The 72,089-nt window shown below is 33.7% G+C and overlaps 5 protein-coding genes and 1 pseudogene across 5 annotated transcripts; 3 read left to right on the forward strand and 3 right to left on the reverse strand.

Annotated features, from left to right (window-relative positions):
• The first annotated feature begins 4,763 nt into the window (after nucleotides 1–4,763).
• Nucleotides 4,764–5,394, forward strand: LOC120211758 (germin-like protein 9-3). The gene has a single exon (XM_039210238.1). It carries the CDS (start codon nucleotides 4,774–4,776, stop codon nucleotides 5,392–5,394), a length of 621 nt encoding a protein of 206 aa, XP_039066169.1. The 5' UTR covers nucleotides 4,764–4,773.
• Nucleotides 5,395–14,621: 9,227 nt separating this feature from the next.
• Nucleotides 14,622–16,053, reverse strand: LOC120211744 (annotated as a pseudogene).
• A 4,920-nt stretch (nucleotides 16,054–20,973) lies between these two features.
• LOC120211760 lies at nucleotides 20,974–22,096 on the reverse strand. Its single transcript, XM_039210239.1, has 4 exons — nucleotides 21,911–22,096; nucleotides 21,687–21,837; nucleotides 21,353–21,594; nucleotides 20,974–21,228 (listed from the first exon to the last, which is right to left on the reverse strand). The coding sequence occupies exons 1-4, from the start codon at nucleotides 22,094–22,096 to the stop codon at nucleotides 20,974–20,976; spliced, it is 834 nt and encodes a 277-aa protein (XP_039066170.1).
• An 11,591-nt stretch (nucleotides 22,097–33,687) lies between these two features.
• LOC120211761 (NAC domain-containing protein 90-like) lies at nucleotides 33,688–36,098 on the forward strand. The gene is made up of 3 exons (XM_039210240.1): nucleotides 33,688–33,977; nucleotides 34,071–34,360; nucleotides 35,796–36,098. Exons 1-3 carry the CDS (start codon nucleotides 33,812–33,814, stop codon nucleotides 36,096–36,098), a joined length of 759 nt encoding a protein of 252 aa, XP_039066171.1. The 5' UTR covers nucleotides 33,688–33,811.
• An 11,011-nt stretch (nucleotides 36,099–47,109) lies between these two features.
• Nucleotides 47,110–50,227, reverse strand: LOC120211746 (vacuolar protein sorting-associated protein 55 homolog). The gene is made up of 5 exons (XM_039210227.1): nucleotides 50,098–50,227; nucleotides 49,622–49,673; nucleotides 47,948–47,987; nucleotides 47,770–47,854; nucleotides 47,110–47,483 (listed from the first exon to the last, which is right to left on the reverse strand). The coding sequence occupies exons 2-5, from the start codon at nucleotides 49,652–49,654 to the stop codon at nucleotides 47,297–47,299; spliced, it is 345 nt and encodes a 114-aa protein (XP_039066158.1). The 5' UTR covers nucleotides 49,655–49,673; nucleotides 50,098–50,227; the 3' UTR covers nucleotides 47,110–47,296.
• A 4,277-nt stretch (nucleotides 50,228–54,504) lies between these two features.
• LOC120211745 (casparian strip membrane protein 1-like) lies at nucleotides 54,505–55,357 on the forward strand. The gene is made up of 3 exons (XM_039210226.1): nucleotides 54,505–54,770; nucleotides 54,888–55,011; nucleotides 55,086–55,357. The coding sequence occupies exons 1-3, from the start codon at nucleotides 54,505–54,507 to the stop codon at nucleotides 55,299–55,301; spliced, it is 606 nt and encodes a 201-aa protein (XP_039066157.1). The 3' UTR covers nucleotides 55,302–55,357.
• Nucleotides 55,358–72,089: the final 16,732 nt, after the last annotated feature.

Consider the following 72,089-nt stretch of genomic DNA (forward strand, 5'->3'; position numbering starts at 1 on the left):
AGCTAAACTTCTATACTCCAGCCTACCCAGGTAATGTCCCAATAAAATAGTTCAAGTAGTAACCAGTAGATTCCATGCTTCATAAATTAGGAACAATCATATTTTCCAGTGAAAATAGGTAACCAGAGAACATATACCATGTATCCATAATTCATAAGTCAGTAAATCAATAAATCAGTGATTTTGGAAAATCACTTTTTAAAATAGGTAAAACATTTACATGTCACATAAGAAACACACTAGAAGATCCATATATTCTTCAGAGCTACTTGGTGATAAGGAAGGTATTCATAAGCTTTTGTATTGGATTTACTTAATATTTCAAGTATAACAGGAGTGATTCTATTATTCAAACAAACAAGGATATTTTATACATTTCGATTCTTAGAGAATTCTCAGTAATTTAACTCAATAAGGATGGAGTGATAATTTGTGGTATTCAATATTATGTATTAAATTATCAGGATTTCAAGTTCAATTGAACCAACGAGCCCAACACTGTGATACTTGTCAATCATTCGAACTGTGATATTTCTCTATTATTCACTTCTTAACACTGAATGCACCAGCTGATTTGATCAATATTAGAATCATCCTTGATCAGTTCTTGAGGAAATGAATAGGTATTCCTTTGGTATTTATTTCATTTTCGCGTTGTGATAGTATCCAAAATGTCTAACGACTTGGGTCGTGCTAAATAACCTTTAGAGGCAGTACATCATTTAGGTTCATCTGTGTTCCCATAGTCTATCCAAAGACATTCACTTGATCCAAGTCATAAAGGTATTTAGGTCATCTTAGTATTCGAGGTTATTTTAGTCATTTGGGGTCCATACACATTAGTTATTTCAAAACTTGATGATAATCCATCACTTAAATACTTCAATGACGTGTCACACTTATAGTAATCTAGTTTTCAATTGATCATTCAAAAATAATGAGATCGATGTATTAAGAATTTCCAAATGTAGAAGTTTATTTTTGGGGTTTTTCAAATAGATTAGGAATTTAATTGGTGATTCCAAGATTCAAGTGAATCAAAATATGAGTTCTCAGGTCGTCTCTATTATCATAACCATCCATAGTTCTTTTTACACTTTAAGGGTATTATCGTCATTATATTCAATTCTGTTAGTGATATTACTTCCGATAAATTAGACTTTAAAGTAATCTAGTTCCTTTAGAGTTCAGGGTATTGGTCATTGAACATTGAAGGTTATTTTAGTTATTTCGTAGTTCAAGGACATTTCGGTAATTCAGATCAACCCAAACATATATACATTTTCTGATAATTTGGTCATATATATATATTCAACGTTATTTTTTGCTCTTACAGGTAATCATGGTCTTTTTGCGGTGCAAGGACATTTTGGTCAAATTATAATTCAAGGTTATTCCAGTCATTTCCTTCCGTCCAGTCTTTCTATTTAATTCCATTTTTCTGAATAATTCAAACAAGAATAGTACTTCCAATATTTTAGTCTTTAGGTGCTTGCTGATAATCAACAATTATAGGTCTTGTACCTTCTCGAATATTAAGATCCGATTATCAGTGACTATCTGAGCATATTGTGAATTTAACAGATGAAATAATGATTTATCGAATTAAAAAATACAAATTCTCGAGGTACTTACGCTCTCAAGTCATTCCATGTAATTTTTACCCTTTAGGGGAAATTTCATAACTTATAATTAGGTGATTCCGATATTAAACCTTTTAATAAAAATAATTAGAATTTAATAATTCTGAGGTTATTTGCTCTTCAGACTAATCACTGCATTTTCAATCAATTCTTAGCAGTCTTTCAATTCCTTTATGTAGTTAAATTGAGTCTTAACCAATTTATCACTTAAATCGTATTCGGTTCGAGTCCATCCATAATCAAATATGCATAATAGACCAATCATATACATCCATACAATTATCCATTATCAACATGTTACATAAAGCATGAAAAGAGGTAGTAAAGTATTACCTCGATTTTCATGCTCCGTCAATCGAACATTTAAACTTCATTCTATCGCTCTCGAACTTGAATTCAACGTCCAATAATTTCTCGGATACATAGCAAACGAATTTACGTCAGAAAATGAACTTAATCAAAAAACCAAATTGAATCCGAAGATAAAACATTGAAAAACGCCTTATCGAGTGCGAATTTGGCAAAACAGACTTCAGATTCAGACTCAGGACGTCGAAAAACATAAAATATGACTTTTTTGTCAAAGTCAATGGGTTGACTCGGACGAGTTGACTCGATTGGGTCAAACAGACCTGGTTCAGACCTGTTCAGGGTGGTTCAGTCCACCTGGACCGTTTCTAGAAGAAACCATGGCTGAGAAAAAGCCCTACGCGTACGCCGCGGCACGTGGTAGTGGTGCCGACCCCAAGGTGATCGGCCAATTACTCCTCGTTCGATCCTAACATCAATTTCATCAAAATGGATCCAAAATTTTGTCAATAACTACTGCAAACAACCGCAAAGATGACCCGACTTACCCCAACGTCGACGACCAAGGAAACGGTAGCAATAGCTCGACCCAAGGGATGGGTTTTGCATGGGACAAGCCTACGAACAAGCTGGTGCAGGTGGTGAGGCAAAGCGGTTGCCAGATTGGCCAGAATTAACAGAAAATCTAGCGATCGAGGCAGATTTTGGGGATTTTTCATCTCATGAGAAATCATCGATTCATGATGATAAGAGGCGTTTCACAGCACGATGATGCTTGAGATTTGGTTGCCGGTTGACGATGAGTATGATGGCGGCGGCAGCGGGTTGAACGGTGGTCGGACGACGACGATTTTTGGGGTGAAAAGGGGGTAGAGCGCGACTGAGTTAGGGATTTGATTTCTCGAAATTGGGGATATTTTCATTTTTATTTTTCTCTGTCAATACAAAATGGGAAAATTTGGGTTAAGTCCATAAACTTCCCAGAGTTTCAAACCAGAGCTACAAGTTTCTAAAACTTGAAATTCAGTCCCTTAAATTTACAAATTAATAACATTTTGCTCCTAAATTGGGTATGACAAGCGCCAAACGTATTAGCATTAGATTTGTATTCAAATAGTTGTGTTTATAAGGTGTATGTACGTTGTTAATAATTAAGAAAGATTTTGAACATATATTATCTTGTAATTACTCCATACTATTCAAAAGGAAAAAATGTATATTTTCTTTATTTTTCTTAGCTTAAGAAATAAATACTCAAATTATATCAATCTATCACTTTAGATGTTAAAGTATCTTTCGCTCGATGTTAAAGTATCTTTCGCTCGATGTTAAAGTATCTTTCGCTCAATGTAAATGTCTAATATTTTTAACGTTATCATTTAAGTGTCTGGCTCATCAAACCCGTTAAAAACCCTTTAACCACTTCAAATATGACATATTTCGCGTTTATAGTTTTTAAACTTTTATTTTTAAATTTTTTATTATTAAAAAAAATCAAACTATCTCTAAAACCTAAAAAATCCAAACATTTAAATCTCAAATTCCAAACCCTTAAAACCTAGAATAAATATAATATTATCTGATGTTAAAATGGTACAAATTAATTTTATTCAAGTCAATAAAAATAGATGAAATCTAACCAAACACCACAATTAATATAAATACAATATACTAACAACCAGTTGGTCTAGTGGGATGAGACACTAGGTCCCTTAAGCAAGGTCAAGGGATCGAATCCTAACATTTGCGAATGGAGTAAATTAGGTTAGGAGGGTTACCCTCGTCTTTGCAGTATCTGATTTGGATTAGTAGGTCAATTGATTGGATAATAATAATTAATTCAAAAAAATATAAATACAATATATTTATACATATAAAATATAAAACAAAGACGAATAAAAAATGTGACGATTAATTTTATTTATTCATCAATTATAAAAGAATAAAATCATCATTAACCTAGTTGTTTAATCTTCTTAATCATATCAGGTCAAGTATTATTAAAAAACATTAAGTTAATTGTTATATAATTATTTTTAACATTTTTTTTATTAATCGGAGTGTTACAAGGTAGTGTCTGTTTAGAATTTTTTTATATAATTGATAATGAACACACACTTCCTACAGACACTATCGCTTGAACTTGAGACTTCTAAAAAAATTAACACTTCTTTTAATCACTAATGTCGTTCAATATATACATTTTTCCGAGTATTTTTTTTAATTAATCACTAATATCCAATCTATTGACCAACTAATCCAGATCGGACACTGTAGAGGCGAGGGTGACCCTCCCAACCTAGCTTGCTCCATTTACAAACGTCATGATTTGAACCCATGACATTATTTAAGAAATCTAATACCTCTTCCTATTAGATTAACTGATTGTTAGTTTTTTTCCAACATTTTTAAATCAGGAGTTCGGCATGTATGTCTTACTTTGATCGTCTTACTAGAACGTATCATATTATTTTGAGTTTTATTAATAGACATGCCTGCATGTATCCTCACTTAACTGTGTCATTATATATATGGAATATTATAAACCATGCACAAATAGGCCTCCAATATTTGATAAGTTCAAGAAATAATCTGTAAGACAAAAATGCTTTGTTATTTCTTTATAGTTGCCGGCCAATTGCACATGGTGAAAAATCCTTCTCGAAATTGCTAATAAACATATATTTACGGTAACATACGTAAAATTTTATGTTTAAAGGTATTGATTTAAAGGTTTTATTGAGATTTTAAGAATATGAAATTCTAAAATTTCATAAATACGACTTATAAGTTGAGTATGGTCATCTGAAATATTACAGTTATGGGTAGCATATCATTCATTCATGCACTTTTATTTTTACTTGTACCAATGGTTTCCCAGGTAATACATGCTAGTGACAGAGACATTAAGCTCAACTCTGTTGTGCCTCGGAGTATCGCCACCGCCGATGCAAGTTTCTTCACGCACTCCGCCTTCCGAGCCCTGATCGGGGCTGATCAACCGGCGGTTTTCGGGGTTATGAAAGTTAGCGAGGCAGAATTTCCGGCCTTAAATGGTCAGGGTGTTTCCTATGCTGTTCTACGGTTCCCTTCGGGTTCCTTAAATCCATCCCACCGCCATCCCGAATCCGCCGAGCTTCTTTTTCTTCTCGCCGGCTCTCTCGAAGTTGGGTTCATCGATGCAAACAATGTGTTACGAAGTGAGACACTTGAAGCTGGAGATGTTTTTGTTTTCCCCAAGGGGGTTGTCCATTATCAGTACAACTACGGGCAGGACTCGGGTTTTGCGATCTCTGCTTTCGGCGATGCAGATGTTCGAACCATACGTAGTCCGGGGTCTATTGTTTCAACTAACATTAGAGATGATAGCATTGCTAAATCTGTCAAGATTGATGCATCAAACGTTGAGAAGATCAAGGATTCTTTTATATTAGCAGATTGAAACAACATTTTATTATTTAGGCTTCTATCATTAACTGTATTGGACTTCAATTCTTTTTCACACAAAGAAAGTGTGGGCTTAAGGAATGGAGAAAGTATTCTTGAGGTTGATATTCGATTTTTTAATAGTTAGAGTGATTATAAGATAGTATCAGCTCAGAATTTTTCTTATCCATTGACAACGCATATATCTTATAAACGTAGCTGCTCAAATTCAGAATATTTAGGGAGAATAACATTTCATTTTATCATCGTTTGATGAGTTTTGATATTCTATTATAATATATATGCGCATAATATCTATAATATTCTATTAAAAGTTAAATAATAAATTGAATCCAATGACGTTTGAACAAAAACTGAATCCAATGATTAATTTAAGCACGACTCAGTTGAATCAATTAAATTTAGAGAAAATAACCTCAGTGACCAAAAATGTCTTATAATATACGATTTTAACTAATTTTTTTTGGATTTGCCAAAATGACCAACTAAATCGCAACGCGATCGATAATTCGCAACGCGATCTCTGGTATCGCAAATCAGTTTCCAGATTCGTAACGCGATTCTGACTATCGCATTGCGATTTTCTAAATTCGCGTTGCGATTTTCCAAATTCGCGTTGCGAATACGTAAATCGCAACGCGAATCTGACTATCGCAATGCGATTTACATAGCGCCATTCGTATCCAACGCGTATTTTTTTTCAAATTCCAAACACGAATATATTAATATATCGGAATACTGAACCGTCCACAGTATATCCCGTAATCGCAACTCATAACCTAAAACCCTAAATCACAACTCAGTCTCATCTCCATCTCTCACTCTCTAAGGCGACATCCGTCCCCATCTCCAACGAAATCAGTCCCCATCTCCGACGATATCAGTCTCCATCTTCGGCGAAATCATTCACGGTCAGAAATGGAAAATCAACCAAATCAACCACCGAGGGTTAGTTTTTTAATTATTTTTATTTTGAAATTTTTGCATTATTATTAGGTTTTTCATATTGAAATTGATGATAAGTTTACTGGTGTTTTCAATAATAGATTAACCATTTCACTTAGATTGCCTATTATATTCATTCGATTGCTGTCAATACTGCTAAACTGTTTAGTCTTTAACCCTGTGAAGTTAGTATTTGTCTTTGTTTTGTCTTTTGGTTGAAGTAATGCAATCCATTCAAGTTTCTTTCAATTTTAGTATTTGAAAACGAGAATGACTATCGCAATGCGATTCTGTCGTTGCGATTTTCATTTCGCGTTGCGATAGTCAAATTCGCGTTGCGATAGTCATTTTCGTGTTGCATTTTTCATTTTCGTATTGTGATTTAAAGTTTCAGAAACTATTCTTCTTCTACAAATTAAAACTTGAATGAATTGCATTACTTCAACCAAAAAACAAAAACAAATATTAAATTCACAGTGTTGCAAAATTAAGTTTAAAGAATAAACTACTACTCTTTATGTTTATTGTTCTTGTTATATCTTCACAGTGTAGTTTTTGGTATATCTAAATTGGTATGTTTATTGTTTTTGCAGAACTTTTATTCGGCTCAATTGACCTTAAGAAATAAAGTAAGCATGGCCAAAACAATTGCGTCGAAACTTTCACCTGCACAAAGAAAAATATTTGAGGATACTTGCTTCGGGCCATGGCTGAAAGTACAATATCCGGGTGGAGATGCTATGTTGACCCATCTGTTTCTTCAAACCATGACTAGCGATCTACCAGAGACTATACAACGTCGTGATGAAGAGATATGGTTTGATTTTCCACCGGCGTATACGTGTTTTGGGCGGGAGAAGTTTTGCTTAATCATCGGTTTACGCTTTGGACACGATGATGTAGATCGATACACTAGACATATTACCCGCCTATCATGGTTTTCCCGGGTTTTTCCTGAGCTGTCAATGGAGAAGTCGAATTTACACATGGAAGACTTGACGAGATTATTGAATAAGAAAGATGGTTTTACTCGGATGGATGACGTCGATGTTGTCCGAGTATGCCTTCTAATACTTTTGCAAGCCGACTTTTTAGGCAGAGAGGCCCGACAACCTATTCTTAATGATCTAATTAAATTGGTAGAGGACCTAAATGCATGGAACCTGTTTCCGTGGGGTTCGTATCTATGGAGAGCTACATGGAATAAGTTGTCGTCTGCCTTTGATGATCAGAAAAGTTTGCGTGGCGATGGTTCCAAATACACTTTGTCAGGCTTTATTTGGGCCTTTAAGGTAATAATTTTTTATATAATGTTTCCAAAAATTATAATTAATTCTTTAACAATTACTAATGTTTGTTATTATATTGTTTGTAGATTTGGATATTTGAGGCCTTTCCCGCCATGCAGACATATGCATTAAAAACTTCTAATGATATTCCTAGGGCTATTTCCTGAAAGAGGAAACGGTCTTTGCAGCAATGGGAAGATTTACTACCGTATACTACAATAAATAATGTAAGTTAACACAAATACTACCATACGTTTATAAACAAGTTATTACTAGTACACGTTTAACTTTGTTTGAGCTTTTATATTGTTAGGAGGCCAACACTCCATTACAGAGGCTGACACCCACGGAAGCTGAGCTTGCCACTGATTGGTGGCAAGCTAGTAAGCTTTTTTTTGATGGCACAGATGATGAGCAGCCACCACTTCGAGAGCTATCACCTCACCCAGAGCCATCACCTGATCGACCCTAATATACACCTCCACAACGAGAGTCATCACCTATTCTGTCACATCATCGAGCCTCTTCTCCACCATCACATCATGATAGGCGACCGGCAAAGATGCCACGACATTTATCTCCCTGTTCTCCACCTCCACCTCCACGGGATGAGTTAGGGGAGTTACGTAATGAGGTCAATGCCTTGCGTGAGGAGGTCGGTACTTTACGCGATGACAATGGTGCATGGCGTGTTGAGGTGTCTACTTTACGTGGTGAGGTAGCAGCTCTACGTGAGATTGTAGCATCGTTGCAGAACGAGGTTCATACTCTACGCAACAAGGTAAGTTTAATATTTTTCATATTTAACTTGATGATAAATTTACTCGTAATTTCACTTAGATTGCTTAGTAAATTCATTCGGTTGCTGCCAATACTGTTTAGTTGTTTATTCTTTAACCCTGTGAAGTTAGTATTTGTTTTTGGCTGTCTTTTGGTTGAAGTAATGCAATCCATTCAAGTTTCAATTTGCAGAAGAAGAATAGTTTACTATCGCAATGCGAAAATGACTATCGCAACGCGAAAATGACTATCGCAACGAGAGAATTGCAATGCGAAATGAAAATCACAACAACAGAATCGTAACGCAAAAATGACTATCGCAATGCGAAAATGACTATCGCAATGCGAAAATGACTATCGCAATTCTCTCGTTACGATAGTCAAATTCGCATTACGATAGTCATTTTCGTGTTGCAATAGTCATTTTCGCGTTGCGATAGTCATTTTCACGTTGCGATTTTAAGTTTCAAATTCTATTCTTCTTCTGCAAATTGAAACTTGAATGAATTGCATTACTTCAACCAAAAGACAAATACTAATTTCACAGTGTTGAAAATTTAAGTTTCAAGAATAAACTACTACTCTTTATGTTGTCATTGAACCTGCACTAAACCTGTCCTTTTAAATGTTTATATAAGTGCTTACTTCTGGAATATTATCTGATGCATTTTGTGAACAATGATATAATAATGACTTGGGTGAATACCTTGCAAGTTTGAAATATATTTGTCTTTGTTTTCACTGTTTAATATCATGTCTGTTTATTTACTGATTTATGTATTAATTTATTTTTAGCGGCCCGCTAAGGTGGATGCTCTACGTCGGGTTTTTCTTGCAAGACAGAGTTCACGTATCAGACGGCGTATACGTGCCATTACGGCTCCATTCACCCCAATAGTGCGAAGAATCCGTAAGAAAAAGCCTGACTCACCTATCATCGTTCAAGAGGCCTTCCCTATCGTTCAAGAGGCCCCTATCATCCCTCAAAAGTTCCCTCCCAGCGTTCAAGAGGCCACTGCCATCGTTGAAGAGGTCTCTCCCAACATTCTAGAGCCCGATTCACACGGCGTAATATATCGAATTATTGAGAAGCCCCCTCACGTGCCGGACATGATGGATGACTGTTGGCTTTCGTATAAGTTACCTGCCAGTATCATTCCGGCAGATGATGTGGAGAGGAAACAACTACCGAAAACAATTTTGGATAATACCCTTTGGGCTAAGACCGCAGTTGATTTTTATCTACATGAGCGGAGCCAAGGGTGTTACATTGACATATACAAACTTAACGATGATATGCATTTGTTGATTGAACGATCTTGGTGGGGTGTATTATTAGGGGTTGAAGACAACGGCTATTTCGATGGGGGGTAAGTCTTATATTTCTTCTTATATTTCAGTTTGATTAATTTTTTTTAAAATTTATGTAATTCACTAATATATGTCTTTTTTTGTAAAACAGCATATATGTCTTTTTTTGTAAAACAACATATTGATGCATGGGTGACACGTCTTCTAATTGTAAGGAAATTGAAGAAAAATATAAAAAAAAACGCGATATACAATTATGCCGACGTCCTTTCACGTAGTTCACTTGAAGAATCAACGACAGGAATCATATGTGTTGGCTAATGGACAAGCTAAACTTTATCCTGCATGGTGGGAGGTCGATAAGGTTAGTATATTTGTTTAAATATTTTAAAGGTGTTCATAAATAAGTGCGCAATTTGAATTATTACATTTCGATGCATGTGTTTATCCCTGTTTTGGAACGTACTCATTGGCTTCTCGTCGAGCTTCAGCTCCCATCCCTAAAGACAATAGTATATGACAGCATGATAAATTACATATCATTGTCTGATTTGAGAGATATTATTAAGGGATGAAGCTCTCATTTGGCTAAATTCTTGGATGCAATTAATTATTGGACTAATTCTGGAAACAAGAAGCCAAAGAAATTCAATGTTACAGTTATCAGAGACGAGACCGCGCCACAACAAACGAAGGAAGCCAGAGGGGATTGTGGTCCTCTCGTATGCATGTGCTTGGAGCGTTTGACGACAGGAAGTACACAGTTTCTACCTCCCACCGATAGAGATAGAGGTGCTTATAATCATTTAAATGTGAAATGCATGTAACTAACAAAAATGAGTCAACAAAATTATATTGATTTACTAACCGCAATACCAATGGCGATAAACAGCAACTCAAAGCGTCCATCTCTATCTGTTTTGATATGAGTTACCGACCCAGGATTTTTCAGCTTTAAATTGTGACAATAAGCCGATAGTTGGGAAAACGATGCTTCTGGCGACCCCTTCAACAATTCCAAGGCAAAACATTTGGCTCTCCAAGCTTGAGAATATGAGATACTAATCTTGAACCGAGCATTCATGTCAGTCATAATTTCATGTCCCCGATATACTATTCCATTCAAAAACATTAACTCAGCCAGAAAACCACCCAACACCTTTTTGTTTGCCTGTCTATGGTGAGGAAAAACTTGGGTTCTTGAACATGTATGTTTATCAATAAAAGTCCTAACTTGAAACATTTCGCAATCTTTTATCCTCTTTGCAATCATACGCCACGTACAGTTTTTGTCAATCATACACCTTGTTTCGAAACGATCTTTGCTTGATTTGTTAACTTTTAGTTGATAGCCATCTTCCACACATTTCGTATACAAAGCTATCTTCAAGTCTTCCTTTGTATCAAAACAATCATCTTTCTTGATACGAATAATTTTTGTGTAACAATCAACTGCTATCTTTACCAACTCTTCTTCCGGTATCTGAAGTAATTCTGGCATATTCCATTTATACTCCCATGGCATTTTCTTCGGGGACTTTTCTTTGGGGATTTCTTCTTCTTCTTTTTCTTCTTCAGGGTTATATGAATTACAGAATGGATGTTCAACATGTTCATTTATAGTCGTAACTTCCTCCTCATTATCATCAACAATATCTTCCTCGGCAACGGCTATTTCATCATCAAAATTCGGGTATTGACCAATATCAAAATCATTACACGCAGGGTCTGTTTCTTCTTCTAAAAAATCATCAAAATCCGAGTATTGACCAAGATCAAAGTCCGGGTATTGACCAAGATCAAATTTCGAATACTGACTAGTACTCACAATTTTTTCTGTTGGCTCATCATCGTCTAACTGGTCAATACGAAAACCAGAATTTGGTGCTGAAAGTTGATTGAGATTTGGATTAGGGAAAGGTTGTGGGTTTTGAGATTGTGTTTGGTATTGGAAATGTGGTGAAACAATATTTGCTTGGTGATGAAATTGTGGTGGAACCATTAAATTTTGAGCACCATAAACTGGGGTTGAAAAACTTAATTGATTACTACTCGCTACTGACCCAACTTCACTACTTCTAGGTTCAACAACATACAATGTAACATCATCACTTGAAACACTAATGTAAGCAATGAATTGTTCAACATCTTCATTGTCGGTTAACAAATAAACTTTACCATTTCTCTGATAAGATAGCCTAAATCCACTTAGGGGCTCTAAATTCAATTTATTTGCAACACGTAACATTAGAGTTTCATAAGTTAACTTTTTTAATGACAGTTTTAGTTGAAGATTCATGGGTAAAGGCATATATTGTAAAACACCATGAACATTCTCCCATGACCCTCCAAAACACAAATCTATCCAAACATGATCAACATTAGATGATTTCATTATTGTAAATTAATTTACTAAACAAACGAGCTGCAAAACTAAAACCTGTTACCGGATGGGGAAGGATGTCGTTGGATATAGGAACGGATGTCGCCGGAGAGAGTGATAGATGGAGATGGAATGCGTTGCGATTTAGGGATTTAGGTTATGAGTTGCTGCTGTTGCGTAGTTATATACCCAAAACATTTGGGTTGCGAAACTAAAACCTGTTGCGAATTCAGAAATCGAGTTGCGAATTTGAAATTCAGTATTGCGATAGTCAGAATCTCGTTGCGATAGTCAGATTCGCGTTGCGATTTACGTATTCGCATTGCGATTTACGTATTCGCATTGCGATTTATGTAATCGCATTGCGATTTTCCAAATTCGCGTTGCGATTTACGTATTCGCATTGCGAATTAGGAAAATCGCAACGCGAATTTGGAAAATCGCAATGTGATAGTCAGAATCGCGTTGCGAATCTGGAAACTGATTTGCGATACCGGAGATCACGTTGCGAATTATCGATCGCATTGCGATTTAGTTGGTCATTTTGGCAAATCCAAAAAAAAGTTGGTTAAAATCGTATATTATAAGGCATTTTTGGTCACTGAGATTATTTTCTCTTAAATTTAACTCGATCAATAATATTATTAATATAACATGCATGAAAATATAAGATCTGTAGATACTCATTTTCGTCCGGAGTTTTTTTATATATCGTATAATTTTTATTTTTTTCGTTTTTAAAAAATATATAATATATAGTTTTTAAAACATTTTGAAAACTTAAATAATATATAATTTTTTAAAACATTTTGAAAAAATATATATAATATATAGTTTTTAAAACAGTTTGAAAACTTATATAATATATAGTTTTTAAAACATTTTTAAAAATATATTAAAACATTTTGAAAAATATATATATAATATATAGTTTTTAAAACATTTTAAAAAATATATAATATATGGTTTTAGAAATATTTTGAAAAATAAATATAATATATATATATATTTATTTAATTATTATTATTATTATTATTATTATTATTATTACTGTTTTTTCCTTTATTATTTATTCATTTAATTTAATTTTTGTTTTTTTACAAGTGCAAATGAAGTCCAGTTTAGGAAACTCAACCGGTAAGCCTGACCCAGCAGACTCGGTTAGATGGGCTTGACACAGCTTAAATTCTAACTTAGGGTTTTCACATTAAGTAGTGGCGCCATATGGAGCTCACGCGCGAACGTTCGGTCAAACGAGGAACGACTGGTGAAGCACGTTGGAAACGGAATCACAACAGACCACAACAGAAAGATCCCAAAATATCCGGGATCGACCCCAAAAATAATCAAAAACGACCATAACAGGAGCCCATAAATATGAACCATCGAAACACAACAACTAGGGAGATCATCGAACGATTGGGAGCAACCAAACACAAACCAAACAACAACGATCCAACACGAGAACAGAAAAACAACACAACAATCGGCTACAACGACTGATGCACTTAATGAATTTATATGCATAAAATTTAATTATAGGTCGGCTCTTGAATTTTATTGATCGAATATTTAAATATACTTTATGATTCCTTTTTAACCACATTTCTTATCCATAAAATTTAATTATGGGTTTGGTTCTTGAGTTTTGTTGATTGATGGTTTAAAAATGTTTTATGATTCTCTTGATAACTCTTAAAATATATTTATAAAAACTAATTCAATAAATAATTATAGACGAAATGGACAGGAATTTATATACAAATACAACTATAATATTATTTTTTTGCTAAGTAAAGATTTTTATTTATCTTATTAAAATATTATATAAAAATACCTTTAAATTGATATTATATCTAAAATAATATTGTTACATATTTTCCCAACTAAATCATTATCCTTGAAATCCATGACATCAAATCAATCAGGAATATGAATATAATAATTTAATAAAATTAATTAAATCAAACAGAGTAATCGGTTAATAAATATTTTTTAAATAGTTGTTAAAAAATATAATGATAATAACTAAATATATGGTAAATTACACATTTAATACCAAAATTATCAATTATAATCTGATTTAATACCTAAACTTTCAAATTTCTCATATCTCAAATTTACTTTTTTATTTTATTTTAATAATCCATCGTTAAAAACTTAATACGTTTAGTACACAAACTATCAATTTTGATCTATTTTAGTATCTAAATTTATTTTTTTTATAAACTTATGTATGATTAAGGTGCTAAATATATTTTGATACCTAGAATTTCATTTTCTTCAAAACTTAACAATGAGGTATTAAAATAAAACAAAAACTAAACTTTAAGTATGTTTTTTAAAAAAATTGAAAATTTAAATACTAAAACATATCAAAATTAATAGTTTAAGTACTAAATACGTAGTTTACCCATAAATATAACATAACATGACTAAGATTTGTATATATTCAAGATTGAAAAACTATTATCAATATAAGCTTAACTTTTAAGAGTTCAAGAGTTTGTGTGCAAATTACCATCAAAATCCAATGATAGAATAATGTGCAACAATAGAAAACACCAAAACAAGCTTGAATCTAAACTGAAAATTGTTTAAAACAGAAACGACAAGCATATCATAGTAACAGCAGCAGCGAGTAATTGATACGAAGCGACGAATCAAAGCCTTCTTCCTCGTCTACCACCCTTTCTACGAGTACTATCGGCGGGAATGGGAGTAACATCCTCTGAGTTCAAAAGGTTGCAAGTCAGTTTACATGACTAGAAACGAATAGACATAACGAAAACTCGAGACAGAAGAACAAAAAAAACCCATACCTATGCGTCCAATTTTCATGCCTGATCGAGCAAGGGCTCAAGTGCTGACTGTGCACCAGGGCCAGGAGTCTTAGTCTTGTTCCCTCCGGTTGCTCTTAGCTTTATATGAAGGGCAGTAATACCCAACTCCTATAATATACCAGACAACTACAATATAAGTTCATCGCGCAAAAAACCATGTATTGTGTTACAAGTCGGAGGTTAAGCGATAAAACCTTGCAGCGTTGGGAAACATCTTGGGCTGCAAGCATGGCAGCATAAGGAGAAGATTCATCTCTATCAGCCTTCACCTTTATACCACCTAAATTTAAAAAATTAAAGTAATAAGTTCGAAAAATACTATTCATCAAAATAATTCCAACCTCAGACATGAATATCAACATACACTGCAACATTAATCAACACCAAAAACCATTTTCTAAAATTAATTATGAACCATACCAGTAATGCGAACCATTGTTTCCCTTCCAGAAAATCAGTCACATGCTGTAAAGCAAATGACAGGATGTTACACAAAATGAATTACCATAAAAAATCAATGTAAAAACTGTGGGTTATCACTTTCGCTTACAATAAATGTGTCGTTAAATGAAGCAAAAATGTGAGCCACTCCGAAAACATATTCGCCCTCTCGAACAGCAGGTCCAAGGGTAGTATTTTCCTCCTTCGGCTCCCTAACCTTTCTCCTTGACTAGAAAATACCACAAAATCATTGACTAAATTAGTTGCCTTAGAATCTCCTGTTGCAATAAACCCTAGAAAGGAAGCCCCAAAGGCTCAATTTGAACCTAAAATTCAAAGCCAAAATACAATGCAAGGTTAAATCTAATCTAATAAGTAAATGGCTCCAACTTCAACTTACCCATTTCAAGACCAACACAGAGAATTGCACATATGGTACTATACTTTGATTCAGGTTTTCAAGCACAACAACATGATAAAAGCGAGTGGCAAGTAAACAATACCAACCTAGAAAAAAACGTATTTTTTCTTAGAAGCCAAACAGGATTGATCGTATGATGGAGAACCCAGTCAATGAAAAGGAGAGACTTACCATGGCTTACGTGAAATGAAGAAGAGGAGACCAGGGTTTTGTGAGAGCTTTATCTGATGATTTGGCCTCCGACGACTCAAGCTTTCATAGATGAAGCAGAAAGACGGCTGCATCTAGTTTATAGCTAGGTTTAACAATAACCCTAAACCATAAATGACGAAAAAGGCCTTGTATTTATTTTATATTTTGCAGTCTTTTTTTTTAAAGATGAGAGAAATAGAGTTTGGTATAAATATATGGGTAAACTACAATTTGGTCTATTTTGGTCACCCAATTATATTTTTTCAAAATATACCTAATATTGTGTTTTTAGTTTTATTTTGGCCCCTATTGTTAAAAAATTAACAAAACTGCCAACGTGATATTTTTTTAATGATGACATGACATTATTTTATGATGACACATTGATATTACCATTAAATTTGTTAACAGCAGATGATCAAAATAAAATCAAACTAGACGTTAGATATGAATTTGAAAAAAAATTAGATGACCAAAACATAATAAAAGTGATAGTTGAGATACTAAATATGTTATTTACCCTAAATATAATTGCTATTTTATTAAAGATATTGTTGTATATTAGGAATGAATATTAAATTCAAGGATTAATGAAAAAAAAATAAGTTCCTAAAGTATACTTAAAGTTAACTTTAGGTGTCTAAAGTATTTTTCATTAAAAATATGTGCCTAAAGTTTTCTCCGTTACACTTTTAGGTGTCTAACGTTTCTGACGTTATATTTTAGGTGTCTGGGTTGTAACAACCATTAAAAAAAATGTCATTATCTAACACGTGTTAGACATGCAAAATATGTTTAAAAGAAAACTTAAAAATTAATTTTATTTTAAAAATTCTAATATTTTTTGAAATTATAAAAAAAGTAAAAATCCCAAAAAACCCTAATTTTAATCTCTTAGCACCGTCGACTACCACCAACACCTTCAATCTTACATCGATTGGTCGCTGTAATTAGAGGTTGGAACAAGGGTTTCGATCAATCTTATGTCGTTGGAATTTTGGTTGGTTTGCAGCATTCGACGATGTCAAATAAATTGAAATTAATTTTTTAAGGAACTTTTGGATTTTTTTTTATAATTTCAGAAAAAATGAGTTTTTTAAAATAACTTTTCAGAGTGTTTTTTAATAAATAAAAATTATATAAAATCTAAATGTGTCTCTTAAAATCCATTACAGTCCAGATACCTATAAATATAACGTCAAAAACGTTAGAAACCTAAAAGTGTAACAGAGAAAACGTTAGACACCTATTTTTAACAAAAATACTTTAGACACCAAAAATTAACTTTGGGATATATAGAGCACATATTTTCACATTAAACCTAAATTCGGTTAATACTATTAGATCTGATCATTATTATTTTTATCTATTAATTTTAATACACTAATTATCATTATATTTAAAGAGATAAGATTAAGTTACACAATTAATTATCTCTTAATTGATCGCAAGGACGCTTATGTTGTCACATTTTGTGTGAGTTTGGACCCTAATATTTGCATTAAAAATGCAATATATCTACTTACTCGAAAATAAAAGTTTCACATTGATTTATGATCGTTGAATAAGTGAAAATATAGACAACTGAGATTAACAGTTAGAAATAAAAAGATATTCACTTAGAAAAAAAGATAATTTCAATCGTCTAGTTTTATTTATGTAATGATACTAAATCAGTATAAAACTAATTTCTTTTACATTATATAAAACTTTTAAAGATAAACATACAACTCCTGCTTAATAAAGGGACCTGCGTCGTACTTTTACCCATGAAAATAATACAGAAAAGTGAAATTGACAATTGATGGCTTTGAAACCACGCCCTTTCGGACCAGAGCCTAAACCTGTCGCCTTAGACCACTCGACCAAACTGTCTTAATTGAATGCTTCGTCTATGTCACTATAATTAATATTTTAAATTTTGTTTCATAATCTTCACCATTTACACGAATATGAAAGCATATATGTAGTGACGGATTCATTGAGAGTGTCACCATGAAATTTATTTTTTTTGTTATTATTTATTTTATTGATGGTATTCATTTTAAAAATTTATTTATATCAATCCTGAAATTTGAATTTTTTCCGATTAATTACCTATTTTTTCTAATGGTGCTCACCCTACTTAAAAATTTTGCATTATTAATCTATATATATGTCCGTCTTAAAAAATATTTCTGTATCGACCATCAGATGCATGTAATATGAGCCGAAGAAAACCCTTAAAATGAAGCCTATTTGAGTGAAAAGACTGAAGTTGATCATTAGTTATTGCCAAGTTGAAGTTTAAAATCTGTTTTCATTTTCATTTTCATTACTGCTTAGGGAACATATTATTGCATCTGTGGAATAGGAGAAAGAAAGATGCAGAATCTGTAAATCATCATGACATTTGCAATCATATACAATATGAAGAAAAAAAGTATAATAAATCATATGAATTTCAACATAAAAACTAATAATAAAGCCAATAAAACGACTACAATCATTGTCGAAAACCAACAACTTTCAGATCCTCCATAGCCTTGGTAAGGATCTGCCGTCCATTCCATGGCTTCTTTACTGTATTTCTTTCCCTCGGAAATCCTCACAACATTTTCCGTTCTTCAGATAGCCTTATGTGGGACAAGATGTGAGGGAAAACTTCTTTACCAGACTCTTCGCCAATCAACAAATCTGAATGTCCATATCCATCTACGACCACCCTTTCATGTCTGAAACCTGGTTGATGCATCTTCACATACTTGTTTGCTAGAAATGTGGTCTCCGGTGTCACTACAACACTTCGCCATTCTCTCTGGGTGAATCAAATATGAGTTATTTCCGTTACTATCCACGACGAACCCGGACTTGCAGATTTTCCTCAGGTGAGGAAATGCTGCCAAGGGGAGTTTGTTGTGCTTTGCTTGTTTAACCAGTGGTGTATTGTTGGGGTGACATTTTGATGAAAGAATGCATTGCCGAATATGCCCGAAGAGACCTCGCATTCATCACATGTGCATCTTTCGTACCTAGGTAGCCAACGGGCGATCGCTATTAAGAGCCTATGTCTTAAACTGGCCTTTGATGTCTCTAACATTGGCAGAATCTTATTCTCGCCTAGCAATGCCATTGAAATCTGCAGGTTGGCTCGGTTTAGATGGAAGCGTAAGGATCAAGAAATATCGAATTGACATTAAAAGGGAAAACTCACCAGGACCAAAGGGAGCCACATTTTGACTGTGGCTAAAGTAGTCACCTTGAAGAACATCGAAGAGTTGGTGCAACACAACGACGCGATTTGAGTTGGAGAGATATGTCCTCCCAAGAGAGCTATGTGAATGGACAATCCTCCGACACAGTGCGCAACCACATGTACCTTCGCGCTCGAACCATGAAATTCATGTATCTTTTCGAGTACTGCAAATTAAATGCAGAAAGAAATCAATTAGATGTATGAGTAAGTGATTACATCTACAGTTTTTTCACATCTTTTGCTGCCAGAAGGTATATCATATCTTCCAATGGGGTCAACGGTGAAGTTGTTCGAGGGATGCGATACGTGCAATCTCGATTGAAGTAGCCATACTTCGTGCCCTTCTGCCAGTAAAGTCCTAATTAAATCGTTCGGTTCCTTTGGCAGAAAGAAACTCTCAGTGGAATGGCCATTAAGTAGAAGAACTGGTTGCTTTTCTTCATTGAGCTTCCATCTACTTTGGTCACAGCTCCACTGCAGGCAACTGATGTCACATCCATCTTCTGCATCATATAGAGTAAGCAATCAAAATTACAACTTATAAACATGTTCATAGAAATGCATAAATAAATCAAACAACCAAAGATCACTGGATTATAACTTGTAAGGATCTTTAAGAGGTTCGGACTTGTGCATTCCTGTTTCTAACCGATGGAAAGTACTCGCCGGATAAGAAGAATTGTCGGAAGAATCCGTCAAGTACTCTTTGTTAATTTGATATGGTATCTGCAAAATATAGGTTCCAAGGATATTCGATGAGAAAAGATCAATAAATCTTCCTTTTCCATTTCCTTCAAGGCTAAATAGGCTTTTCAGTAGTTCAATAATGGAAATTCTAAGCACCCCTTTTAAGTTCAACCCTTCTTCTTCCCAGCAACCCTTTTGAATGTCACATACAATGTTGTTGTCTCACTCCAAGAATTAAGTGCAAAAGGAAAAGGATTCATTATCTTCTTTCCCTCAAGAACATACTTGCATTTAGTCAATTAATGTTACAGATTAATTTTCTAGGAAAAGAAAAAGGAGAATTCAGAGGAATGCAAATGGATGCCTTATTGTACCTTGAACCGGAAGAAGCGGCAAGGAGAAGGCGTTAGTGCATATACCGCGTGTAAGGTGTTCTGCAATTGACTCCAAACATGTCTACTTCCCCATCTATAATATGCAGCTTATCCTTCTCTATTGCTCTGAAAACAAGGTAACCACCAACTTTCCCTTTTAAAGTTGGATAAGATTTTCTCGTAAACCTATTCGAAATATCGTTGTTGTTCTGGTTCTGCAAGTTTATCTTCATTATCAGAGAAGCTGTGCATGGCATACCCCCAACATAGCCTCCCATGATTTCTTTGATAGACACATATTATCTCTCCTTGATCGTGTGTTTCTTTATATGGATTGTGATCTACCACTTTAGAAACAAAATCTGTAAAGTTTTGACTTTTGTACTTGAGAATATCCTTCACAATGTGCTTACTTACATGCTCAGCAGCTGTTGCGATAGTAAGGCACGGGTTTACACCGGCCGAGCATGGAATTAGAGAAGCATCACAAACATAGAGACCTTGGTGCACTAGACCAGGAACCTCTGGATTGAAAATCTGACCTTTTGAACTACAAACACCGTTCGAAAAGTCTGAAGATGCATTGCATCCTCCTAGAAGATGTACCGATGTACTTCGGTACTTGGCCATGAAGAGAATTACCCCTAGTTTCTTGGTAATCCTTTGGAAGGCCTCAACTTTTTCGTGGTAGCAAAGGGTCATGGGGTGGATTAAAGCGAATTTTATCGATTTCCTGATTGAATGTGATTTTCCCATTACTCTTGTCATGCCCCATTTCATTGAGCACCATTGCTTGGCTTGACTTAGAACCTATGAAATGTTTCAGCTTATCAATAACACCATGAAAGAACCAGTAACCAGTCGGCCATCCAAATGTCGTAATCCCTTTAAACAAGATGTAAGGATAAGCAGTAGGAAGTACAGCACTCTGCACTAAAACAAAATTGGACAATGAATGAAGGAAACCTACAGTACCCATATAGACCAAATGATCCTACAATCCAGTAGTACTTTCTTGCAAGTTAAGTTTCTATCGATGGAAAAAATCGAACCTGGATTGTGAAACCCAATGAAGAAGAGTAATATGAATAGATCGATGGTCCAGGCCTTGCTCGAATTGGTATATTCGATAGTTGTTTTCTATCTAATCCATAGGCATTCAAAGGTCCTGAGCTTCCAGCAAGATAAGCAACATTATTACCATTGCAACTGAATCCAGAACCAAGTGCCTCTGAAAGTTTTAATCCTCTTATTCGTGATTTGAAAAGTATTGCAGTTGTGCCGAAAACTCCCGCTGTCGGACACGAAACCGAAGCTTCCCTTAAGTTTATGAAAACAAAAGTATGAAGTTATATGTATTCAGGTTTCACTATTACTTTTTCATACCTGACAGGATCACGAAATCATCTTTTATGTAATCGATCTTATTGAAGTACACAAACCACCTTCTTCCACCGATATCATCGTCTCGGCCTACTTCGAATGGATTCTTAATTACGAACTGAACTCCACGCTCTGTCCTGATAGTACATCCTGCCTGCAAAACAGATTAAATAAAGCAAATGAGCCTGGGAGCTCAAAGCAATTGTATCAAGTTAAAGAGAACATGCCTGAGTTGCTGATTCAAGATAATTTTTGTCTGTAGAATTCTTGGCATTATAAGGACAACCGGCAAGACAATTTACGCAGGCTATGCAGGTATCCAAATTTTGATGCTTTGGTAATCTAATTAAACTTGTGAGATTTAATCTTTTGCCTAAAGGATGTAGGTTTATGGCAGGGTGGTTGGCTCTCATTGACGTGTCAAGATCGGGTTTATTCAAAGCTTGGTGGTGACTTTCTGTGCTCTTGTGGTGTGTGAATTGCCTTGATCTTATCTTTCTTTTATTCTGTTGGTTGCTTTGTTATCTCTTCTCTATATTCAGTTGTCTGATGCGTTTGTATTAGAGTCGATTATGTGGATTTGTTGCTAGGTTGTCCCTGTTGCTTTACTAAGATGATCCATATGGTCTGTTGCTCCTTTTTTTTTAGCTTAGTTGAATGTACTTTTTTCCTCCATTTAGGTTAGGAGGTTTTTAACTAGGCATGCAACCAAGTGTTGTCATGGCATTTATCAATAATTCTCTTACCGATTTAAAGCAAATAACATAAACAAGATAATGGATCTTATTTTTTTTTATTAACATGGATGTTGAAATTTAGTGTGACATCATATACTCGATTGATTGTCTGATCAGGGTATAGGGCATTACATTAGGTCTGTAACATCCCAAAAACCGGGTTAGTGACTAAAATGAAAGTTTTTAAAATTTGGTGACCAATTTAGGAAAAATTAAAAAGTTCAGGGACTTAATTGTAAATTCTTTGGGTTGGATTGATTGGTAGAGATTAAAAGATTGAAGGGCATAATGGTCATTTGGCAAGAAATGAATTTAAAATTCATTCCCTTGGGTATTATAATTACACGTGGAAGAGAAAAGAAGGAAAAAGAAATCTAGACCCTTCTCTTCATCTTTCTTCTTCTCCTCTCCACCGTGACTCCATAGCCTGAGATAAGAAATATTTCAATTGGTTATTTCTTGTAAATTATGTTTGGTTTTGATTTTTAGGGGTGTTAGAAAATGTATGGAAGCTTAAAGAGTGATAGAAACTTAAAAGAATGACAAATTATGGGGATTTAATTTAAGGGATTTTTAAGTGAACGGTTGAGAGAGAGTTTGTAAGTGGATTTTGAAGTCATATTTCACTTGTCAAGGGTATAATTAAGAAGATAGAAGTAGAAGTGGATTAAAAACATGATGAATAATTGGTATGATTTTTGGTTACAAGTGTTCAATGAGAAGATGGGATGTTAAAGTGTGTTAAAGTAAAATAAGTTAGTTTGGGAGTATATAGTTGAGTTTAAATGCTATATAGAAGAGTAAAATGAGAAGGATAGCAAAGTTTTGGTAATTTACGGGGTTAAAGAAGTGTAATATGGGTTAATAGTATGTTACTGGTTGAGTAAGTACCAATACTACAAGGAAAAAATAAGTGAAAATTTGGTGTAGGTATCGATATTGCATGAACAATATCGATAGCATAAGGAAAAAGTGGAATTAATATTCAAGGGGTATCGATACTGAGGTAATATTATCGGTACCATAAGTACCGATACCAATAGAGAGGTATCGATACCATTCTTGCGATGTAATTGCAGAATCCAAAATAGGTATCGATATCGTGGGATGGTATCGATAGTACAAGCATGGAGGTATCGGTACTGTACTGTAGTACTGATACTACTTAAGCTGGAATTATGAAATTAGTGATTTGTTTAGTTTATATTAATAAGAATCTTGCTGAGTAATTCGAACTCCGATATTCATATAAGTTATATAATTGTGTAGATATCGATCAGAAGCAAGTATCGGATGAGTCAATGAGATAAGATCGACTAAGAAAGAGTTGTACGTGTTTGATTGGACTAGTGAGGCCAGCCGAGTGCATAATATTAGATATATGATATTTGATGGAAATAAGACTTGTGATAAGTCCATTTTCCATATTAGAGCATATGAATATGAGTGTATGTGTCATACGTTATTGCATGAGTTACATGTTATACTATATATGTTAAATGAGTTATGTGAATGTATGTCGGTGTGATAATCTATGTAAAATGATATAATTGAATTATGTGATGACGTGAACATGAAATATAAACTATGTGGTATAGATATAAATGATTATATAAACATGAAAAATAAGACATATGATATGACCTATGTGATTGTATGAGAAATGATATGAACTATAGGAGAACATGTATATGTGAATGAGCTATATGACTATGTGAACATGTGAATACATGTCTATAAGATAATCCATATGACTATGAGTTATGTGATAAGAAGTTATGGGATTACATGATTACAAGATATAAGCCATGTGATGTGAATTATATGCCTATGTGATATGAATATGTGAATATGTTACAACATAAATGATAATGCCCATGTTATGTGATACAAGAGATAGAGGTATAGTTGGCATGCCAAGAGTCGAGGGTTTTATGTGGTCTTTCGGGACATTTCAACGTGGTCCTTCAGGACAATTTTATATGCCCCTAGTGGGACCTTATATGAGCTGTGGTGACAGCATATGTGCACAACGTCTATGTACTCACATATCTTTAGTTCTCACAAGTGTACCATGGGAAAATAAAGGACATAACATAAGAAAACTTGTGTGATATTATATGTTTTGATGTGTATAAATGTAAAGTACAAGATATGATGATAAGATTGATTAAGGATAATAATATTTATAATTATAAGAAGATGAATGATTATATTGATGAGATATGTGTAGGTATGTATTTGCTACATGAGATAATATATGATCATGTATGATATAATGATATGAAATGAGGTTAATGATGATAATGACGAGATATGGGTATGTATACATTTGATTATATGAATATTCTATGGTTTTATGTGATATCATAGTATGAAGTGGTCATGCAATGTTAAGTATTTAGAGTTTCCATTATATGTTTTTATGCCTCACTAAGTCAACGACTTAGCGTATGAGTGTTTCACACGTAGGTTCCGAGAGGATTAAGAAGCAAAGAGAGACAAGACAGGTTAGCTTCTCATTTCAGAATATCAAATCAGAAAAGTATTGAATTGTATGTATTTTGTTATAATGAAAATAGTTGGCATGTAAATAAATATTTGAACAATATTTGCTCTGATCAGTTTTGTAAAAGCGTATGATTGTAATAAATGTAAATTATTCAGTTTTGTTTTTAATGCGAACTTGAATTTTAGTTATTTTGTTAAAAGTAAATGTTTTGAAAAGTTAATGTGACAGCTCGGATTCTTATCTGGGTCGGGTACGAGTTGGGGGTGTTACATTTAATGGTAACAAAGCTAAGGTTTAGCCGATTCTAAGCTTAAACCGAAGTCAAATGAGTTTTAAAATGTGTACATACCAAAAAAAGAAAATTTCTGATATGATAATATAAGGAGTATGTTGTCTTGTTATAAGAATATGATTGTTATGTTATAATAGAAGTGTGATCATAAGAGTTTCGAAGTGAAGTGAGAGGCAATATATCTGAAGGTAGTAGCAATTCACCTGCCCTGGCCAGGCAGGATGAAGAGCGAACACCTCAGGAAATGCCTTTATAAGATCAAAAGTTGTTTTCAAAAGGTTAAAAATACGTCTTAATAATGTTAGAGGGTCTCCATTGCTCTGAAGTGGAGTAATTTCTTTGCTACGTGGGCAAATTAGAGTATAGTGGATGAATGTTATCAAGAGAATGTTAAAAGATAGAGTGATGATATTATTGTTTTTATAAGAATTCAAGAATGAGTACATCGGTGATCAGTTTATAAGAAAAAGGAAGTTAGAATATTTGAGTTCGAACTAAGGGAATTGTATTGTGTATGAGTAAGAGTGTAGGTGTAGTAAGTTGAGCAAGTTACCCTTGAGTAAATTTTGAATGAAAAGAAAATGAATGATTGATTTGATGATGACTTCAACTCTAGATTGAAAGAGTTAGTGTTGATTAACAAGGTTATGTGATGATAAGTATATAAAGTTAAAAGATTTGAAGAAAATATCAGGTGGAGCTAATCAGGTATGGCGTGAATTTATGTATAGTTGTGTACCTGGATCATGTAGATGTGATGTAGTTAAAAAGATAAGGATTTTATAAGAATAAGGTTTTGTGCAATTCGTGTGGATTAACAAAGTTATGAAGATGTGATAAAGATTGGTAAATAGAGATAAATGATATGGGAAAGAGTATGAGAGCATGAAAGAAAATATATGATCTATATTACAAGGAGATATTGAGTTTTGGAAGAATAAATAGATAAAGAAATGAAAAGATGGATTTTAAAGGATCAAGTATGACAAGGGTGATATGAAAAGATTGTTTGATTCCGTAAGATGTATTTCTTAATCACCTGATGAAGGTTTAAGGTGTGTTCTTCGATCAAGTAGACATAGTCAGAGAGATAAAGAATGATTTATATGTATTAAAGAAGTTTAAGATATAATCGAATGATTATATTTTCTTTAATCAAGTTGTTAAGGACAATCATGATTATTTTTGAAATGATAATGAAATAAAGGTTTGGTTATTATTGCAAGGCAATTAGAGATTGATGAAGAAAATCAATGGATTTATGATTTTAAGTGATAAGAATTGAAGTTACTGTCTACATGATAAGTGACATAATATGGATGTATAAAGGAAAAAGGTAGTGAAGAATTGAATGAGTGAAAGGCAAGTTTAGTAACGGTAAAAACGAAAGATTAAATTGAGGAGGCAACATGAGAACATTAGAATATATGTGTAGATAGTAGTTTCATCTATATGTGCAGTGAAAATACGAGGATGAATTTTCTTAAAGGGGGGAATTTGTAACATCCCAAAAATTGGGTTAGTGACTAAAATGAAAGATTTTGAAATTAGGTGATCAATTTAGGAAAAATTGAAAAGTTTAGGGACTTAATTGTAAACTCTTTGGGTTGGATTGATTAGTAAAGATGAAAAGATTGAAGGGCATAATGGTAATTTGGCAAGAAATGAATTTTAAATTCATTCTCTTGTGTATTATAATTACACGTGGAAGAGAAAAGAAGGAAAAGGAAATCTAGACACTTCTCTTCATCTTTCTTCTTCTTCTCTCCACCATGACTCCATAGCTTGAGGTAATGAATATTTCAGTCGGTTATTTCTTGTAAATTATATTTGGTTTTGATTCTTGGGGATGTTAGAAAATGTATGGAAGCTTAAAGAGTGATAGAAACTTAAAAGAATGACAAATTATGGGGATTTAATTTAACGGGTTTTTAAGTGAACGGTTGGGAGAGAGTTTGTAAGTGGATTTTGAAGTCATATCTGACTTGTCAAGGGTATAATTAAGAAGATAGAAATAGTAGAAGTGGATTTAAAACATGTTGAATAATTGGTATGATTTTTTGTTACAAGTGTTCTATGAGAAGATGAGATGTTAAAGTGTGTTAAAGTGAAGTAAGTTAGTTTGAGAGTATATAGTTGAGTATAAAAGCTTTATAGAAGAGTAAAATGAGAAATATAACAAAGTTCTAGTAATTTACGAGTTTAAAGAAGTTTAATATGGGTTAGTAGTATCAGTACTGGTTGAGTAAGTACCGATACTACAAGGCAAAAATAAGTGAAAATTTGGTGTAGGTATCGATACTGCATGAACAGTATCGATACCATAAGACAAAAGTGGAATTAATCTTCATGGGGTATCAGTACCGAGATGATAATATCGATACCATATGTATCGATACCAATGGAGAGGTATTGGTACCATTCTTGCGATGAAATTACAGAATCCCGAATAGGTATCAATACCGTGGGATGGTATCGATACTATAAACATGAAGGTATCGGTATTGTATTGTAGTACCTATACTACTTAAGTTGGAATTATGAAATTAGTGCTTTTTTTAGTTTATATTAATAAGAATCTTTCCGAATAATTTGAACTCCGATATTCATATAAGCCATATAATTGTGTAGATATCGATCGGAAGCAAGTATCGGATGAGTCAACGAGATAAGGTCGACAAAGAAAAAGTTGTACGTGTTTGATTGGACTAGTGAGGCCAGGTGAATGCATAATATTATATATATGATATTTTATGGAAATAAGACTTGTGATAAGTCCATTTTCCATATTAGAGCATATGAATATGAGTGTATGTGTCATATGTTATTGCATGAGCTACATGTTATACTATGTATGTTAAATGAGTTATGTGAATGCATGTCGGTGTGATAATCTATGTTAAATGATATAATTGAATTATGTGATGGCGTGAACCTGGAATATAAGCTATGTGGTATAGATATAAATGATTATATAAACATGAAAAATAAGACATATGATATGACATATGTGATTATATGAGAAATGATATGAACTATAGGAGAACATGTATATGTGAATGAGTTATGTGACTATATAAACATATGAATACATGTCTATGATATAAGCCATATGACTATGAGCTATGTAATAAGAAGTTATAGGATTACATGATCACAAGATATAAGTCATGTGATGTGAATTATATGCCTATGTGATATGAATATGTGAATATGTGACAACATAAATGATAATGCCCATGTTATGTGATGCAAGAGCTAGGGGTATAGTTGGCATACCAAGAGTCGAAGGTTCTATGTGGTCCTTCAGCACATTTTTATGTGGTTCTTCGGAACAATTTTATATGCTCCTAGTGGGACCTTATACGAGCTATGGTGATAGCATATATGTTCAACATCTATGTACTCACATATCTTTAGTTCTCACAAGTGTACCATGGGAAAATAAAAGATATAACATAAGAAACCTTGTGTGATATTATATGTTTTGATGTGTATAAATGTTAAGTACAAGATTTGATGATAAGATGGATTAAGGATAATAATATTTATAATTATAAGAAGGTGAATGATTATATTGATGAGATATGTGTAGGTATGTATTTGCTACATGAGATAGTATATGATCATGTATGATATGATGATATTAAATGAGGTTAATGATGATAATAACGAGATATGGGTATGTATACATTTGATTATATGAATATTCTATGGTTTTATGTGATATCATAGTATAAAGTGGTCATGAATTGTTAAGTATTTAGAGTTTCCATTATATGTTTTTATGCCTCACTAAGTCAACGACTTAGCGTGTGAGTGTTTCACACGTAGGTTCCAAGAGGATTAAGGAACTAAGAGAGACAAGACATGTTAGCTTCTCCTTTCAGAAGATCAGATCATAAAAGTATTGAATTGTATGTATTTTGTTATAATGAAAGTAGTTGGCATGTAAATAAAGATTTGAACAAGGTTTGCTCTGATCGGTTTTGTAAAAGAGTACGATTGTAATAAATGTAAATTATTCAATTTTGTTTTCAATGTGAACTTGAATTTTAGTTATTTTGTTAAAAGTTAATGTTTTGAAAAGTTAATGTGACACATCGGATTCGTATCCGGGTCGGGTACGGATTGGGGGTGTTACAAGGCCCAATATAAGTTTGGGCTTTATCAACTCAACATTAGAATTGAGTTCAATAGTAAAATTTCCTTTTTTTTAATTAAACCTTATATAATTGGACCAAATCTTAAAAGCTTCTAATTGTTTATGGTTGGCTACATTTTTAAATTATAGTTCTTGAACCTCTGATTTATATCAAACCATGATGTGGTATATTAGACAATAGATTGTTTGTGTAAATCAAGTTAAAATATAATGTTTGTGAAGTCTTTCTCAGATAAATCTATTATATATCTTCAATACAAGAGACATGTAACAACTTGAATTTTTGAACAAAATATTCGAGCATAGACCCGAGCCTTGAAAAATTATTTTAGTTCGTGTTTTGAGGTCGTTGGCCTAAGTTTAAGCTCAATTTAGATATGTTTTGAACCTAATGGGTTAGAAAGAGGGTTTTAATTTAAGAAAGGACCTAGAGTGTAAATTACCCATTAAAAAAATTAAGCAAACTTTATCCCTATTATATGTGTAGGCTTGGCATATAAACTTAATGGGTTGGTAGAGAATGTCATCATCCCTTTTATTTCTTCTTTCCTTTTCATGTTCCTTGCCTCTTTTTTTGGTGTTCTTCTTCCACTGAAAAACTCAAAAGAAATATCTTCTGAAGCAATAAGTTTTTCTCAAGAAAACTTTCCTCCCAAATTTGTAGGATTTTTGTCATTCCAGAGCATTATATTGAGATTAATATTAATTATTAACTCATTAAATACTTAAAATACCCTTTAAGAGTAAAGTTATGAGAATATTTCTATTAGATTAAGTGACAAATAAGGTTGGTTTTATTATAAAGAAAGATTAATTGGCACAAAGTTCCAATGATAGGCCTTAGAGGGGTGTAAGGGTATTGTTGCTGACCTTAGTGATGTGAGTAAGATTAAACCTTGACCTTATTGATATAAGGATGATTGCTTTTATGATTTTAGACTCAATTACTTATATACATTTAAGATGTATCGATATACGTGACCTTTAACAATGTGATCTTTTTGGTGAACAAATATCTAACTAACCTTAGTGACAAGATTTAAATACACATATGTATATTGTTGCGACATTAGTGGTAAGATCTACACTGATACATGATAACACTTATATATACGTATATACCTGATGTTAGATAAGATCAATAGATATATGGTATTATTGATGATGTGATTGAATATTTTGTTCTTGATTATTTATGAAAGTTCATGGCTAAACCCCTTTAGTTTCATGAGACTTATATTGTTGAGCTAATGAAATTGACGATCTTAAGCATGATATGTCTTCGATTTATGTATTATGTATATACTCATTGCTCATTTCTTAATCTACTAGTGTGCTTATATTTATGAAATTCGTGATGCACATTAGATTAGTGGTATATACTAGTGAGCTTGTGAAGCTCAAAGTTCAGATGTTTTCGTTTATAGTATAGTGAACTTGAGTAGTTTGGGGAACACCATTACCATAGAATTCTAACATCCGTTTTTAGGGTATACTATAGTGGGCATAAGTATCTATAGCACTTTTATTAGTATTTGTTTTATAAACCATGTTATATTTGGAATTATTTTGTAGAATATTATTAAATGGAGCTCCGATTTGTAAACATGTTTTAACCAGTTTTATAAATTCTATGGTTTGAATTTACTATAACTTATTTTTATGATGGAAATGAAATTTTTTTCAGGTAGTGATCATTTTGGTGGCCCAATGTGGCACACTAAGCCCAATATGGATTTAGGGTGTTAGAAGTATTTCAATTGAGAAGTGTCATGAAGGACGATACTATTAGAGGACATTAATGGAGGACACCTTAAGAGGACTTCATGTAGGAAAATATAATGTAGAGTTAGACGTATTGCTCAATGATTGTTAATGCATGTGCATTGGTCTTGTTTGATACCCGATCATGTGTGTTGTTGGGTAAGTGAATAATATTCATGATTTGTGCTATTTGATGCTATGAGGACTAAGTTAGCACTATGTATGGAGTCGTATGAGGGTTGTCTGATGTTATGTGGGCCAGACACCATGTCACTCTACTGTCGGATGTTATGTGGGCCAGACGCCATGTCACTTTACTGTCTGATGCCCTGTGGATCAGACACCTTGTTGTTTTATTTTTTTGTTGCTATGTGAATCGGGCATCATATTGATCATTGTTCTAATGTTGTGTGGTTCAGACCATATGATCGAACTACTATTATGTTTTGTTGTGCAATGTTCATAGTAATGATGCATGTTATGTTATTACTATGTGACCTATATTGTGATGGTTCATGCTTGTTGTTTCCATAAATCCATGCATATACTTATATTGCAAGCTTATATTATAAACTGCATGAATTATAGTTGCGTGCTTGTGTGCAACTGAACTTTTCAAGCTCAACGTTCGAATGTTTTCATTCACATGTGACTAGATTAGATAACATCCAACAAACATCATCACAGAGAGATTCCAACACCAAGTTGTGTTCACTACAATACCTTAGTTCTTGTTTTGTCTATGTATTCGTAAAACCTTATGTTTTTTTTGTAACAATCTATAACTCTATTATTTGATTTACCCCGATTTAAACTATGAAGCTCTATAATTTATAATTTAACTAATACTGATTTTATGTATTATGATCAGAAGATTATAATTTAAAGATGTTGGGTGAATTCATGTAACACTGGAATCCTCCGGATATGATCAAGTCAAAGTTAGAGTGTTACAAGACGATTTTACCCTCAACTCAACTCATTGCTAGTTGTAAATATTCTATAATGCACATATCACTATTATTTTAACCTTCATGTATTCCCTACTGATTACTGAACGTATACATTCATAACACAATAAAAAACAACTTAAAAACAATAGACAATGTTTCTAAGTAAATTGGTTAATGCAAAATAGTAATGAAGCTCATAACCTACTAGATACTACAAGCCTCCTTAAATAAACATAGTGTGTCCTTACAGATGAGTAGAAAACTTGGAATAAAATACCATTTGATATCTTCAACAATTATCTTTACTAAAGGCAAAAAAATATCTTCAAGATTATTATTTAATAGCTAAGGATTATATCCCCAAATATAACAGTCCTTTTAAGAGTTTTCTAAATTTTCAAACAAGTAAAATCCATAAAAAAAATTCTTTTCGAACAAGGGACATGAAGACCTCAAACAAAAGATAATAGAAACATTATCTTTCAAGTAGTTATCTTTCAAGTAATTATAACTATTTTATCGATGCATTCAAAATTGTTCGTAGGACAATTTATCATATCTTTTCTCTCAAACTTTATGCCTACATTAATATTGCATTTAAGTTTGAATAGAAACGAAAAAAATTGTTGATAATTACTAGGTTTTTTTGGAAAATGAAACATGTATTCAAGGTAAAGCATGCCCATCCCTAGCCTGAAGAAGAGGGCTCTGCCAAAGCCCCTCTTGCCTAGGACCCAAAGTTATAAATTCACATATAATTAAAAAAGTATAAATTATCTACCTAGTCACCTACCCATTATTTTATTTTTAGTTTGGTAATCTAAATATTTTTTTTTTCAAAATCATAGTTAATGTTATATTTTGTTTTTTTTATTACCCACTTTTAAAAAAATTAATGATGATATTGATGTGACATCTTTTAAATTATTTTTTCACTTTTCACTTAATTATTCTTTTGAATGGGGAATGTTAAAATCTAATATATACCCTCTTAAAATATGATCATGTTTGTTTTGTGTGAGCAGTTGTGTGTTTAATAAAAATTCTTAATGTTTTCTATTTAAAATTTGATTTATTTATTTATTAGATAATTTATTAAACGTAATAAAAAACAATTTACAAGCAAATTTATTTAATTTTACTTGTTTTTATGATTTAATTTTTTCGATAATTGTTATTAGAGACCTAATTTCTGTGTTCTTCTTAGGCTAGTAAAATCTCAGAAGCGGCAAGAAAATTTATTGAATTTTACATGTTTTTATGATTTAATTTTTTTGATAATTGTTATTAGAGACCTAATTTCTATATTCTCCTCAGGCTAGTAAAATCTCAGAAGCGGGCCTGAAAATAAAATTTTGATTTTATTTTTCGCTGCGCCCTTTGAATTTTTATGTTAAGATTATATTACCTTTATTATACCATTTCGACTTGATACAAATCGGTAGTATGACTAAACTTGTATGTTGTAGACGAAAGCGTGTGGAAATTTCAAAGCAAAACCCCTTCTTATCCCATATTTCACGTTCCACTCGTTTCTCTCACCATTAATGTTCTCTTTTAATTGCCCAACAACTTCCATGATCAATCATCAACACTCTCTTCTCATAATTAATTTGCTAAAGCCTTACCACCTTTGCTTTTGAACAAATCGTTTCTTCAACCTCTACATATTATATATTTGATTTGAGAATCTTAAGCATTTAGAATGGGAGATATGCCGCCTGGTTTTCGGTTCTACCCGACTGAAGAAGAGTTGGTTTCATTTTATCTTCATCACAAACTAGAAATGGAGAGGAAGGATTTGAACCGTCTCATGGATCGGGTTATACCCATTGTCGACATTTATGAGTTCAATCCTTGGGATCTTCCGCGTATGAGTTCTGCAAAAGATTAATATTTCAACATAAAAAAAGTGTTACTGTCATTTTCTGCAATTGTGTTTAATTAAATCCATAATTTTGCAGAGTTTTCAGTTTACCTATGCCATAAGGACCCTGAGCAATGGTTCTTCTTCATTCCAAGGCAAGAGATTGAGGCTCGGGGAGGAAGGCCAAATCGACTAACAACAACTGGGTACTGGAAAGCAACTGGCTCTCCCGGTTGTGTTTATTCGTCGGACAATCGCCCTATCGGTGTAAAAAGAACAATGATCTTCTACAATGGAAGAGCTCCCAACGGCAGAAAAACCGAGTGGAAAATGAATGAATACAAAGCTATTGAAAAAGCAGCTTCGTCTAATGCTTCCACTCCATCTGTAAGCAGTTTCCATAATGCCAAAATTAGCCCCGATATTTAATAAAATAGTCGTTTTGTTATATATGCTATTTTATTGGAGTATTTTAATCCATAATGTTTCATTTTAGGATAATTTTTTTTTTAACATTTGATAGAAAATCACTTTTTCCTTATTCTTTTTTTTTTCTACGGCATTTTAACCCTCAACATTTTATTTTAGGTTAAAATCTGATCCTATTTTAGACCGTTAATAATGTGTTAACTAATGGTTTTCATTTATAGATGGAGCTTTTTACCTCAAAGTAAAACATTGGGAGCCAAAATGCTCCGAAGAAAAGAATATGAGCTAAAATAATAGTTTTGATAAATGTTGAGAACTATTTTTAGCATTACGCCTTTCAACTATATGCAGAAACTATATAAAAATGACAAGATTGCAATCTTCATTTGTTTTAGTTATTTATTCAATTTTAATTAAAAATAAATTATTTTGTTTTATAATTTTAATAGTTGAAGATTACTAATAATTAAGTTTATTAGTTAAGAATTATTATGTAATAAAGATTATTGTTGATCTAGTTTCTGAGTCTAAAATTAGAAAATAGATCTAAACCTTTAGAATTATGAGATAAAATTATTTTGTGGAAGTAATTATTTAGTAGCCTCACTATATTAGGAGAGTGATATGGATATTACGAATTTATTTTCGTTGTGACCTTTATGTTTATAGTCTATTAGTATCCTTTTCATTTGTGTATAATGGCAAAGCCATAAATATTTTTTTAGAGTGTGCCATATATATATTAACCACATAAAATTTTTGTATGTGATAAATATTAAAAAAGTTGTGGTGAACACAATCACTAATGTTTAATGTTTTAATTACCAGAAAAAAAATTATGCGATAATTATAAAAAAATTCAAATTTCAAGATGACACTTATCTACCCTAATGTTTTAATAGATCCGTCACTATTCGTGCAATAAACAATGTTGAACCATATGAAATCTTATATCTTCTGTATGTACATATATATCTTTTTTATATTAAGTGGTGGAACCACGTGGAGGCAGAAGTGGGACATAGCTCACTCTAACTCTTATGGCTTAATTATATTTTAAGCCCTTAAAAGTTTTGAAACCATTAAAATTATGTCCTGACCCCTTAAAATTTTCTGGTTTAATTATTTTTTAGACATTATCAATTTTTAAAGTTAAATAAAATTAAGTCTTACCTCTAACTTTTTAGGATATGAAAATTTTAAAATTAGTGAAATTAAACTTCAGTCCTCTATTTTTGTGTGGTTTAATTACCTTTTTAGAACTTTATTAATTTCAAATATAAACAACTCTACCTCTCCCATATTTTCGTCCTACCTCCGCCCTTGTTTATGTTGATATCGCTTTGTTTTCTTTTCTGCTTACGAATTCCTGACATTTTTTTTTCTTATACAGTTAAGGCATGAATTCAGCTTGTGCCGGGTATACAAGAAATCGAAATGCTTGCGGTCATTCGACAGGCGGCCGCCGGCAGGAGGAGTGAAGATATCTGAGCCATCTGCGGCAGTAGCTCATAAAGGTGAAGCAGCTTCACATTATCAGAGCCCTCAAATGGCGGCAGTGAGAACCGAGAGCTCATCTTCAGAAGATCGTGGGAAACCATCACAAACTGGGGGAAACAACAACTCATCAGCAGTGGTACTTAACTGTGATGAATTCTTCTGGAATCTTGATGGCTCCTGGGACTCAATGAAGTAAAAGTTTTATTTTTTCCTATTTTTGTTCATAACCCAAATTAATTTGGAGAGTAATGCTTCTTTTATCATTTTCATTTTGGTGTTTATTGGATTGATCATTTGTCTCAATTTCCTGTTAAATATGAACTTAGGAAGGTGCAGTCTATTCAAGTTTGAGCTCTAGTTATTCAAGTTATTGGTCTAGTCAAATTCGAGTACCATCATATCTTGTTTGAACGGCTCACAAGTCTAATATAACTTTTCAATTTTAATAAATATTTTTATATTGATTTACCTTTATACTTTTTATATATTACTAAATATGAATAAGTTTAATTGAAAAAGCAAGTTCGAACTGTAATACAAAAATTGGAAAATGAATTTAATCAAACTTGATTATATCTTGAGACGAGCTCAAACTTAGAAGTTGATGCTTCATCGAACTTAAATCAATTATCAAACCTCCAAATTTTGGGATGCAAGTGCGTGGTTTAGAGTGAGTAAGTTTTCATCCATGAAATCCGAATTTATTTTTTTAGTTATTTTATTGGTGATGGTCATCTTAAAATTTTATTTATGTTCGTCTCATAGAAAAATTTATATTGTTAATGTATATGTGTATATCCTAAAAAATATTTCAGAGTATGTCACTATCTTAAACTATATTGAAATAATTTAATTAAGATTTGAGATAATGTTAATAATCCAGTAACTCTCTATTACTAAACTGGTATTTAATTACAGGACCCAAGGCTAAAAGAATATTATTAAGTTCGATCGTTTGAAATTAGGTTCTGAACTCTTTACACCTACTTCTTTCTTTCTTGGAAATTTATCTTGGTGGGTCATATTAGGAGAAGAGAGTAGGGACAGAGTATTATAATCTTAAATATATATAAGGAGATGTATTTTTAAAAGAACAAAGATAAATTATGGATGTTAGTTTTTTTTTAAAAAAAGTTTTCAATTATTTTTGAAGTAATTTAAATTAATTTTATTTTTAGTGTTCTTTATAAAAAAATTAAAAATATATTTGGATGTAAATTAGGTAGATTCACCTAGTGATGGGCATGAGATTCGAATTCAATAGGTTATGGCTTGACTCATCCTATTGAATTATTTTTTTACAAAAAAACTAAGTTTGGGTCGAGTCTAGTCATCTTTTTAGATTATGAGTTCGGATCGAGTTTAGGGTAAAAAATATCTTATTTGACCTAACTTAAAAAATAATATAATTATGTATTATATATTAAAAGATAGACGTAATAACATCCCTCTCTATATTATTTTTTCCAATTAAATCTCTATTTGATCAAATAAAATTAAGAATTATGTAAACATATATGTATCGGATCGGATTTTATTTCAAAAGGTAAGTTAAATAAATTTAACCTAATCCTAAATTGAATCGAATTTTAAATAAAAATATTTTTTTATTATATTAGGTTAGATTGATAAAAAAATCTAACCTAAAGCTACCCAGGTCCATCCCTTAACTCCACCACTGGTAGAGGGGATCATTGAAGTTAATTTGTTGATTGGTTGGACAGAGTCAAGTCTCCTTCACATGTGTCGGAACATTCCATGCCCCTCCTCTCCCATTTAATATGTAGCCTTTAGAAGCATTAGAAAGACTAGACTCATTTTGGACAAATGCCCCCATTTTCACCCTTAAATTCGCTCGTCACTTTTAAGCTACCTTAAAAAATGGGCAAGAAGTTTTTTTTTATATATAATTTTTGTTATCTAATCTATTAATCGACTAATTCATATGGGTATGACAAAGGTAAAGACGATCATTCCAACTCAATTTACTCTATTATCAAACGTTAATATTTAAACTTTTGACTTTATTTAGAGGATATAATATATTATCTTACTATACTAACTAATTGTTGATAAAAAAGCAAGAAATTTAACCCCATTTCTGCTAGATTTCATAATATTTACATCATAAATATATATATATATATATATATATATAAAGTCAACAGTGAAAACGTTGTATACAGTGAGACGTGTTTGTCTTGGTTTTGGTGCGAACCATAGGTGTGGAAGTCTTAAACGGTACGATCGTTGGTGATCACCCAATTAGTGTGCCGATAAAAACGGTGATAAATTCATTAAAGAAGGTTAGAATAAGGAGATTTAATATATTTTTCAAGAATTAAAGGTGTAAGTGAACAGATCAATAAAATTAATGTGTTGGTAAAAAGACTGAGAAATTCGTTGAAGAATGTTAGAGGAATAAAATTCGATATATTGTTTGTGAAGACAATAAGAGTACCGATCACTTTGTAAACTTGATGCAATAAATGAAGGTTCATAATGGTGGTGTGTTAGTAAAAACTGTGAGAAAATCATTTAAGATTGGATCAGTGAGATTCGACATATTCTCTGCGAAGAAAATACAAGAACCGATCACTTCGAAAACTTGGCGCAGAATCAAAGGTAAAGTTAGAAGAGCTAACTACGCTAGAAGCTTAATCCCCTACAACAAATTGATTTTAGTGGAGAAGACATTTTAAGTTTGTAAATCATCTACTTCTTCTTTATACCAATATATATATATATATATATATATAAGTTTTATTTTTTATATAATGATCTAATAAATATATACAAACTTATTATCATAATTTTTTTTCATTACACAAGGTTGAAAAAGTCTAGGCTAAAGCCAAAAAAAAAAAAAACATCAGCTGCTAATCACTATGAATCCTGCACATGTAATTTCAACACATCCTTAGTATCCGTTTCTATGGCGATAGTTTGCAAATCTGACTCTCATGCAATTTCAAGCCCAACATACACTCCCCAGAATTCTGCATTCAATATCGAAAAGCACCCAATGATCATCATAAATCCCGAAAACCAGCTGCCAGTGGCGTCCCTCAAAACGCCCCCACATGTCGCACGAAGCAGGTTTCTGTAACCCCTTAGACTCAGCTATGCGTTTCGACTAAGTCTAAAGGATTACACAAAATATTTTTAAAGACATTTTTCAAAAACGTTATTCGATAATTTAATATCATATTACAAATGGCATTTATAAAAGTATAATAATTAACGATAAAAACTCATCTCGTAATTATAAAACTAAAAACGACCCGGTAAAATAAAACATATAATAAATCTGGGGCAAAGTAAATCAAATATCAGTAGTAAAAGCAATAACCATCATAAAAAGATAAGTACTTCAAAAATAAGGCACATGTCACCATAATTAAAAGCAGTTCGAAAGATAGAAATATTACAACAAATAAATTTGTACTAAATGTGTCAATCCTCTAAGTATCTGATATGGAGTGCCTATCCGAGAATATCTAAAAGGGGGTAAATCAATTTGAAAAGTGAGCGATAGGCTCAGTGTGTCCCAACAGTGCAGAAATAAAACATACAGTTGTTCTTTTTAAAATCAGTACAGATCACAGTTATTAAAATAGCATAGGAGTTTTTAATTTAAAAACTTCGAATCGTCCTCCAACCGAACGCCATATGCAGTTCCCCAGAACTGCACAACCTAAGGGAGTACCTTGGGGCTTGAGAGCCTACCCAAGACAATTATCGGGGCCACCTAGACTTACCCAAGAAAAATCTCGGGGCCATAGAGTCTACCCAAGGGTCGCCTTAGGTCCATAAGGAATTACCAGTCGGTGCTGAACCTATACAAGGAATTACCAACAACGACTGAACCTACCAAAGTCTTCATACCAAATCCCACAGTGCCCCGAATAAAACATTTTTCAGATAGTAACCAGTAGTAGCAGTAAATCATAGTTCAGACAGATCATCAGTTCAATAAAACAGTAACCATAAATCATAATTCAGGCAATCATGCTTTATATTTTAGTAAATTAGGAATGAGGTTTCAAAACAAGTAACTTATACAGTAGTCAAATCAGATCAAACATTATATTTCAAATCAGAGAAAACATTCTTGTGCACATGAGATTTTAAACAGATATTTAAAACATTTATATTGCACATAAGGAACACACCTAGCAAAATGGGTCAATTCGAAAGATCTATCTAGCACCGGCTTCACTAGGGTCTTTGACTAAATGAGAACCTAACTCATATCAGAACAAAGTCATATACGGAATAATATTCTAAACAGAATATCTAACAGGGTTACATAACTATACGAGTATTCACGGACTCTCGAGAACGAGCGGATCGAGAGAAATCAGGTCGAGCAGTGAAACGGTCAGGAGATCCCTGAGTACCTTTAACATGCGATAACAATAATTAGTCCTTGACCATTCGGTTCAATTAACTGAATTAAAACACTTAAATAAATGTATTTTTTGGGTTTACGGGTCAATTCGGAGGCTTTCGGGTTTGAATTTGACAAAATAGACTTCGGATTCAATATCAGGACGTCAAAAAATATAAAATATAACTTTTCAAAAAATTTAACTTTTCGGGTCAAAGTCAACTCTGGTCAAAGTCAATGGATCGGGTCGGGTCAAAGTCAACTGGTCGAGTCAAACAGTTCAGGTCGGGTCAGATTAACGTTCAGGTCGGGTTGGGCCAGTATAGACCGGTTTGACCGGTTTTTAGAAGAAACCAGAGTGGGGACAACGCGCACGTGGCTGCGCGTGAGACGGCGGCAGGGTCGGGGGTGGACGGTCGATTGCTCCTGAGTACATCAAACAACTAAAACAACCCATATCAAGTCTTAAATCAACCTAAAATCATAATAAACAACTGGAATAACGATACTAGCTTACCAACGTCGACGATGAGAAAAAATGGCGACGATAGACGGTGGCTTCGTTCTGGTTTTGAATGCACGGCGACAAGGAATCGATATTTAGGGGCGACGAGGCGAACGATTGAGCACGGTGGTCGAATTTTGTCAAAAACTGACACAACGAGTTGATGATTTCTCTCTCAGCTATTAACGATCGGTGGTCGAAATAGTGGAATTGAGGGTCGAGTTTATGTCTTTGGAGGATGTTGGTTTAATTTTCGGTGACGGAGCACGGTAAAAATGACTAATTGGGTGACGAGGAGTGGTGGCTAAAGGTTCCCAAATTTAGGGGAAATAAGGTTGAATCACGGGGAGGGAGGGGTTTTTCTGGTTTGGGGTAAATAAAAACTCGAATATAAAACGAATAATATATATATATTATTATTATTTTAAACATATATAAGGTCTAGGCCGGTTGGTAGGAGCATGGCCAGCTATACCCTTGGTCATGGGTTGAGCCAAGCCAACCCCTACTCTTTTATTTATTTATTTTAGTTGATATACAAGAATGGGTAAATTATGGGATTGGTCCCTAAATTTCTAAAATTTTTGACTTTAGCAGAGAGGTTTCTAAAAAATTGTAGTTTAGTCCAGGAAAACAAATAATTAATTTTAGTTAAATTTTTGGGTTATGACAATTCTCCTCCCCTTAAAAGAATTTCGCCCTCAAAATTCACCAGAGTCAAACAGAAAGCGAAACTAGGTGTCTGAATGCTCTTTTATAGGACAAGTGATAATTACTCTTTTGACGATATCAGAGAATCTCGCTAGACTCGGATCGAAAACATGGTCTCAATGCCTTAATCAAAAGTCTGTTGAAATCCCGGGCTCAACTCAATCATCGTAATGTCGGGTAGCGTAAACAATAGCAGATTGTCGAGCCTTAGAAGCAGTTGGTACTCTACTCTGCAATAGGGCTCTACTGTCGACTCTAGAAATAGATCCGAAAGTATTTCCTTGACTATGACTCATAGCTGGAGTCTGAACAGAGGCCTGAGAACGCATATGAGTATGAGCGGGTGTCTGATCAACAGGAGTTGGATATGGACAATTCCTCAGGAAGTGCTTACTGGATCCACAACGAAAATAGATACCCATATTCTTACGACACTCTACCCCGTGTCGATTTCCATAGAACTCACAACTCGATTTCGGAAGGGAATATGCAGAATCACCTCGACTACCTACTGTAGGTGGGGAAGACACATGCCTCGAACCAGAATGACTCATCTGATGAGAAACAATACGAGTTCTTTTATCAGAGCGTGCGGAAGGTACAGACTGGCCAGAATGCCTCCTAGATCGATCTCGATCTATCCTATCACTATCAGGTGCAGAAGTCTCAACCTCTTCAACATCTTTCGCTCTCCCTACTACAACATCGAATACCTCTTCTTGATGAGTAACTACCTGATAACGCAACTCATATCAGAGTCTCTGAGCAAACTTTCGGCACCTATCTCTCTCGGTAGGCACCAGATTGAATCTATACTTTAATAATTTCAAGAACTCGATCTCGTACTCAGAAACAGTCATATCTCCCTGAACCAAGTCCTGAAACTTATATTATCTCTGAGCTAGATAGCGCTCTCCTAGAAAACGACTCCTAAAGCGCTATCTGAAGAAATCTCAAGTCAAGCGATCGACTGGAACACTGCTGACCACAGATTCCCACCAGGTGTGGGCATTGTCATCCAACATAGAAATTGCTCCTAAATAACGTCGATGCGGATCTAAACCTAGTTGATCCATGTGTCACTCTGTATCACTGAGCCAATCCTTAGCCTCAGTCGGTGCTCCACTAGTAAGGCCACTAAATGTCCTAACACCATTTGTAATAAGGGTCTGAGAGATGCAGACCTCGGGTATAACGTTTGTAGCTCTTACTGCTCCCTGAATTAACTGAAGAAATTGTCTACCAAGATTCTCATCTAATAAAACTCTAGTAGACTAGGGCTCAGTAACGGTCGCTCCTCTAATCGGGGTAGTCAAGCCAATACCAGAGGCATGAGGCAGATCCATCAGGGTCACAGGATCAGGATCATTTATCGGAGGCGGGGGATCTATACGTATCTCATCTACCGGGTCTGCAAATCTAATCACTCGACCTTGCCCACGGCTAGTTCGACGACCACGTCTAACACTCATCTTGGTGGATCTCGAGTTTACTACAGAAGATAAAGCCTAGGGTTAGATTGGCAGTTGTAGTTCCGGAACACAATTAAACTCATAAAAACTCTGTGACATGGCCTTAGTGAATTGTTTTGTAAAATATTTCAAATCCGTATTTTCAGTTTGGACCAATTCATAGTCCGCGGTTTAAAAACCAAAAGCTATGATACCAATTAAATGTAACCCCTAGACCTAGCCTATGCGTTTCGACTAAGTCTAGAGGATTACACGAAATATTTTTAAAGACATTTTCCAAAAATGTTATTCGATAATTTAATATCATATTACAAATGGCATTTATAAAAGTATAATAATTAACGATAAAAACTCAACTCGTAATTATAAAACTAAAAACGACTAGATAAAATAAAACATGTAATAAATCTGAGGTACAGTAAATCAAATATCAGTAGCGAAGTCAGTAACCATCATAAAAAGATAAGTACTTCAAAAATAAGGTACATGTCGCCATAATTAAAAACAGTTTGAAAGATACAAACATTACAACAAAAAGATTTGTACTAAATGTGCCAATCCTCCAAGTGCCTAATATAGAGTGCCTATCCGAGAATATCTGAAAGAGGGTAAATCAGTTTGAAAAGTGAGCGATAGACTCAGTGTGTCCCAACAGTGCAGAAATAAAACATACAGTTGTGCTTTTTAAAATCAGTACAGATCACAGTTATTAAAATATCATAGGAGTTTTTAATTTAAAAATTTCGAATCGTCCTCCAACCAAACGCCATATGCAGTTCCCCAGAACTGCACAACCAAAGGGGGTACCTTAGAGCTTAAGAGCCTATCCAAGACAATTATCGGGGCCACGTAGACTTACCCAAGAAAAATCTCGGGGCCATAGAGTCTACCCAAGGGTCGCCTTAGGTCCATAAAGAATTACAAGTCGGTGCTGAACCTATACAAGGAATTACCAACAACGACTGAACCTACCAAAGTCTTCATACCAAATCCCAAAGTGCCCCGAATAAAACATTTTTCAGATAGTAACCAGTAGCAGCAGTAAATCAGAGTTCAGACAGATCATCACTTCAATAAAATAGTAACCATAAATCATAATTCAGGCAATCAAGCTTTACATTTTAGTAAATCAGGAATGAGGTTTCAAAACAAGTAACTTATATAGTAGTCAAATCAGATCAAACATTATATTTCAAATCAGAGAAAACATTCTTGTGCACATGAGATTTTAAACAGATATTTAAAACATTTATATTGCTCATAAGGAACACACCTAGCAAAATGGGTCAATTCGAAATATCTATCTAGCACCGACTTCACTAGGCTCTTTGACTAAAAGAGAACCTAACTCATATCAGAACAAGGTCATATACGAAATAATATTCTAAACAGAATATCTAACAGGATTACATAACTATACGAGTATTCACGGACTCTCGAGAACGAGCGGATCGGGAGAAATCAGGTCGAGCAATGAAACGGTCATGAGATCCCCGAGTACCTTTAATATGCGATAACAATAATTAGTCTTTGACCATTCGGTTCAATTAACGGAATTAAAACACTTAAATAAATGTATTTTTCGGGTTTACATGTCATTTCAGAGGCTTTCGGGTTTGAATTTAGAAAAACGGACTTCAGATTCGGAATCAAGACGTCGATTAACATAAAGTATAACTTTTCAAAAAATTTAACTTTTCGGGTTAAAGTCAACGGGTCAGATCAAAGTCAACAGGTCTAGTCAAACAGTTCGGGTCGGGTAGGGTCAGGTCAACAGTTTGGGTCGGGTTAGGCCAGTTCAGGCCGGTCCAAACTGACTAGACCGGTTTCTAGAAAAAACCAGGTGGGGACAAGGCCCACGCGTACCCGGCGGCGCGTAAGACGACGGAAGGGTCGGGGGTGGACGACCGATTGTTCCCGAGTACATCAAACAACTAAAAAACCCATATCAAGTCTTAAATCAACCTAAAACCGTAATAAACAACCGAAATTACGATAATACCTTACTCACGATGATAAAAACGACGACGGTGGCTTCTGTCGGGTTTTGAACGTATAACAACGAGGAATCGATATTTAGGGGCGGTGAGGCGAACGATTGAGCACGATAGTCGAATTTTGTCGAAAATTGACGCGACAGATTGATGATTTCTCCTTCTGCTATCAACGATCGGTGGTCGAAACAGTGGAATTGAGGGTCACGTTTACGTCGTTAGAGGATGTCGATTCGATTTCCAGTGACAGAGCACGGTAACGATGAAAAATTTGGTGACGGGGAGCGGTGCCTAAAGGTTCCCAAATTTAGGAGGAAATGAGGTTGAATCACGGGGAGGAAGGGGTTTTTCTGGTTTGGGGTAAATAAAAACTCAAATATAAAACGAATAATATATATATATATTATTATTATTTTAAACATATATAGGGTCTAGGCCGGTTGGGAGGGGCATGGCCGGGTATACCTTAGATCATGGGTTTGAGCTAGGCCAGCCCCCTACTCTCCTTTTTTTTTTTAATTTTAGCTGATAGACAAGGATGGGTAAATTATAGGGTTGGTCCTTGAATTTCTAAAATTTTTGACTTTAGCACAGAGGTTTCTAAAAATTTGCAGTTTAGTCCAGAAAAACAAATAATTAATTTTAGTTAAATTTTTGGGTTATGACAGTTTCCATACACCATCTGAGTCCAAGTTGCTCCATCCAACTGGTGGAGGTTGACACTCGAGCAATCAACCACCTTCCTCCTAAGGAACCTCTTGCCTTGTAAGGACAACGTATGACTAGCCTCCAGCTGTAAACGTCGACCGCATAGCATCACGATATCTGTATCCAAGAAGTCAGGGTCAAAAATAAATCTATTTCTCCTTGTCCATAGACACCATACGATATAACCGAAAAGTAAATCTCAGTCCTCATGCACCCCGGAAAGCAAGCTAGTTGAAGAATATTGACACTAATCCAATCTCTAATATTCATGGTGAGAGATTCATCCAATCTCTCCAATTTCACAAGTTTCCTACAAGTCAATTGTGCAACCCCAAATTTACGAAAGATATACGAGGTGGATTCCATAGAGGTGCCTCTGAAATTACAGTTAGACTGTCCAAGAAGATTGTGGCTGTGCATGCAAGTTTTGTAACTCGATCTGCAACTGCTAGCCAAGAAAAACCAATTTCATTGAGGGAAATTTTAGGAAGAGGATGGGGTGATATTGGTTATTTTGCCTTTTGGGTTAATCTCGACTGATTCCTTTCTTTTAAGAGGTGTTTCATGCTCTTCGCATCAATTGTTGATGGTAACATTTAGGTTAAGGCGATTATAGACAATTCACCTGTTTTGATTTAACAAAGAGCCACAACCAGTAAATTTACGGCCGATGGTCGATTGAAGAGGATAAGTTATGTTCTCTATCTCTAGGTAAGAAGAGAGTAATGAGTGAAATTCTTCTCTCAATCTTGGATGAAGGGTTTTATAACGATCCTTTGTGTTGATTTGAGATTTAGGGTCATGATAATTATTCGTATGTTAACATAAAAAATAGTTATGAGCTTACCAGAAGTCTTGTCAAATCATATGAACCTACCAGAAGTCTTGTCAAAAGATCATGGCTAATTAGAGGATATAGATCTCTTCTTTCTAATGATTCGAGGGACGAAAAAATGACAACGAGGATTAGTTTTGTGGAGGAGATCCAAATGAGGTGTAGCAAAAACCAAAATTTTAAGAGAAATAACCACAGATGATAAACTTGCGTTCAGAAAATAGCTGTTCTTAAGGGTCCTGAATATCCACATCCAACAGCTTTACAGTGTGAGAAAGGTGGCATGGTGGCCAACGTATAGTGGAGGGGAAGAACAGCGGCTAACTTTAATAAACTAGGGATCAGAATTGCAAAGAGATAAGGAGAATAGAAACTGATATTTACTAATCAAAAGTGAATCAAAAGCCATACTGGCCCGTTACAAGTATAAGGCTTATATAGCCCAATATCTAACAATATGCTAACTACCCAGTTAACAACTACTAACAAATTCTCAAGTCTTATAACTATTTGTTTCATCTAACATGCAGAACAAGTAAATGGGGAAAGAAGACACGTCATCCAAGTAATCCATGCGTACATAATGAAAATAACATTTGAAGCAATGTCAAACGAAGGTAAAACAATATTTCTTCCGTTCGTCGGTGATATACATTCAATATGGAGATTTACATTCTGAAAATTTTCCGTTTCTTTTCCCTCCCTAATGTGGGCCATACATTCGCAGAACTAATCAGTAATATATGTATGTTACACGAAGACTTCCGGCCAGTATTCTAATACCAGTCGTCTTCGAGGCTAGCACGGTGGAAACACAAGACGGTGCAGATAAATATGATGAAAGATGTAAATTCAATGAACATTGCACCAGTAGAAATCATCTGAGCATGCCTAAGAATAATAGGAATTGCAAAGCTTCCCACAGCCGATGCTCCTGTAAGAAATTTAGCAGCATCTATCCATCTGCAAGATAAATCAACAAAAAACAATTAAAATATTGATACAACAAACAAATTAAATGTGATAAACATTGGGATCTCTCTCTCTTTCTCATACACACAAGAAAAAACACATTGAACTTCCTGCAAACTTCTGAAGGAAAGATCAAGCGGAAAGGTGAACAGGAAAACAGAGTAATAAAAATTCAGGAAATATTTTATCAAAAATCCAGACAACACATTCTCAATGCAACCAGTGACTTGAATAATATAAAAGTGAGTTTTAAAAGCTTAGATCGATAAGTACTCACCCTCCACCATCTCGGCTGGTTAGAAACTGAGTTGAGCCACCACCAAAGAATAAACAAGGCATTGGCACCAGGACATACATGAGAGCTGTGAACAACAGTAGATTCACATTATCAATTATTTTAATGCATTCAATGTATAAGTAAAGTAGCATGACCAACTCATCATAGCCTGTCTTACCTGAAAGCATTGGCCACCAGTTGTTATATAATGCACAAGCCTAAGAATTAGGAAAAATTACAATAATATTAGTCCATGATTTATTGGGAGTTAATGTTTTCAAAAAAATGAGGGAATTTGCTAGTGCAAATCAAGAAACAAGCCTAAGAAGAAACCAAAAGTAGGTCAAGTTAATAAAACAGTTGCATCAGTCAATGGATGATGAAAATGAATACAACAAATCCTTCAAACAGTAGGAAGAAAAGCCTGCCTCCCCCAACTAAACAGCTTCCACAACAATGTTTGTTTTCCTTTTTTCCAGCCTAGGGCTCAACTGCTAGAACCTTACCAGAATGCAAATTAACCCTTATAACACCCAATAAGAGGAAAATAGAAATGGCATTTAAATAATGAACTAAGCACTTCAATGGCACCTAGGACATCAAGTCCAATGAGAATAAAGACCTAAAATATATATATATATATATATATATTTTGAATGACAAAGGCGTAAAATATAAATAAGCTGATCTTGAAGAAATTTTGGCTTTTAGCATGTTAAAACTTTCTATTATCACACTAAACAAACACAGCATAGAGATGCACTCAAATTCCATTCAAAATAAAGTAAAAAGTATAAATACAGCATGCTTTCTAGCATAATGCCAAACATTGCTTCAATGATTAAATAAGCTTCCAATTGCAGTTCTAAGTACTAGCATAAGAAGTCTCCTGCAATGAATGAGAATTCACATTCCTGGATTTTTTCCCTAAAGAAAACCCAAGATCCTTTCAGGATCAAGACATTGCCAAGTACTAGCATAGGGTGTTTCCTGGAATGAATGAGAATTTATATTCCCTATTCTCAAGCTATCAAGACACTAGCACACAAGCAGGATAAGGGTGAAAATCATCTTCGATCAATACGAATGATAGAATACAATCACTTGACGAGGGCTTGAATCACGGTTGTCAACACCTTAGAGCCGTTATATATTGTTTCATCCCTAAGCTAGCAGCCACTAGTAAATTGCATTTTGGATAAAACTATGACGTGTTTCAGCCCATTTCGGCCAATATCAACGTATACCGGTGCATTGGTCCATATCAGTTGATATAAGATTTTGATATTATAAACCAATTTTTAATTTTTTATCCTAATCATCCTTTTTTATAATTACATTTAAAAAATAAAATATAATCTGATTTATTTTATTGAAGCTAATTAATAATTTTAAATTTATATTTGCTTATTAATAGCATGCGTGTATAATATATATTTTTATTAAAAAAAACTAGCAATAAGAATATAAATATATATAGAAAATACTTTAAAAAACTGAAAACCCCAAATTGATATATGGAAACAGATAGATATTGGTAAGTACAAAAAAAACAATATATATTCTAGTATGATACAGAGAACCTTGATTTAAATTCCGTGAATCATATCTACTTAGACTTGAAGACCGTGACCAACAAAAGCATAGAAGCATATTACTCACACCATATTTGAACACTAGAACTGCGTCTATCACAAGGAAAAATGTAAAACAAGAAAAGATTATAGATGCCAGTTCATTATAAATACCAAACTGTAAAATACACATAAATATATTATTGAGATGATAATACAAGAATACAGTTTCAATGCCAGCCATGGGCTTACAGCTGAATCAGATTAGAAAAACATACCAGAATTTGCAACAGAATACTCGATGAAAACATAAAAGCAAGCCCAGCAAGCCTGCATATTCAAAAATAAAGTACAAGTAAACTCCACTTTGCATATAACTTTACCAAAATTGAGAATTACAAAAAGTTACTCCAACTTACACTGCAGTTAACCAGATTCATCCAACAACCCAAAACAGCAAATGCACCCGAAAGCAAAAGAAAATGAAATTAGTCCTAAAATAATGTCAAACAAATGATGAAAAATCCAGAACCCTCATTAATGAAAGTTATTGGCTCTACAATCTAACCTCATTCCAAATCCCTATTTAATTGCAGGATTATAGTCAAACTGAAAGTATTCATCCTTGAAAATGTTTGAGAGAAGTACCAATTTTTAACGTTAAATTTCACAGTCAGTTGGGAAGAATGGGAAGGGCAAATCAAAGAGAAAAAGAAAAAGACGAAATATTGTAGAAAAGAGAGATTATTGTTACCTTCAATAGTCATCGCCATTTTCTTGCAGTAGGTGAAGTTGGAGTCGCAGTGGATCGAAATTTTGCTCACCAAAATTGAGATAGTGTAGAATAAAATCACGCGAACAAACTACTCCGGAGAAAAATATAGAAAAAGAAGGGTTCAATTTCCCTTAATAGACGGCGACATTAATCTTAATAATTTATATTTATGACACTTTTTTTTGTTTTTTTATATATTTTCTATTATTTTATTATTATTTTTTGATTAATTTTTTTGTAATTAGATTTGACATTATCATAAATTATCAAGATAAGTTTTTTGTTATCATGTAAATCTTTCATGCTTCAGACTTCAGATTGGATTTGGAAACGTAATTTGCATTCTTGGATAGATTTTTTTACGTTTCTCAACTCTGATTTAGGGTTTGTTGGTGATTTTTAAATAGTTTGATCTCCTTATGTGATTCGTTTGCTGATGCAATCATATATGTTCATTCTATCTTTTGTTCGAGTTTTTTTGTTAGATTTTTTAACCTTTCTCTTATATGATCATTGTGTGAGCTTAAGTGATGAGTTTTTTGTATTAATGGTTATAGAAAAGTGTAATTATTATCAATTTAGTTTATAGTTGTAACCTTCATAATAATTTTGTATATTTCCTTTTTTTAATAAAACGAAATAATATAATGTGATATAATGGTAGTTTTCGATTTATACATTATAGCATTTTGACCCTAATTGAAATAATTCAATTTATGATAACAATTTAATAGTAAGTAGTTGATTATGATAGAATGCAATACTCAACTGTTGTCTTAATCCGATTAACTCATTTGGTTTGCAAATATTAAAAAAAAATATGAAATTGGTGAAATTTTTAATTATGAATGATTAAATTTATTTAATTATTTTAAATTAATGAATAAATAAGTTTTATGGACTAAAATTATTATTATACCATACCACATTAAACATTTTTTAATTTTAAGGGCAAAGTGACATTTTTAATAATATTTTAATTGAGTGATTAAATTATAATTTATAGAGAAAAAAGTGACGCATTCATAATCAAACTAATAATTAAGTGACATGGGATGTATTACCATTAAATTAGGGTAAATTATCACACACGTCTCTTTTGTTTTATTTTTATCTTTTTTGTCATCAAATTTGTAAAAGCCACATTCCGATCACTTATTTTTATCGATGGTTATAATTTGATCATTAAGTTTTTAATTCTCGTTTTATTGAATGACGTGATAGTTAAAAGGGATTTGATTTTCAAGTTGACTCTTAAATTTTTGAAATGGGATATTTGTTTATTGTTTATCGGTAAATATAAGCTCTAATTTAGTGTTATTTTCCTCAAATTTATGTATGTCTGTTAAAAATATTATAAAAGCAATAAATATTTTTAGAAACATAATTTTTTTTAATAGTCTAGGACGATTATAAGGTAGTATATGTTTATATCCTATCGTAGCCATTAACAACATACATATACCCTGCAAACGCAACTGCTTGAACCTAGAACCTCTAGAGTGATAACACTGTCTTTAACTACTGAAGTTGCTACATAGGTCCATATCTAAATTTGATCTTATTTGTCCTTATGAAGTTGTAAGAAATGAATGCGGATAGAAATAAAAACCAATGAAAATTTGTAAGCATTTTATATAATATTTATCCTTTTTTAGGGTTTGAAATTTTCAAATTAGTTTAAAATTTTGTATGTTAATTCCATTTTCCATTGTAATTAGGTTCAAACTTTTGTTTGCTTGAAATAAAGAAAATTCTAGAATGGATGTTAATATCATTATGGGTGTTTATAGTTGGTTATTAAATTTTGTTAATTATAACTTAACTATTAAAAAACAGTTAGCCGCTAACAGTTAATCGTTATTAACAGTTCGGTTACATGTTAACTTGTGGTTAACCTATTATAATTTTTTTCCCGACATAACACAACATGAAAGTTTCAGAATTTCATAAACTTTACGATGATAGTATTTATTTGTAGATGTATTTTATTTTATAAAAATATATATATTACAAGGTATAATGAGTTTTTTGTAGTTAAAAATCTCATGTGCATTTTTATATTTTACAATTTAAAATCAAGTATTTTTCCATCTATGTTTGATTTAATGTGCTCCTATATAAGATAAACATAATAACTAAAAAAATAGGGAGGAACCATTTTAATTTTATTTCTAATTCTATTTTTTTAAAATAGAATTAATTAATTATAATTTATTAACGGTTAATCGATGATTAACCATTTATCAAAATTCATAACTGTAACTGTAATCGTTAACCGATATTTTTAGCGGTTCAGCTAGCCGTAACCGTTAGATCTTAACGATTCGATTAAATAACTTATAAAATGTAACGGTTTTACAGTTAACGGTAACATATTAATCTGAACACACCTAAATATCGCCTACTAATTTTACAAGATAAAAGTTATAAATGGATATAAAATTATTTTAAATGATCTCTTTAGACACAAAACTTTCAAAAGTTACATAATAGGTATTAAATTTTAAATTTTGTTACAAATAGGCAGAACACCATTATCTATTATTAAAGAGGTGTTGTGTCATATTAATTTTATAGAAAATATATCATTTGACCCTTTAATTGTAACTAAAATTTTATTTTATTATAAATTTTAATTAAAATAAATTCTAGTAAGTTCGTTGAATTAAAAACAAAATAAATATTAATTTTTAATTTCATATTACAAATATTAAATTTATATCGTATAAATTAATTGATACATTATTAAAACTTAAATATTGTTTGGGTTAATTTTTATTCATGTTAGTGCAAATTATGCATCCGTGTAACTAAGCTAACTCAAAGTTAAAATATGGTAATTAATAAACTCAGAAAATTTTCTTAAATATTGTTTGGGTTAATTAACTAAAGATGATACCCTTTATGATGAAAAGTCCTTTTGTTTTAGGTACCCTCAAAATCAAAATTCATGTACGTACTGCATGCTTGTCCAGTGTTATAGAAGCTGATGCAGAACAGATTTCATTGATGGCACGGGATACATTTGATAAGTATATTCCTCTAGAATTTCTTTCTTTACTATTACTTTATGTTGCACAATGTGACACTTTGAATGATTCTAATTTGATCACCGATCTTTCATTTTGTCAATCACATCACTTAACTATTTAAATTATATAAATCAAATCACTTTTCATTGATATTTAACATATGAGCTGATGTGACAATCAACAAAATTAATATATACAAATTTGATTCTCAATACTTGTATATTTTATCAATTTGATTTTTGTGTGGCACAATGAACTAGATAATTTAGTGAATCATGGAATTTGTTATCATTTTGATTGATCATCTTATTAAGGATCATAGTGCAGTCCTTTTATGTTAATTGATACTGTCTAGTGTGAGTCTTTTATTGTAGTTAATTATTATTGTTGTTTGAAACAAATTAAAGTGTCCTTTGTATATGTAGGTATGTTAATCAGTTTAAAACAAGCTGTTATAGAATCCTTTGACGATTATCACATGAAAAGGATTCAGACATATCCACTAGCATTATTGAACTCATTTTGGGAATGTTGGATTAGGGAGGTCAGGTGGGTTTAGTTGACTGCTTAAGAGAATAGATACGATGTTTGAGTTGGTATTTTGTCAAAGTCTCGTTTGACCTTAATTATAAGTTACTACTCCATTTCTATTATACTCACATGAAATATCAAAGAACACCTTTTTTTTATTATTATTAATTTAGGGTGCTTATAAGGGGTAATATCTGTTCAAAAGACTCAACTATTTGACAATAAACGCTCAAATACATTGCAATCTCTGGTGCTCGAACTTGGGACTTACATGAATAACAATCATTCTTTTAACCACTGAGATAACTTGGTTTAACAAAAATAACTTAAAACTAAAATCTATTAATTGATAGAATGATCAAGAATATTTATATTGTATCATTTTATATGAGTTCAAGTCCAAACAGTGGTGGATCTATTTGTATGTTAGGGTGGACACACGACCACCCTGAAATCCGAATTTCTTTAGGTTAGTTGTTTATTTTACTAATGGTGACCAACCTGAAATTTTATTTATGTTTGTCTCATGCGAAAAATTTATATTATTGACATATATATATATATATCGGCCTTGAAAAATATTTTTACATCTGCCCATGCTTTAAATATTTCCAACAATAAATGGGGAAAGAATTCCCTACTCCATTGATAACAAAAATAAAAAATAAAAGAGTATTGTCTTCAACCCTCTTTAAAAACCTCATCCATTCACCCATTTTTCCATCACAAACAAAGCTTCAACTTCTCCTCTTCCTCTCATACATCTAATTAAGCTAAGCTCTCAAATTTCCCCTCTCTTTTCCATCCCAAACAACAGAACATGATGAAGAGCGAGGATCACTCAGCCATTAATGTACCTGAATCAAGCGCTGTTGAGAAAGGCAAAGCGCCGCTCATTGCCACCGCGAGGGAGGAAAAGAGCGGATTCAAGAAAGGATTAGGTATTGCCGACTTCCTTCTCAGACTAGGAGCCATTATTGCAGCTTTAGCTGCCGCTGCCACCATGGGAACCAGTGATGAAACTCTTCCTTTCTTCACTCAATTCTTTCAGTTCGAAGCCAGTTATGATGACCTCCCCACATTTATGTACGTTGCTTAAAATTAACGTATGTATTATGTATGATCAATTGGTCATAGCTATACATAGCTGAAGAAAGTATGGATTATAATGAGATTATATGCATATATTGGATTTATCTGCAGGTTTTTTGTGATTGCAATGGCACTAGTCGGCGGATATCTCGTCCTTTCCCTCCCTTTCTCCATAGTCACCATCGTCCGCCCTCATTCAGTTCCGCCCAGACTTCTCCTATTCATTTTGGACACTGTAAGCATTCCCATGCATGCTAGGAAATCTATTTCCATATGAATCTATGAAAAACAATATATCGTGGAATGTAGGTGGCATTAACTTTGACGACTGCAGCCGGTGCGGCGGCGACTGCCATAGTCTACTTGGCTCACAATGGGAACCCAAACACGAACTGGCTAGCCATCTGCCAACAATTCGGTGATTTTTGCCAGAAAGTGAGCGGAGCTGTGGTGGCATCCTTCGTTACTGTTGTGGTTTTCATCTTGTTGATTCTACTGTCTGGTTTTGCCCTCAAAAAGCACTGAAAAAAGGGAACAGATTGTTGAAGAAAACAAGCACAAGAGATCGATAGACATTCATTACAACTTGGTATTATGATTGATTGTATGTGTCTTACTTTCCTATGTCTTTCTTTTTCTTCGTTTTAAAACAGTGAGTTTAGATTTGTTAAAATTATTGATATTTCTTGTCTGAGAACAGTTCAGATGAACTTTGTACATCTGTTGTACGTTGACGAGGAAATTGAACACATCCTTTAATGCTTAACGTGTTTGATGTTCAACAAATCCACTTATTACTTTAATTAACGTAGTATTCCTTTTCTTTTCTTTTTTTTTTTTTTGACAAATTTAATATTATTTTTGTAATGCAATTAACATAAAGGGTTAATGTAAAAAAATCTTCGACCTATATCTAAGGTTAACTTTAAGTGTATAATGTTTTTTTAAAAGTAGGTGTCTAATGTTATCTCCGTTACACTTTTAGGTAGGGATATGCAAAAATATCCGACCTGGTTGACCCGACTCGAACATAAAAGACAGGCTAATTTTCTAAAAAAAATTACCCGGTAGGTTCAGGTACCCGCCGTACCCGACCCGACTTTTCCCGGGTAGGGCCTGAGTCACAAAATTGAATTTTTCTAGGTATCCGGTTACCCGAGTACCCGATTAGGGATTTATATATATATATATATATAATATTATTATATATTTAATTATTAATAATATATTATTATAAATTTGAAAACAAATCAGGTATCCTGGTACCTAAAATACGGGTACTCGTAAAATCCGGGTACCTGACAACTTTTTGGTCGGGACACGGGCTGAGAAATCAATTACCCGAAGATACGAGTACCTGACACTTCGGGTACCCGAAAACCCAGGTACCCGGATTTGCACATCCCTATTTTTTAGGTGCGTAATGTTTCTGATGTTATATTTTTAGGATTTTGGGTTATAATTGTCGTTAAAAAATGTCATTATCTGACAAATTTTAGACTTATAAAATTTTTAAAAAATATTTTTAAAATAAAAAATTTAACTTTATTTTTTTTAAAAACCCCCAAATTTCTTTAGAATTACAAAAAAATCATAAAACTTTAAAATCCTTAATTTCAAACGCATTTGCATCCATCGTCGGCTATCTTCATCCACCATCTTCGTCGTCAAAAGTCACCTACTTGTCTTCGCTCACCCATTGATTGGTCATATTTCTTGTCTTTTACCCAAACCCCAAACTCTTAAATAATAAATCCTTAACCCTAAATTTAATAGGTAGAGGATTTAGTTGGGATTTAATCCTAATAATCCCAGATATTGGGAGGGATGGGATAACTAAGGGATGGGATGAGAGGGAGTTTGAGGGGGAGTTAACTGGGAGGATGGCTTGGGGGTGATTAGGGACGAAGGGGATGGTCGGGGAAGGGGAGCGTATGTATTTAAAAAAAATATGTTTTTTTTTCAATAGTAGTATGACATTACAATCCATGCATCTAAAAATGTAACGTTGGATACGTTAAGCACCTATTTTCAACTAAAAATTTTGAGTACTTATTTTTACATTAAGCCTTAGTTAAATACAAACTAATACTTATAAGTGTGGAAAAAAACAAAACCTACCAAAATACCGCAAAAGCAGAATTGATGTTATTTTTCTGTCAATAAAATAAAGGGTAGAGTTGACAAATGGTCTCTGATTATAGGGTGTTGATTTGTTGAGTATCCGAATGTTAAAAGTTATGAAATAATCCTTTGACTATAAGATATTGCTTTTTTGAGTCTCCTGACTATTAAAAGTTACAAAATGATTACTCAACTATTCATATTGTAACACCCCAAGCCACTGGCTAAATTTTAGGAATTTTGAAGTATTGATTTTAATTGGTATTTTGGGAGAAATTAAGGATTAAAGTGTGAAATCGTAAAGTGAGCATACCATTTTAAGAAGTGCAGGAAATTCAGTGACTAAACTCATAGTTTACCTATTTTTTATATGATGAATTATAAACCCCTTTTCCCCATATGTTTCTGCAAAATTTCCTCCATTTTCTCTTCCTCTCAACCCTTCTTTGAGCTCCGATCTATGCACCATCTGACCACCGTTCGACGGTCATAAACCACTATCGTGTTCATTGTTGACTGAAGAACAAAAACCCTCAAACCTCTCATCGTGAATCGACTTCGTTTGTCGTAAATTTCAACCAGAAGTATCATCGGTTTTAACTCAATTTCCATTGGTTTTTCGTTGATTCACGTCGATCCAACCACCCGTTTTCGACACCTCCCGCACCATCGTGTTCCTTGCATCGTTTCGAGTCCACCGGTGTGCTCCGTGTCTCCGTCGTCGCCTGCTCGTGGAGGGTGAGGAAGCCAAAGTTTCCGACGTTTCAGAATTGAGCTCTCTACCGTTCAAAATTGTGAACCGAGCTTGGTAAGTGTCTCAAAATGCCATAAAATAATTTTTAGAAAATTTTCGGGAATTTTTTGGACACCGTAGCACTGTTTACGCGCCCCCACGCACCGTCCCTACGAGAGGGGGAGCTTCGGAAACTGTTGGGGCAATTTGACCCAGTTTTGACCCGACCCGTTGACCCAGCCTGTTGACCTGACCCGTTGACCGTTGACTTTGACCAAAAAGTCATATTATATGTTTTTCGACGTCCTGAGTCTGATTCCGAAGTCCGTTTTTCAAAATTCGAACCTGAAAGCCTCGAAATTGTCAGTAAAACCCGTTGACTTTGACCAAAAAGTCAAAATTTTCAAAAATTCATATTTTATGTTTTTCGACATCCTGAATCTGAATCCGATGTCCGTTTCTCCAAATTCGAACCCGGTAAACTGGTTTTGACTGATTAATCACCCGATTCGATCTGTGTTTCGCAGTTAAGCTTCATTTTTTAATGAAATTTCAGTTGATATGCATCAAAGGAATTATTGGAAGTTGATTTCAAGATCGAGGGCGTTCGAATGGGATTTATATGGTCTATCAGTATGGCACGAAAAATGAGGTAATACTTTACTACCTCTTTATGCTTTATGGAACATGATGATATTGGTAAATGCATGAATAAAATAATGTTTGGTCTCATTTGTGTAGTTAATTAATTTATACACTCGATCCGAATACGCTAACAGAATATGGTTCAGATGATTAATATAAGAAATTGGAGGACAGTTAGAATTAAACTAAGTTTTGTGATTATGTGATAAATGAATCAGTCTGCTTTTGTAATTTATAATTTATATCATCAAAGGTTAAATGTTAAGGGTACTTGGATGAGAAATTATGAGAATACTCCGATTTGGTAAAATTATGAAAATACCCTTATGTTGGAAAATGACAAGAATTGTCCCTGGAAGTTGATTAATAACTCTGAAAAGATATATTGATCGAATAAAACTACAGATGTGCATAAGAAATGTTAGTTTTGTTTAGAAAATATGGATAACCGATTTTTAACCCCAATAGGGTTTGTGCAAGATACTAGAAGTTTGATAATGAATCATTTCAAGTTCAGATATTATCCGAGAGAGCAATTAACTCTAGGATCTTTAAATTATATTATCCTTGTTATGAGTTTAATACTGAAATTATCTAGTTATGAAATTACGAAAATGCCTTGAGAGGTATAAATAGTCTAAGTTGACCCTGAATGAGAATGTACCTTAAGATTTCGTACCTAACCCGATAAATTAAGGATTTAATTGTTAAGATCCTATCTTTGTACAGAAAAATTCCTGATAACAATTTGTAATTTCCGAGAAGGCAATTGACCTGAAAATCTTCGAGTTAAGAATAAATTATCGAATGTGCTCTTTTGTCAGAATTGTTCAAAGGGACTAGAAAAGATGATACGTTGGAATTAAATAATAAGATCAGATGGAAGGAAAGGATTGAAATACATTGGATTTGTAAAATGACCAAAATACCCCTAAAATGAAAATGACCCAAGAATATCACCAAGCCCAATAATGATTGGACATCCTCAAGCTTTGAAATAACTGGAATAACATTGAGTAACAAAATGACCAAAATTCCCTTATAGCCTAGACTAAGTAAATGTATTGGATTAATTAAGGAATCCAAATAAACATGTGTGTTACACTACCCTTAAAAGTTATGTAACAATACTTAAGTGAGCCGACCAACCCTAATGATATGTCAGTACCTGAACGGAATATATATCAGTTGAATACGTGTTCGTCTTCTCAAGTTTGGCTCGATGATAATTTTGGAAGTACTTAGCTCAACTCAACTCTAGATCGCATTCGGTACTAATAAATTAATATTCGTTAGACAAATCAACCACGAATACCAAATGGAACTGAACGGGAGTACAATATGTATCCGAAATTTAGAAATGTCTGAATTACTCTGGAAAACCCTGAAGTAACTAGAATGGACTTGACTGCAAACTAAGTAACCTCAATGACTGAGGATTAAGTAAGTGATTTGGATAAGTCTGGAAACTCTGATGAGTTTACATAGTGTACCATTACTATGGGTCATGAACCAAAAATCAAGTACGTCAGCATTTTCTGATATCGTTGAAGCGTGGAAATGAAATAAAGTGGAAGACCCATTCAGTGATGACTTAAAAGATGATTTATGGACGATAATTGTTGGTATGAAAGAGTGAATACCTGAAGGACGAAGAATGAACCGGTCAACATGCATTAGTTATGGGAGTTATTCAGCTTGAGTTATTTCAATAATCTGATAGATCGACACAGACTGTAAATGTCCTAAACCTTCATTTCTTCCTTATCAGCTCAAGTCTCATTCTGAATAATTGATGATTCTGTCAGTTATTGAACTCTTCCAATAGTTATTCTAAATTCTGACATTCTATCGGTATACTAAAGATCCTTGTTTCTCTGCCCAATAAGATTATCCAGTACTCTGAATAATATCTGTAAACTCTGGTGTGTTCCCTACTCATATTAATATTTTATCTGATTTTCGATTTGAATTCTTTTCTGACATCTGATCTGAAATCTGTTCTGATTCCTGACATGGATTCTGTAATGATATCTTATTTGAATTATGTTTTGTTTTATGATATCTCCGTTTATTGACAGAAAATGTTTTATTTGGGGTTATTGTTGGAGGAAGTATATATGCAGGCTCCTCGACTTTTTGCTCAGGGCCTTACTGTTGTGTAGGGGTTGTATGGTTATGGGGAACCAACACATTATGATGTGTTCGGTTGGAGGGATTACTATGGTTTTTGATAAATAAAAATATGTTTTAAAAAGATCTGTATCTTTTCACTGGTTTTGAGGGAACACACTAGATAACCTATTCTGATCTCCTGAACCTAGACATCCAAAATATTTCCATCTGAACTGAATACTGTCTGTTACTACCTGAGATATCAATGGGACCTCAGCTCAGCCTAAAAATCTGTAGATATCTGAACCAATAAGGAAATATATGTTTATTTGTATCTGCACGTTCTTCAGCATCATCTGATAGTTCTGTATTACTGAGCTTTCCAAAGCTCACTCTATTACTCACCATTGCAGGTTAAAAGAATTGTACCAGTGCAGCTATCGACTTCAGTAAGGGAGTTCTTCTGGCGTTGTTTGTAGAGTATGGTACATGTGATAAAGGGGCATGTAATTGTATTTTGTTTTATATCTGAGTCTGAAAATCTATTTTATTTCTGTATACTGATAAATCATTTTATAAGTTTACATGTTTTACTAAAAGTTTTAAATTTTTCGCTATTTTTACAATGGGTTGCTCTGGTGGCCCTAATGTGACACCCCGGATCAGATTGGGTTACCCGCATCTATCTGAGGGGGTTATACATATGTTCTAAACTCGTCATTCTCTGTTAAAAATTAACAACAGTCTGAGCTAGACATTAACCTACTCACTGTGATATGATAAAATTTGATCACAAAATCTCAAACGACTATCATATCTTGGTTAACAGGTTAATATTCAGCATGTCATTATTTTTTTAACGAAAAAGGACGATTTTGGAACATATGAATAGTTGGATGACCATTTTGTAACTTTTAATAGTCGATGGACTCAAGAAAATAACGTCCTATAATCGAGAAATCATTTTGTAACTTTTAATAGTCACGAACTTAATAAAAAAAAGGCCATATAGTTAGGGACCATTTTTGTTCTTTACCCCAAAAATATAATAAAATATATCCCACGACAATACAATCAATTCATAACAAACACAATAAACACAAATAATAGATAAAATGAATACATGATTTTTACGTGAAAAAACCCCTTAAAATCAAAAGTTAAATTCATTGGTCTTGATTGTACTAAAATATCGACTGCAATAATAATGTATTATAAGATTACAATACAAAGTCACAACAATGAGAATAAGCTCCAAAAAGGCTACAACATATACTCTTAAACAAACAAAAGAGATAAAACTGTTTTACAGCGACGTTTTGAGAGTAAACGCCACTAACTTTAAACATATATCGGCGTTTATATTCCAAACGCCACAAAATGATAACTTAGTGGCATTTTTATACAAACCCCGCGATAAAGTAATATTTTAGCGGTGTTTTTATACAAAAGTCGCGATAAGATTCATCTATGTGATGTTTTTCAAAAACACCGCAATATAGTAGTATTTTAGTGGTGTTTGTAATTACAAATGCCGTAATAGGATTTGAGTCTATTAATGTCGAAAACCCTTGGCCCTTTTTCCCTTTACCTTTTTTCCTTAACATGTTTTCTCACTTTTCCTCCATTCACCCTTTACCCACCAAGTTGCAGATTCATAAAGGTTCGTTTTTAAGGTTCATTTCAATTGAATACATTAGTTTTCCTTTTAATTTTTTTCTCTCATCTATTTCCTTTGAATGTTTTCTTTTTTTATCTTTTAAAAAAATACAATGGAGAAACCATGAAACTAGCCACAGAGGATGAGCGAGAGAGGGCCACTTAAATTCATAGTCTCTGAAAAATCCCTATTGAAAAATGTATATACTGAAAAATTGATTGAATTCATTGATTAACACACTTGCTAATAAACTATTTTTATAGCTCACAAAACAAGTCTGTTAAGCTAACAAACTAATAGCTTTGTGGCGCCAAAGCTAAACAACTATTATTAGCTATACTAGAGTACAAGCAAGTACACAACAAGCTCTAAAAACTAATTACATCTAATTTCTAACATTCTCCCTACTTTCTCAACCTTCTTGATGAAAAGATGAACACTTGAATCGAAAGTGCGACGCCTCATTCTGTTCGACTTGAATCGAAAGAGTCGATGCTTCATTCCGTTCGACTTGAATCGAAAGTGCCGATGTTTCCTTCCTTTCGACTTGAATCGAAAGTGTTGATGCTTCCTTCTGTTCACTTGAATCGAAGTGCTGATGCTTCCTTTCGTTCTTCTTATTCACCTTCATTTCGTTCTTCTTCATCCTCTTATACAAGGTTTCTTGACATATTTTTTTCATGGACACTTGTCTGTGAAACTTTCAAGTCCCATGACACTTTGAGATAAAAGAAAAAAACATGATGATGTACAATCCAAAATAACTAGCAATGCAACAACGTGCAACACATCCACAAGAAACTAGTACGAACAAAATTTGTTTCCAACGACAACAAGAAATTGAACTCCCGACAAACTCTAAATGTAAACAAACTATTCAAAAAAACTCTTAACAATTTACCATACCATTAATTTTCAAGATTTGATTCTACTCCATGTGGTCCACTGTGATCAATCATATTGACCACGATTAGAAGCATACGCTATGTACGCTTGAGACGAAGGCACCACACGAAGATGATCCATGCAAATTGGTAGAGCAATATGCACACCCAAAGGAACCATAAGAACTATAGGATTTTCGATGATTATGACCATATTTTGGTGTTAAACCCACGATAGAGAACCATGAAACAAAATTATAGATCTCACCGGAGAACCAAAAGATGATTTTCATATCAAAGATATGTGACATCAAAGAAGAGATTGAACGAGAACACATCATTGTTACACAATCCATTGACACAATCCATTGGCACACCTAAAAGCTCATTCAAGCATTTAGTTAAACAGCTTACGAACAACAAATGCTCAGTCAAAACATTGTTAGCTATGACGAACGGAGACAAGACCAAGCAAGGATGTAGAAGGACCTCATAACGGTACATCAGAGGAAGTACCAAGCGTAGATGACTTAACATAACAACAATGACAGAACATCCGAACAACCGCAACAATGATTTAGAGTAGTTAGATTCAAACTAACAAACCATTGACGTTGATAGAGAAAGAGGAAATCATCAATTGAGAAGAAGAACGACGAAGATTCATATTCAGATCAGCAAAAGAGTAGTACTGACACAACTTCAACGACAACAGAAGCAGTCACGATAGAGCCAACGAACTCCATGCAGCGGAAGAAAAAAAATAAAGTTAGGACCGTTTGGCGAATGATACCATATTGAAAAATGTATATACTGAAAAATAGATTGAATTCATTGATTAGCACAGTTGTTAATACACTATTTTTATAGCTCACAAATAGGGATGGAAAAAAACCGAACCCGTTAGGGAAAATCGAAAATCGAATTAAAGGGGCGGGTTTGGGGATGATAAACGGGGACGGGGAAAAATCGAATGTTTTAAAAGGGGACGGGTTTGGTAATCCCCGCCCCGATTACCCGATACCCGACCCGATAAATATTAAAAATAATTATTATATATATATAATAATATTAATAAATTTAATTTAAATTAAAAATATATATATATAATATTTATATATTTAATTTAAATATATATATACCCAGCCCGATACCCGTTTAAATAACTGTTTATGCTAAACGGAGATACTCGTTTCCCCACGGTTTTCCCTGATTACCTGATGGGGATCCCCGTTTAAATCCCTATGATTTTTTAAGCGGGGACGGGTACAAGTTTTTTAAATGGGGACGGGGACGGGGGACCAATACCTGACCCGAAACTGCCCTGTTGTCATCCCTGCTCACAAAACAAGTCTATTAAGCTAACAAACCTGCTAACAAACTAACAACTTTGTGGCGCCAAAGCTAACCAACTATTACTAGCTATACTAGAGTACAAGCAAATACACAACAAGCTCTAAAAACTACTTACAACTATTACTAACTTCTTAATTTTGTTTTATTTATTGACTCAATGTACGCATGTTATTATATATATTCCATTGCCAGGACGTCCCCACCAGAAGGGTTGAAGCCCGAGCAGACAGTTGTCTCTAAGATCATGACGCCTAGTCCAATTTTTTTCCCTCAGACTCTTTGGCCATTGATGCACTTCAGAAGATGGTTCAAGGTACTTGAGTTTGTTGTTTTCAACACATAACCCAATTATATTATTATAGTAATAATTGGATATATCCCAATGAAGTTGGACTAGATAAACTATCTTGATGTTTGGTTTTGACAGTATAGGGAAGGAACATTGATATGTTTGTAAATTTTAAATGGTGATTGTATGTTATCAGAAGATATTTCTATAGAGAGATATTTGAAAGGACTTAAGGGTAGGTAAAGTATTCCTAGATTATTATTTCCATCTTATTTCATTTTCCAAAACTCATTGGTAGCTAATTTTATGTTAGAAAAAAATATACAAGACAGAGCTAACATTTGTAGTTGGATTTAGATTTTCATGCAAGGTCTTTTTATATATCTACTTTTGACAAGGTAGGCTAGTAATAATCTGTTACCATTTGTTTTATACCGTAACCCCCTCAGACCGAATATGGGTGGCCCGATTCGATCCGAGGTGCCACTTTATGGCCACCAGAGCGACACACTGAAGAAAATCTCAAAAAATTAAATTTTTTATTAAAATATGTAAAATCATAAAATCATTTATAAATATAAAAGTATAATTTACAGTATTCAAAAGTAAAAAAAAATTCAGACTCATGTAAAACAAATAACAACCTACATGCCCCCTAATCACATGCATCGTTCTCCGCAAGCAACGCCGGTGAAAATCATTTACTGATGTCGGAAGCTGCACTGGTACGATTCTTTTAACCTGAAATGGTGAGTAACAGAGTGAGCTTTGGGAATCAGAATAGTGTGTCTAGTGTGTTCCAACCAAAACCAGTGAAAATATATAAATCTTTTAAAACAATAATTGTTTAAAACATAATTTCAAAACCATAACAGAACCCTCCAACCAAACACCGTTATGCAGTTCCCCAGAACTGCATCCATAAGGGCTTACCCTAAGCACACAGCAGAGGGATCCACCTTAAGGGAATGCCTTGGGGTCTGAGATCCTACCCAAGAAAAATCTCGGGGCCTCGAAGCCTATCCAAGGGTCACCTTAGGGTCGTAAGAATTTACCAGCTGGATCAAGGTTGAATCTCTATACTCCAAAATCCTACCCATATAAAATGCAGTAGAAATCTGTTTTAACAGTAAACCATAATATCTGGATCGTGATCCAGTAAAATCTCGTAAACGTGACATTGGAATAAACCATATAATTTCCCTCCACCTGTACACCGTATATAGTCCCATGATTTAACCCAATGGAGTTCTTTGGGGCATGAGAGTCTACCCAAGAAAATTTCTCGGGGCCTCAAAGCCTACCCAAGGGTCATCTTAGGTCTATAAGGATTTACCAGCTTGATCAGAGCTGAACCTTCAACCTACCCAGATAAAGTCCCAATAAAATAGTTCATGTATAACCAGTGAAAACAAAAAACCATAGTTCATAAATCACTAAATTCCATGATTCCATAAATTAGGAGAAAATCATATTTTTCGTTGAAAACCGTAATCGAAGAACACATAACATTTAGCCATGGTTCATATGCCAATAAATCAATAAATTTCCATAAAACACATTTTAAAACATATAAAACAATCATGTAGTACATGAGGAACACACTAGAGGATTCAAGTATTTTTCAGAAGCACCTAGTAGTTATTAGGAAAACATGAATTTTATGTAATTTGATTGGGTTCCAGGAACGAGGTTCTATTGAAAGGAAATTGATTACTAATAGAACTAATCAGACATTTAAAGTTGATACTTTATAATCCCGCTATGATTTCAGGTGCACTAGGAAGGTGTTCAGGAATCTTTATACATAATAATTCTAGATTCAGATTTACTGAGAGTGATTCCATTACTCAACAATCAGAGCTATTCAGGATTATGAATTGAATTATCAGGATTTTAAGTCCAATTGAACCAAATGAGGTATTCAGGATCATTTGCATCTGAGTTACTTGTGTGATTAGATATGACCAGAGTGATTTGAGCTGATAAGGGATAAACGAAGATTCAAGACATTTACAATCTGTGTTGATCTATCAGATTATCGAGTTAACTCGAGTTGAACAACTCCCAGAACTAACACATGTCTATCAGTCAATTCACTGCCTTTCTATGGTATTCACTGTTTAATACCAATACTTCTTGTACATTGACTACTTTCAGAATCATACCTGAATATATCTTAAGGAGACGAGCAGATATTCCCATAGTCTTTATTCCATTTCCACATTGCAAAAATATTAGTAATTTTTGACATACTTCAATTAATGGTTACTAACCCTTAGGGACGATACATCATATAAGTTCATCAGCGTTTTCAGAATTATCCAAATTACTTACTTAATCCTCAGTCATTGAGGTTACATAGCTCATTTAGTATTCAAGTCTATCCCGGTCACTTCAGAGTTTTTCAGAGTAATTCGGACGTTTCTGACATTTGGATACATATGGTACTTTCGTTCAATTCAATTTGGTCATATAATAAAGTTATTTTGGTATTTGATGTTGATTTGTTCATTTCAGAGTTAAGGGTATTAGTTATTTTAGGGTTTAGAGGTACTTTAGGTCATTTTACACTTCAGGAGCATTTCTATAATTTCAATATATATCCGAAATTTATTTCAATGATTCCAAAGCTCATGTGTATCAAGATATGAGTTCTCAAGTCATCTCCATAACATAACCATCTATTGTACTAAACACCTTAAGTGTATCATCGTCATTTCATTCAAATATGTCAGTGGCATACTTTCGATAATTTAAGCTTGGATGAATTCTAGTTCCTTTAGCGTTCATAGTATTTATTCCTTTGCTTAATGGAGGTTATTATAGTTCGAGGACATTTTGGTAATTCTTTTTAATTCGATCATATGCAGATTTTCTGATAATTAAACAAGTTTATCCTTTTAGAGTTATTATTCGCCATTCAGAGAAGTCTTGGTCTTTTTCCCTTACAATGACATTTTCGTAATTTATCCCATGTTGCTCTTTTCGGTAACTTCATATCCAGTTAGTCCCGGTATTTAACATTTTAAGAGAATTTATCAAACTTCATGGATCTTGAAACCAATTCATTTATTATTGGATCATTGAACTTATAATTATTTTCGATTGATCTTCCAATTTCTCTTTATCGAGCCGTCTGAGTCTTATACTGTTTTCTGTCCTTATTCCAATTTTATGTCTAAGTCCACTGATAATTAAATACATTTAATATATCAATCAATTCCATTCATGCAATTACCATCCATCAATGAGTCCGAGAAGCATACAAAAGGTAGTAGAGTATTATCTCGAATTTTGTGCCATATCGAGCGACTGTTTAAACTCCATTCGATCACCCTCGAACTTGAATTCAACGTCCAATAATTCCTCGGATACAAAGCAACCAAATTTACGTCAGAAACTGAACTTAATTGAGAAACCACATTGAATTCCGAAGGTAAAACATCAAAGAAACAACTTACCGGGTGCAAATTCAAAAAAACGGATTTCAAAATTAGGCTCAGGACGTCGAAAAATATAAAATAGGGCTTTTCGTAAATTTTGACTTTTTTGGTCAAAATCAACATTCAAAGGTCAAACTGGTCAAAGTCAACAATTTGATCGATCAACGGTCAACTTTGACCAAAGTCAACAGTTTGGTCAGGTCAACGGGTCGGGTAAGTCAATGGGTCAGGCAGGCGGGTCGGACAAACCGATTCTGGAATTTTCCTTGGGCCAAACGAGCCCCACGCGTGGTGACGCGTGCGACGGCAGACGAAACCCATTTTACCAGCCGATTACTCCCAGTTCCACAATGAACTCAAATACATCTAAACCAAAACCAATATTACACCAATAAACCATTCAAATTTATCAAAAACCGATTGGTTATTTACCCATGCCGACGATCGGCGACGGCGCGTCACCGGTGAGCAAAACCGGTTAGGTTTTGATCGCACAACACCGGTGGTTGCAATGGAGACGACGGTGAGGTGAACCAACACTGGACGTGGCCAAAAATGGAGAAGAAAGACTATGGTCTAGGGGTTTTCTTCGAGTTTTCGCCGGCTCAACCACAGTGAACGGCGTCGTTTCCTCACTAAATTGGGGTTGGGCTTTGATCACCGTTCGATGGTGAGCAAGTTGGTAGTCGTGGCTCGGGCTGGGGTGGCCGGACGGCGGCGTAATCGACCGTTAACGTGGACGTCGGCAGGGTTGATTTAGGGGTTAGGGATTTGGTTCAAATAAGGGGAAATAAATTTTGGGTTTAACTAATCGAGTAATATATTTTTACTTGGTAATAATAAATGGTTAATTTCCTATTGTAGTCCCTGTATTCATCAAAGCTTCCTAAAATGTTCTTCTAACTTTGCAACTTTACACTTTAATCCTCAATTTCTTCCGGAATACAACTTTATTTCGATACTTATATTTACTAAAATTTAACCCCTAAATTGGGGTGTGACATATACAATGGGCTGAACTTGAGGTGACTGTTGAAATTTGGTAGAAGAATTTGTTTTAGAATAACTAGTTTTGTAATAACCTTAAATTGTATGTCTAATATGTCTAATGGTTTTAAATAGTCCTTCCTCAATTATCAGTATGCCTGATTTTATATAATCTGGGGTCATCTGTGAATTTTCCTGTGTCAAAAACTGCCATATAATTCCTCTAATTAAGGAAAAAACTGCGAGTCATTAATTACCTTAAATGCTAGTGTTGAAACATGTAAGTCATCTCATTGACTGGTTCTTTGACAGGAAAATTCAGGCAACTCCCTGTTGTGGAAAATGGTAAAGTTATTGCCATGCTGGATATTACAAGATGCCTTTATGATGCTATCTCAAGAATGGAGAAGGCTGTTGAGCAATGAAAAGCAATTGCCACTATGGAGGAAGGGGTTGAGCGCCATAGTGGAAGTAAAGGTTATGGTTGGTTAATTTGTTTTCTTTCCATAACATTCTAATGATTCCATGCAACTACATGCATATATTTGAGAAGCTCTTCTTGTTGCCTATCTTGTTCCAACAATATTTATCCTCAGGAGAAGATAGAGAATAGGGAGGGAGAGAGGGAGGAGTGATTGGGAGAAAGAACCATGTAATTCAATGTGATTTTGTGCTTTTTATATGTTATAACAACAGTACTATTGAAAAGATGAGAGCAATGAGTGGTGAAAGTACGTTGCTAATAAATGTTTGTTGCATAGTTTGTTTTTACCCCTTTCATTCTCTTGAACTAAATATAGTTATAAGCCTGTGATATACCAAATGCAAAGTTATGGGATTAATGTTCATAGGAAAAATAGTACTTATTCTAGTTGTGTTGAGCCTTTGATAGCCATTTATTTCTATATTTTTTTGCGAGGGGGGTCTTGGGCTGAACAACAACACATGTCTTCTGTACTTCACGCATAAACATATCTTGATTTGTTAGAAATCCTATGTTTTACATCTTCTGTTGAATCTTTCAGCTATAAAAACTGTAATTAATCGTGTTGAATCTTTCTAGTAAATTGTGTCCAAATACATGCTACAACTAATTCAACAACCAATCTAGTAAATAACGACTCAAAAGAATTTTGAAAAATATGTTGCGATTTATAGCAGATAATAATTCAAGATTGAAAACAAATATTATCTAATAAAAATGGTCAAGTTTGATTTTACCTATAAATACATATAAAAATATTTCATATCAAATTTATAGAAATATTCTAAAAGAAAAATTTTACGGGTTTTTCTCTAAAAAAAAATAATGTGTGCACGATACATGTCGTAGACATGTAATTACATGAACACGAACCAAATCGAGTCAAGCTAGCAAGACAAACGACGGTACGCGTGTGTGAGATTTGTCTCACCACATTCAACAAAGAAGGGAAAGGATGACCCTTTATAAACCCATCCAAAGGTATATCCCTTCCCAATGCGCCTTATATGTTTTTTCATTTATTTAAACATTATTAACATTCCCACACTAATGGAAATACCTTGAACTAGTACATAATGAAAATGACTAATTCTTCTCTTAATTAAGTGAACGAGATTCTCTCACTTTGAAACCATTGATATGCCTTCGAAAGTCTAACATATGTCGGGACATCTTTCACTCTTGTTGATATAGCTTAAAGTTATCTCCAAAAAGTGTTGAGACCCATTTGTTATGACGTCAAGATGAAGAGAAAGTTGTCCTCCTTTGTTTTCACCACGACAAAGATATCTCCACCTGAAAATTCTCTCTCCAAGGGTTATGAGATGCCTCCTCTCTAGCCGATGGCTTTTTTGAGAAACTTCTGTCCTACCTATTGTTATATTAAGTTTGCCACTATTACCAAGGATCGACCATGAAAAGTTAAGAGACTAGCCCCTATGTAGTATGGAGATACAGATATGCTCTCCTCCGTCCTTTGTAGGATTCACTATATGGAGCATCAAGAAAATGGAGTAATAGAGACTTCATCTCCCCCCGTGGCGTTCCCCATGTTACATGATTAGTACCTCCACATCTAGCATCGAGAGCCTTTGCATGGAAAAGTCGCTTCCCCATGATATGACGAAAATGTCTACACTTAGTCATAGCATCACATTGAGGTCCTCCGTTAAGTAGTACAACGTGAAGAGGCATCCAATTACATTTATTCCAGAATATCAAAGCACCTCTGATGATATCTCCGCCTTAATCGTCAAGATTTTCTACCTTCAAATTTTTTACAATAAAATTATTATTTTTGAACACGAATAACTTTTTCTGTTAATATAAAGCAAATAAAATCTCACTTCACTCTCGTCGAAACGTCAAAGATAACTCCACATTAAGGGTTGAGATCCTTCCTTATCAATATAACTTTAAAAAATCTATGGATAATATTTTATGAACTATTAACGACCAACGAGATAAACATATTCCCATGAATAATTCTTAAAAGTTCAACTTTTTTATATGGGTAAATTACAAACTTTGTCGGATTTTATTATCTCTCATATTTTACTCGTTGAATTTTAAAAAAATTTAATTTCCTCACCGAGCTTAATACATTGAATTTTTTTCACTCCACTGTTAAATAGTTAACGACATTAAAACGACGCCCGTAACACGTCATTTTTGTTCGGACCCATTTTAGCCCCAAATTAAATTAAAATACCCAAAATTAATGTCCATGTTTATAGCCCAAAATATAACCCAAAAACCAAAACATATTAGCCTATATCCAAGTTGGCCTAAGTAGCCCAAAATTCTAACAAGCACGGAAGCCCTGGGGTTTGTGTAACCCTAGCCGCCGCTGATATTAGCCGTTAGATCTGGCTTAGATCCAACGGTGAAGATTTCTTCAGAACATCTTAGGCGACTCAATCGCCCAGATCGAGTGAGATGCATGCAATACGCTTCAAGTCATCCCAACCGTTCGTATGTAGCGCGTGTATGCACGTCGGGTAGCCTGTCACCCCATGCCTTGTACGATCGTCTGCCATGCTTTCCTCTTTGGTGTCTGCTGATGGTAATGCCAAGTCGGAAAGAAAAA

This window comes from Hibiscus syriacus, unplaced genomic scaffold (assembly GCF_006381635.1).
Source record: "Hibiscus syriacus cultivar Baekdansim isolate YM2019G1 unplaced genomic scaffold, ASM638163v2 tig00109983_pilon, whole genome shotgun sequence".
Classification (NCBI taxonomy): Eukaryota; Viridiplantae; Streptophyta; class Magnoliopsida; order Malvales; family Malvaceae; genus Hibiscus; species Hibiscus syriacus.

Bases quoted from the DNA above. Each gene is read 5' to 3' on its own strand.
- LOC120211758 (XM_039210238.1), top strand. From the start codon at position 4,774: ATGGGTAGCATATCATTCATTCATGCACTTTTATTTTTACTTGTACCA.
- LOC120211760 (XM_039210239.1), bottom strand. From the start codon at position 22,096: ATGAGAGCCAACCACCCTGCCATAAACCTACATCCTTTAGGCAAAAGA. The intron at 21,838-21,910 runs GCATGTTCTCTT...TCTGTTTTGCAG, and splicing joins ATCTTGAATCAGCAACTCAG to GCAGGATGTACTATCAGGAC. The intron at 21,229-21,352 runs GTTCGATTTTTT...GTTTTAGTGCAG, and splicing joins CATTGGGTTTCACAATCCAG to AGTGCTGTACTTCCTACTGC.
- LOC120211761 (XM_039210240.1), top strand. From the start codon at position 33,812: ATGGGAGATATGCCGCCTGGTTTTCGGTTCTACCCGACTGAAGAAGAG. The intron at 33,978-34,070 runs GTATGAGTTCTG...ATAATTTTGCAG, and splicing joins CAATCCTTGGGATCTTCCGC to AGTTTTCAGTTTACCTATGC. The intron at 34,361-35,795 runs GTAAGCAGTTTC...TTTCTTATACAG, and splicing joins CTAATGCTTCCACTCCATCT to TTAAGGCATGAATTCAGCTT.
- LOC120211746 (XM_039210227.1), bottom strand. From the start codon at position 49,654: ATGTTTTCATCGAGTATTCTGTTGCAAATTCTG. The intron at 47,988-49,621 runs GTATGTTTTTCT...CCTAATTCTTAG, and splicing joins GTATTCTGTTGCAAATTCTG to GCTTGTGCATTATATAACAA. The intron at 47,484-47,769 runs GTGAGTACTTAT...TTTATCTTGCAG, and splicing joins ACCAGCCGAGATGGTGGAGG to ATGGATAGATGCTGCTAAAT.
- LOC120211745 (XM_039210226.1), top strand. From the start codon at position 54,505: ATGATGAAGAGCGAGGATCACTCAGCCATTAATGTACCTGAATCAAGC. The intron at 54,771-54,887 runs GTACGTTGCTTA...ATTTATCTGCAG, and splicing joins GATGACCTCCCCACATTTAT to GTTTTTTGTGATTGCAATGG. The intron at 55,012-55,085 runs GTAAGCATTCCC...CGTGGAATGTAG, and splicing joins TCCTATTCATTTTGGACACT to GTGGCATTAACTTTGACGAC.